Source organism: Cannabis sativa, chromosome 3 (genome assembly GCF_029168945.1).
Source record: "Cannabis sativa cultivar Pink pepper isolate KNU-18-1 chromosome 3, ASM2916894v1, whole genome shotgun sequence".
In the NCBI taxonomy this organism is placed as follows: domain Eukaryota; kingdom Viridiplantae; phylum Streptophyta; class Magnoliopsida; order Rosales; family Cannabaceae; genus Cannabis; species Cannabis sativa.
The window spans coordinates 58,170,117-58,242,205 of NC_083603.1; the positions used below are offsets into that span (position 1 = coordinate 58,170,117).

Sequence of the window (72,089 nt, forward strand, 5' to 3'; positions counted from 1 at the left end):
GACAAGGAAAATTTGGTGGCCATAAAGTTCCTAAAGGAACCCAACATTACCTTCCCAGAATAAGTCGACATGTTGGTTGACACTTCAACATGGATGACACCTATTGCAGCTTACCTCTAAACTGGAGCCTTGCTAGAAGGCAAGAATGAAGCAAACAAGCTAAGAAGTAAAGTTGCTAGGTATCTAATCCTAGATGGAGTAATGTTCAGACGGAGCTTCTCCATGCCTCTCTTTAGGTGTGTCACCTTGAGGTGTCTAAGCAAAGGCGATGTCCAGCGGCTAATGATAGAAGTACATGATGGCTCTTACGGGAACCATGCTAGGGGCAAAGCCTATCCAAGAAGATACTCCTACACGGGTACTTATGGCAAAAAATGATCGAGGATTCGATGGACTATGTCAAAAAAATGTGACAAGTGCCAAAGATTCTTGAATATTCCAAGATCTCTATCCAACAAGCTCACAATGATGCAGTCTCCTTGGCCCTTCCAAATATAGGGGATAAACCTAATTGGTCAACTCCCAAAGGGAAAAATAGGGGTACAGTTTGTTGTCATCGCAGTAAGCTACTTCACCATTTGGGCAGAAGCTAAACCCCTTGCAACAATCACCTCAAAAAAAGTCCTTGACTTTGTTGTCAAGAACATCATATGTCGATTCGGACTTCCCTAGAAGATTGTGTCAGACAATGGGAAGCAGTTTGATAGCGACATGTTCACGAATTTCTACAACAGGAATGGCATTGTCAATAGCTTCTTTACCGTGGCCCATCCTCAAGCAAATGGACAGGTAAAAGTTGTCAACAAAACCCTGAAGGAAACCCTAAAAAATCATGTTGAGGAAGCGAAAGGGAACTGGCCTGAATTGCTCCTAGAGGTCTTATGGTCGCATAGGACTACCTAGAACACGACCCTTGGGAAAACTCCATTCTCTCTAGCTTATGTCTATGAGATGATGTTGCTTATAGAGTCCCTTGACAATGTAGAAGAAAGAAGAGATCAAGACAACCGAAGTTGTAAGCTTGCCAGCAAAAGGTGCCAAGGCACTTCAACAAGCATGTCAAGAACTGGAAATTCTTCATAGGAGACTTGGTGCTCCAAAGAGTGTTCCTGAACACTAAAGATTCAGCAGCAAGAGTGTTGAGATTCAATTGGGAAGGCCCCTATGAAGTTACAGAGAAAACTAGTAAGGGAGCCTGCAAGCTAGGAAGGTAGAACGAGAACATGGAGCTTGTTCTCCAACGAAGATATTGGAATGGAGAGAACCTTCGCAAATACTATCAGTAACCAACTTACAAAACACTACTCCAAAGTAGAAGTTCTATCTACTCAACATTAGAGTACAATAGGGCTAGCACCCATGACCTCTTTGGCATGGTCTCACACCGTTCTTTAACAGTGGCCTCGATTATGAAGGCAAGCGAGGGTAGCCATTTGACATCTAGAAGCTAAATTTGTGTAATGTATGCTTGAACTCAATTTATGTAAGTTGCACAACAACAAAGACCAATTAATGAATAAAAACAATGTTTGTGTTATATTTATTGTGTCTAAAGTACTTGCTCACAAGATTAACTTCTTAAAGTTATTATTTTAGTTCCACATGCATACAATGGGCAACACACCAAGAAAGAACTCAAGCAAGGTCTGTGAATCTTAGTGTATAGCAAGTGAGCAAGACACTAGTCTGCATGGTCACTTGGGCGGCACCCACACTGTACATTGCATCAAACTAGCACAAAGAACTTATGCAAAGAAATTTTAACGCTTAGAATAAGCAAATAAACTTGCCTTTATTCATGCAGGAATAATTTGGCTTGACAAAGTAAATTCGGATCCTTACATGTCAAGGCCATAAGAAGATAGTCGGGATTGAAGATTGCCTGGTCAGTCACGCAATCCATGATAAAAAAGCAATAGGGCCAAACAATAGTCGAGTTTAAAAACAGGGCCAAACCCTAGAAACTCTTTCTTCACAATTAAGCCCTTGCTTAGTGAAAATTCATAAACTAGACATAGTCTAATTTTAGAATTATAATTGATTAATCAAAATCAATTAACTAAGTCTTACAAGTAGTATTGTCTCAACTAGTATGAGGACCATGGGCCTATATATCTGAGCTTCCAATAAGCAGACCCAAAATTTACCAAGTAAATTCACTGACTTATTAATTCCTTGTTGCATCCACCATAGAACTTGGAATTGCACTCTCAATTATATAGAACGCTCTATATGTTTCACGATATAGATACGCTATTAGTTATCCATTGTTATAATCCCAATAATCAATGATCCTCTATAGATGATTTACATTGTATAGGGATTAAATTACCGTTACACCCTTCAATGCATTTTATCCTTAAAACACTTAGCCATCTATAAATGATATTTTAGTGAACTAAACATAATCGCTAAAATGAGTACTCAACCATTTATCTCTGTTTAGCCAAGCTCGAAGGAAATTATCATTTCACTTCTATACTCTGATAGAAGCTATAGATTCCATAGCTATGTTCAACGCTCCCACTCAATTGCACTACCATGTTCCCAAAATGTACGTATCACCCTGACCAAAAAGTAGGCTTAACTAACAAATCAAAGAACATGTATAATACTCTTGAGATAGAGCCTAACCATATCAGGATTAAGATCATTTGATCTAGGATCAACTAGGTGATATTGAATTGAATAAATATTACGGTAAGTTTAACATATCTGATTCAAGGTTCAATATCGGTCCCTTCCGATGCATACTCCATGCACCCAACCCAAGCTTTACTTTAATCAATGCCCTGAAAAGATCATAGCACTTATCCAAGGTGCAAGTAAACTAAGTTGTAGATTATAATATCAGTTAAACCCTGTGTACTGATAAATCTAGGAATATATATTTAATCACATAATCTTGATTACTTTCCACTGTGCTGACGACACAATAAATAAGAATATAAATGTGATAAGGATTTGGATGAATTTATAAATCAAATAAACATATAAATGATAACATGAACCAATTGATACACAAATAAGTGATGAAAATACTTCTTTTTCTTTATTGATCTTTGAATAATAAAGATTACATTGAAATGGAGTTTTATTTAGGGCATAAAACCCAATAATAAGAACAATCCAAAAACGGTTAAGCAATGATGCTTTAGTTTTTCAATCATGTGATTTAGAGAATGATAAATCCATCTGGATTCTTGATTCTGGATCTACAAACTATGTCAGTTGTTCATTGCAATTGCTTGAAAATTGGAATTATTTGAAATTTGAAGAGTTGAAACTCAAAGTTGGTAATGGCGAAATGCTATCGGTTAGAGCTAGAGGAAAAGCCAAACTCAAGTTTCAGAACAAAATTTTGGAATTAGACAATGTCTTATTCATTCCAAATTTCAGTAGAAACTTGATTACTGTTTCATGCTTACAATTGTAACAATACAAATTAGATTTTTCGAGTTCTGGTTCTACCATTTCTCAAAATGACATTCAAATTTGTGTTGCATCTATGGAACAGGGGCTTTATTGTTGAGTTTTGTGCCCTAAATAAAACCCATTTCAAAATAATCAGATTTACTTATTAATAAAGATCAGAAATCATTTTATGTTGCATGGTTCACATGATTTATTTCATGATTATTTTTAATTCCATTAAGTCCAGAACATATGTATTTGTTCATGATTATATTGTTGTCAACAAAGTGGAATATAATCATGATTATATGTTCAAAAGTTTAATTCCCTCATTTGTCAGTTCACTGGATTTAAACTGGCAAGATAATCAGCCATAGGTATACTTAGACCTTGGATAAGTGTTATGTCCTTTCCAAGGCATTGGCAAAGTTTACCAGTATCGGATGTACGGAAGATACACTGGAAGGGACCGATATTGAACTTGGATTAGATATGATAAATCTACCGTAATATCTATTCAATTTAATATCACCTAGTTGATCCTAGATCAAATGATCTTAATCCTGACATGATTAGGTTCGATCTCAAGAGTGTTATTCATGTTCTTCGATTTGTTAGTTAAGCCTACTTTTTGGTCAGGGTGATACATACATTTTGGGAACACGATAGTACAATTGAGTGGGAGCGCTAAACATAGATATGGAATCTATAGATTCTATAGGTATTTAGAAGTGAAACGATGATTTCCTTCGAGCTTGGCTGAATAGAGATAAATGATTGAGATCACATTTTAGTGATTATATTAGTTCACTAAAATATCATTTATAGGTGGCCAAGTGTTTTAAGGATAAAATACATTGAAAGGGTTTAACGGTAATTTTATCCCTATGCAATGTAGATCATCTATAGAGGATCATTGATTATTGGGATTATAATAATGGATAATTAATAGCGTATCTATATCGTGGAACATATAGAGCGTTCTATGTAATTGAGAGTGCAATTCCAAGTTCTATGGTGGATGCAGTGAGGAATTAATAAGTTAGTGAATTTACTTGGTAAATTCTAGATCTGCTTATTGGAAGCTTGGTTATATAGGCCATGGTCCCCAAACTAGTTGAGACAAACTGCTTGTAAGACTCAGTTCATTGATTTCAATTAATCATTTATAATTGTAACATTAGACTATGTCTAGTTTATGAATTTTTCACTAAGATATAGCTTGATTGTGAAGAAATAGTGTTTTAGGGTTTATTTTTTAATTAAGAGACTTTACGGAGTCTAATTAACAAATGTTATAAATGACAATTTTATTTGATAGTTATTTTAATTATTAAATAAATAGTTTTGGCATTTATAGGGTTGAAGTTGTAAAAAGTAGTATTTGTGAAAAATAGATAAAATAGTTGAGAAAAATGACAAAGCCCAAACCAATGTGGGGCCCATTAAGTGGTCGGCCAAAAGGTGCTTATTTTACTCTATTTTAATCATTTTTTTATTCCAAATATTTCAACCCTAACCCTATTGAAGATAGTATAAAAAGAAGGCTATGGTCTCTTCATCCAACTAATGCCTCCAAAGTTAAAAACCTAGCTTTTTGATGAGACCTCGTCCTTCTTCTTCTTCTTCCTCTTCAAGTTCGAAAAACACTAAGCCATTCTTCACAAATATTATTCAGCCATTAGTGATTGAGTAAGTGTCCACACACATCAAGTTGGTCCTCAATCATAGTATGTAAGACTGTGAAGAATCCGAATACAAGGAAGGAGTTTCGGGCTCAGATCTTGGTGATACTCTGCTACAAAAAGGATACAAGAGTTGGAGATCTGAGCGGAAGGAGTCATTTAATTCTGCTACACCCACTGTAAGGTTTCTCAAACTTTATATGTGTTTATTTACATTATTTTAGAAATTCATATTTTTAGGATGTTAAACAACATACATGGTAGTAAATCTAGATTCTGGTAAAATAATTCCAACATTTATGTTCTAAGACCAGACGAACCATTTGCGCTTCATAACGAACTGTTTAAAGTAGCTAAACCTAGAAACCACAAAAACAAAAGATCTATAATGAAGACAAAATATATCTATGGCACTTACGTCTTGGTCATATAGGCTATGATAGACTTCACAGATTAACCAAAGGTGGTCCATTGAAAAATGTCACCTTAGGTGAATTACCAGTTTGTGAATCTTGCCTAGAAGGCAAAATGACAAAACGTTCTTTCTCTACAAAGGGAGAGCGTGCCAAAGAACCACTAGGTATAGTACATTCCGATATTTGTGGACCACTGAGTGTCAAAGCTAGAGGTGGTTATGAGTACTTTGTCACTTTTATTGTCGATTACTCTAGATATGGTCATATTTACCTTATGCAAAAGAAATCTGAAACGTTTGAAAAGTTTAAACAATTTCTAGCGTTGGCTCAAAACTAATTGGGTAAAACCTTAAAGATCTTGCTAACTGATATGGGTGGAGAATATATGGATATGCAGTTCAAAGATCATTTAATTGAACTTGGCATTGAATCCCAATTTACTGCCCCTAGCACTCCACAGCAAAATGGAGTTGCAGAAAGAAGAAATCGCACACTTTTGGAAATTGTTAGGTACATGCTTAGCTACTCAACTCTTCCTTCGTCCTTCTGGGGATATGTTATTCAGATGGCAACCTACATTTTAAATGTTGTTCCATCTAAATCAGTCCCTAAGACACCTTTAGAATTGTGGAATGGTCGTATACCTAGTTTACGCCATTACAAAATCTGGGGGTGCCCAGCTCATGTCTTAAGAAAGAAAGATGGAAAAGTTGTAAAGCAAATAGAGGTTTGCATGTATGTTGGAAATTCTAAGGAGACTAGGGGTGGACTATTTTATAGTCGCAAGGATGATAAAGTGTTCGTTTCCACAAACGCCACTTTCCTTGAAGATGACTATATTAAGAATTTCAAGCTGCAAAGCAAAGTAGTATTGGAGGAAATGCTTTCAGAACTAACTCCTTCTAATGTTCCATCCTCTTATACTCAAGTAGAGGATAATCCCACTTCCTCGGTTGAACCTTTGCAAGTTGATACAACCGAGAAATCTAGCAATAATATTCCTGTTCAGAAGATCACCGCTCCTCATCGTAGTAGGAGGGTTTCTACTAAACCATCTCGTTATGGCTTGGATGGTGAATCAATATGGTCATTGGAGACGGTATTGAGGATGACCCATTAACCTATAAACAAGCAATGACAAGTCCAGAACTGAAACAACGGTCAGTCGGCATGGATTCAAAAATGGATATATTCCATGAAAAAGAACAAAGTTTGGGAATATGTAGACGCACCCGATGACTATCCTCCAATTGGATGTAAGTGCGTCTACAAGAAGAAAAGAGGCGCTGGAGGCGAAGTCGAAACTTTTAAAGCTAGACTGGTCGCCAAGGGTTACAGCCAAAGAGAAGCCATGGACTATGAGGAAACTTTTAGTACGGTCGCCATGCTCAAATCCATCTAAATTCTTCTCTCCATAGCAGCCGCTTTAGATTATGAAAACTAGCAAGCTTCTCGCTTCTGGAACAAAAGGTTTGATGAAATCATCAAGACCTACGGCTTCCTTCAGAATGAAGATGAACCTTGTGTTTACCAACTCAAAGAGAACCAAGTGGTAGTCTTCCTGGTCCTTTATGTTGATGACATTTTGGTTATTGGCAACAATATCAAGAAAATGACTGAGATCAAGGAATGGCTTGACACTCAATTCGAAATGAAAGATTTGGGTGAAGCTACCTATGTTCTCAGTATTCAGATTATCAGAAACCGGAAGAACAGATCCCTTGCTCTCTCTCAAACAACTTACATAGATAAGGTTTTAGAGAGATTCTCAATGACAAACACCTAAGGGGCACAAATGCCTTCTAGATTTGGTGTCCGCTTATCTAAGGAACACTGTCCCAGTGATCCTCAAGAGATAGAGGACATGAGAAAGGTTCCTTATGCTTCAGAAGTTGGGAGTCTAATGTATGCAATGCTATGCACTAGACCTTACATCTGTTATGCAGTGGGAATTGTGAGCAGGTATCAGACGAATCCAGGACAGGAACATTGGAATGTTGTTAAGCATATTTTGAAGTACTTGAAAAGTACAAGGCAATTCGTGTTAGTCTACAAGGGTGGTGCTTTGAATCCCGTAGGCTATACCGATTCAGATTTCCAAGCATGTCTTGATGACAAGAAATCTACATCTGGGATGGTGTTTACTCTTGGGGGTGGAACTGTGGTTTAGAGAAGTGCTAAACAAACTGCAATTTCAGACTCTACCATGGAGGCAGAATACATAGCTGCTGCAGAGGCTACTAAAGAACTTGTCTAGCTTAGAAAGTTCTTCACAGGACTCGGTGTTGTTCCTGGAATGGAGAAACTACTAGTTTTGCATTGTGATAACACTGGAGCCATAGCCAGCAGTAAAGAGCCTCGAAGCCACAAGAGAAGCAAACATATAGAAAGGAAATACCATATCATCAGAGAGTATGTGGCAAGAGGGGATGTACTGCTAATCCATTCACCAAAATTTTGGTAGGAACTGCATTTGAAAAGCACCGTCAGCATCTAGGATTAATTGAAATGTACTGATTGTTTTATATTAGTGCAAGTGGGAGTTTGTTTGGCTTTATGCCCTAAATAAAACTCTATTTCAATGTAATGTCTATCATAAAGATACAGAACTATTTTCATCACTTATTTAATGTGTCATTTGGTTCATGTTATCATTTATATGTTTATTTGATTTATAAATTCATCCAAATCCTTATCACATTTATGTTCTTGATTATTGTGTCGTCAGCACAGTGGAAAGTAATCAAGATTGTGTTATTAAATATATATTCCTAGATTTATCAGTACACTGGGTTTAACTAATATGATAATCTACAACATAGTTTACTTGAACCTTGGATAAGTGCTATGTCCTTTCTAGGGCATTGGTTAAAGTAAAGCTTGGGTTGGATGCATGGAGTATGCATTGGAAGGGACCAATATTGAACTTTGAATCAGATATGATAAATTTACCGTAATATCTATTCAATTCAATATCACCTAGTTGATCCTAGATCAAATGATCTTAATCCTGACATGGTTAGCTTCGATCTCAAGAGTATTATACATGTTCTTTGATTTGTTAGTTAAGCCTACTTTTTGGTCAGGGTGACACGTACATTTTGGGAACATGGTAGTGCAATTGAGTGGGAGCGCTAGTCATTGATATGGAATCTATAGCTTCTATCAGAACATAGAAGTGTAATGATGATTTCCTTCGAGCTTTGCTAAACAGAGATAAATGGTTGAGTACTCATTTCAGTGATTATGTTAGTTCACTAAAATACATTGAAGGGTGTAACGGTAAATTAATCCCTATACAATGTAGATCATCTATAGAGGATCATTGATTATTGGGATTATAACAATGGATAACTAATAGCGTATCTATATCATGGAACATATAGAGCGTTCTATATAACTAAGAGTGCAATTCCAAGTTCTATGGTGGATGCAATGAGGAATTAATAAGTCGGTGAATTTACTTGGTAAATTCTAGATCTGCTTATTGGAAGCTCACATATATAGGCCCATAGTCCCTATACTAGTTGAGACAATACTACTTGTAAGGCTCGGTTAATTGATTTTGATTAATCAATTATAATTCTAAAATTAGACTATGTCTAGTTTATGAATTTTCACTAAGCAAGGGCTTAATTGTGAAGAAAGAGTTTCTAGGGTTTATTTGTTAATTAAGAGGCTTTGTTAAGTCTAATTAATAAATATATTAAATGAAAATATTATTTAATAATTTATTTTTAGTTATTAAATAATTAGAATTTGCATTTAAGTGGTTAAATTGGAAAATTGGTATTTTTGAGAAAATAAGATGGAAAAATGAGAAAAAGGCAAAATTGCAAAGTGGGGCCGAATATCAATCCATGGCCGGCCACTCTATAGTAATTTACCTTTATTTTTCTATTATTTTAATGCTAATTAAATCTAACCTAACCCTTAGGTGTTTCCTATAAATAGGTAGTGATGGATAAAGGGAAAAGATGATGCATCTCATTCCTTCAGTAAAATTTTTGAGCCTCTCTTCCTATACGTAGCTGAAACTTCTCTCTCTCTCTCTCTTCCTCTCTTCAAAAACCGAAGCCTATAGTGAAAGAGTGAGTTCCCACACACATCAAGTGGTACTCAATCATAGTGTGTAAGGCTGTGAAGAATCCAGTTTCAAGAGAAGGAGATTTGGACTCAGATCTTCGGGATACTCTGCTACAGAAAGGATACAAGGGATAGAGATCTGAGTGGAAAGAGACATTATATTCCGCTACAACCACTGTAAGGTTCCTGATACTTTATATGTGTTTATTTCATATCGTTTTAGAAGTTGATATTTAGGATGTTAATAACATACTTTTTAGTAAATCTAGATATTGGTAAAATAATTCCAACAGGTACGAACATAGTGTCGGTCCCGCAGTGCGATCATAGTGCTGGTAGTGGGTGACATCATGGTCAATAGCACTAACCATTAAGAACGTTCTTAATCATTTGGTTAGTCTTGTGAATAGGTGTATGGGCGCCTAGACACAAGTCGATTATATGTGATATGTTATATGCATATCTTACTGAGTCTGTCGGCTCATCAGTTTGCTACCTTGTGTAGGTAAGGGTAAAACCAAGCTGGAGGAGCAGTGAGTTGGGGCTGTGCAAGGATTGTACATATCGCGACAGTGCAACCTGAATGATTTTGATCTTACTACATTTTGAGTTTCATTTTGTGGTTGCCTTGTAGAATGTAAAAAAAAAATATTATGTAACTATATACATAGTATATGTATTTTGAATAGCGGTTTTAGAATCGGTATCCTGACTTACGAGGTTTTATAAATATGGTAAAATAAGTTTAAATTTAAATTAGTCAATTTCCAAGTACGGGTGTTACAACTTCATTCTCAGATATTTGTTGAGCAATGATTTAGAATCCTGTCTCATCTATAGTTGTGATGCAAAGTGGAGACTCACTAACTGCATTCTGTTTCTTTTTAAATTGCATTCTCAGATATAACTGGTAATGCATTTCTATTGAAATGTTGCATTTGATTTCATTCTTTATCAATTCCAACAAATTGTTTAGACTACATTTGGTTGGTATTAGTAGTCCAGTTATTATATAGTCTTCGTATTTTATCTTCTCGTTCCATTGCCCTTAATATTGAACCACACACATTGTTGAGTCTATTCCTCCAAAATATTGTAGATAAATAGTTAAAAATTATGATTTATTAGGAAATTGATTCTTTTTTTTTTTGTTTGTTTTATTATAAATTATATGTTTTTTTTATGAAATAATTAAGAAGTTAATTTCTATATATATGTTTATTTGGCTTTTTGTAATAAGTCTTCACTTTGTTTATTTTTAATAGATATATTATATTATCCAGTTTTTGATTACCCATGATTATGTTTAAAAAAATAAAATTTTTAAAATTACATTTTTAGTGTAACTTGTAGTTAGTTTGTAAATTTTTTTAGTTTTAATCAATTTATTTTTGTTCACGTCTCATTATCAAGAAATACAAAATAAAATAATTCTTGACTGAAATTCATCTTTAATTTTTATATATTTATTAATATTAATATGATCAATTTTATATATATACATATAAATTGAATTTTTTTATAATGTATCTTTTTGTCATTGTCTCTATTTATATATGTATATATATTTACCTATCATTTTTGTTACAGGTATTGATAGGGATGACCAGAGATTTTTCTTTTCATTGTTGATTGAAATCTTTTTATGGAGGCTGATCGGTTCTTCAGGTGTCTGATTATGACCGTGTTGCTGCCGGATGTAGAGCTTTGTTCTTGCCGGTGCTGAACGTGTTGTATTGCTCCTACCATTGTCAGAATGGGTGGATTTTATCTTGCCGGGGTTTACAGATCTTTGAAGGTGGAATCGTTTGATGTATCGGAGAAGAGAGAGAAAGAATATCAGTAAAGAGAGAGAGGGTGAATTGTATAAATTTTTCGAGAGAATGAAAAAAATAAGGATTCTTAAAATTCTGATTGTATTTTTGTTTTCTATGACTTTTTGTTTTTACAAACTCATATTTTTAGTTTAATTAGTTATATAATATCATATTTAGTGGCCTTAACTTTTTGTGCTATATTTATCTAAATTTCAATTATTTTTCTAATATTATTATCAATATCCCAAAAAAAATACCATATTCTTATTAATTTGGGATAATTACATAAGACACTATTTTTTATAAAAAAAAAATTATATTTTTACGTTTAAAGAATTTTTTTTAATATTTTTACGGTTTTTCATAGAAAAAATACGAAAACAACAAAAAACCTATAAAAAAGTAAAGTGAAAATAACATCAAAACAACAACAAAAAATAATGTACAGATAACAAAAAATCAACAACAAATTAACAAGAGTACAATATTTTCTGTAAATAAAATAAAAAAATTAATAAACATATTTAAAATTCCGTAAAATCTTATTTTTTGTAATTTTTTTGTTGTTTTTATATATTTGTGGAATAAAATCTATTAATTTTTGTGAAAATTACATGAAATATGAGATTTTATAAAAAAGTTACAAAAATATGTCATTTATAGGTTTGCTACTCTTCTATGGCATTTTTCACATTTAAGATTTTTTATAGTATTTGATATGCCATAGTTTTGTAAACCTATTATCCAAACCCATATTTGATGTTTTTGTTTATAGCTTAATTAGTTTTATTTTTTTTTTTAGTTTATTTTACATTTACATTTTAGAGTTTCTTTCTATTTGAAAAATTTACATAAAATACTAACTTTTTTTCAAACATTACATTTATAATTTGAAAAAGAAATTTTTACATTTATAATTTTCTTAATTTTTTTTCTTTTTTACTTTACTTATTAAAGCTTCAAAAAGCTTTTTTTTTTGTCTTTTTTATATATTTTTTAGTCAATTTTAGCTCTTTTTTTTTTTTCTTTCTTTCTCTTCTCTCTCTCTATTTTTCTGTTTTTTTTTTTTCTAATTTCTCTTTGTCTCTCTTTTTTTTTTTTTAAAACTAATTTTTTTTCTCTTTTAATATATATAAATATAGATAATAAGTGTACATTTTTATATTATTTTTTTTTACAGAATTTAAACTTGTTTTTTTTTTTAATTTAAAGTACTATTTTTTTTTTTGTTAAAAACAAGTTATTTCATTAAAAACAGCAGAAAAAAAAAACCAGTTTCATCAACATCATCTTGAAAAAAAAAATATATAAAAATTCATAATCTAAAAAGAATACAAACTTTAAAAACTAGTTTCATCAACATTGAAAGAAACTAATAATTTCATTAAAAGAATAAAAAAAATAATAGTTTTATCAACAAGATAATAAAAAAATTACAATCTAAAAACGATACTAACTTTAAAAACCAGTTTCATCAATATTAAAAGAAACTAATTATTTCATTAAAAGAGGCAAAAAAAATAGTTTCATCAATAACATAATGAAAAATACACAATGTCTAATAACTAAATTTTTTACAAACGATACTAAATTTAAAAACCAGTTTCGAAAATATAAATTTTATATCAATACCTAATAACCAAACTTCTAACTTCATTCTTTATTTTGGTATTTAATTTTTTATTTGCTTGCTCAAAAATTAGACTTGATTTAAACATACAATACGCAACAAATATAACAAAGAGAATCAGAAATTAAAACTAAAGAGATGAAAAGAAACAAAGAAAATTAAAGAGACAAAAATGCAATAAAAGCCATAAAAGAATAACAAAAAAATTGTGAAATGTGAGAAACCAGTTAGTAAAACAACCAAAATAAAAACTTGTTTCTTGAAATAATCAAATAAAAAATTGAAACTTAAAACTCAATTATGAACAACAATAAAAAAAAAAAAAAAAAAAAAAAAAAAAAAAACCAGTTATGAAAACTAGTTACTTAAAAAAAACCAGTCATGAAAATAATAAAATAATACTGATTATTTAAAATAAAATAAAAATTGTTGTTCAATAATATCATACAATAATAAAATTTGTTTTATACAAATTAAAAAATATACAATAATATCATAAAAATGGAGCAACCCCATTACAGAACAGTTAAAACATGTAAAACCAGTTTGGACCTGTGAAACCAGTTTTGACGCTATAAAAAATCATAACAAAATATAAATGTTAATAATAAAGTTAATTGAAACCAGTTTCATCAGAGAATCAAATAAAAAAAACACACACACACAAATACAAAAAAAAAAAATACTAATTACAAAGATAATCAAAACAACACACAATGCATACTAATAATTTAAAAACAAAATATAAGTGTAAGTTTCGAACCTAGAAACAAAATAATAAAAAAGTAACTTAAAATAAAAAAATTGTAATAATATAATGAAACTATTTTTTATTCTTTTAATGAAATTATTAGTTTCTTTCAATGTTGATGAAACTGGTTTTTAAAGTTTGTATTATTTTTAGATTATAATTTTTTATATTGTTTTTTTTTTTAGGATGATATTGATGAAACTGGTATTTTTTTTCTTGCTACTTTTAATGAAATAATTAATTTTTAACAAAAAAATAAAGAAAAAACAAACAAAAGTAGTTTAAATAAAAAAACAAGTTTAATACCTGTAAAAAAAAAAATTAGATCAATTTTTATTTATTTTAGTGTTTTATTTTTTAAAAAAAATAATAATAAAAATAAACACAAATTTAAAATTTTTTATGGCATTCCTCATGACATTCTCCCATATTTATAAGTTTTTTTAAAAAAATGTCATATTTAGTGTAATTAAATTTTTATGCCATATATATCAAAACTTATCTTTCTTTTCCCATATTTTTGTAAATAGCCCTTAATTTTTCAAATGAAAAACCTATAGCCTTATCCAAACTATTTGGGCCTGCACCATATGTAAGCCCAAAAGTGGGAGCATGATTATGCGGGCATATTAATAGGAAATATTAACTTATTTTAAGCTCATTCTTTACAACTTTCCTTCCCTTGTTTCCCAATGACCATCACTAATTTTTTAAATCCTAATCAAAAATTAATCAAACCTGTCCAAGTCTTAATCTGGCATATTGCTAATATTTTAACCATAGTCGTTTTTTAATGCTTGCATGATCTCTAAACCGACCAAACCACCGTCCGATGTTTATAAATATTCAGTTTTTAATTAATTTCTTTTAAAAAATAATGAATAGGACATACTGATTAGATTTAATTAATCTAATTAAGTTAACTAAATAATTCTGTGACTAAATTAAGTGAGACTTAGTTGACCTTTTTTACACCGAAAGATAAAAAGATGAAAAAGGAACCTATTGCAATTTTCAATTTTATTTTTAAAAAAATTGTTTTTTGAAAATCTTTATGTGTACCAATGACTTTTTCTTTTGAATATTTTAATATGGATTCAAATATGTTCTAAAGGTATGTTAATTTGATGTCTATCTTATCATACTTAGGCACATGTAATAACATTTATTAGATTGTGATTTACTTCAACTAATAAACTCTAATTGGATCAATACTTTATGAATTTGATTGAAATTTATCTAAAAGAATAAACTTGAGTGTGCCCACATTCCTCATGTATAAGTAATTTGTAATTTATAGTATTTAACTTCAAGATAATATTTTAGTAATTAGATCAATGCTATAAATTTGATTAAAATTTATCAAACTAAATAAACTCTAATTAATTATTGAAAAAACAAATACAGTAACAATTTTATTTTTTATTTTTCGAAATAAAGAAATAATTCTACTAATTTGTACAAAGCCAACAAATCAAAACGATCAATACAAAATTCAAAAGTTAAAGACAAAGGGAAGACTTGAGCACTAAACTTTAACAGTATCCAAAGAATGAGCAATACAAGCAAGCAAGTGGAATAATCCATTAAATGACCGCTTACAATGAGAAAGAGAAATACTAGAGAAAGCAGACCAAACATTTCTAATATAAATAATAGCACCAAATTCAGTGGAACATGTTTCTTTATTTAATGTAATTTGTGTTGAGAATATTTTACCAAGATCTAGATTTACTAACAAATATGTTGAATTAACATCCTAAATATGAATTCTCTAAAACTATGAAAATAAACACATAAGGGTTTAAGAAACTTTACATTGGGTACAACAGAATATAATGACTCCTTCCGTTCAAGATCTCTAGCCCTTGATTCCTTTCTGTACCAGAGCATTATCAAGATCTGAACCTGGATCTCTTTCTCTCATTCGGGTTTAGTTACCACCGTCTTATTCTCTATGATTGAGTACTTGACTTGGTATGTGTGGGCATGTCACTCTTTCACTCAAGGTTTCGAATATGGAAGAACAATGAAGGAGGCTGAAATCACTAAGGAAGGAACTCTCTCATCTACTAGTTCTCAGAGAATGAAAACTTGTAGGTTGAATAGTCAAGTTGACAACAGGATGAGATGAGAGCATCGTGTTCCTTTTATAGTGTTTCAACTAGGGCTTAGGGCTGAATTATATGGATTAAAAAAGAATAAATTATTGGACAAAAATTCAACACTAGGGCCGACCATAAAAGACCAATCTCTAGTTACAATTTTGCAAATTTTTTCAACCACTTATGCTTCTTTCAATAATACTATATTTTCCACTTTAATCCTATAAATACCAAAACTATTTATTTAATAATAATTATTAATTATCAAATAAAATTATCATTTATATAATTTATTAAATAGACCATACAAAGTCTCTTAATAAAAAGTTGACCCCAAAACCTCTTTTCTTCACAATTAAGCCCTTGCTTAATGAAAATTCATAAATAAGACATAGTCTAATTTTAGAATTATAATTGATTAATTAAAATAAATTAATTGCGTCTGCAAGCAGTATTATCTAAACTAGTGAGGGGACCATGGGGCTATATAATCGAGCTTTCAATAAATAGATCTAGAATTCACCAAGTAAATTTTGTAACTTATTAATTCCGCCTTGCGCCACTATAGATGTGGAATTGAATAGTACTCTCAGTTATATAGAATGATGTAGATGTACCCCAATATAGATACGTTATGATTATCCATTGTTACAATCCTAATAGTCAAATATCCTGTATAGATGATCTACATTGAATAGTGACAAATTTACCATTCTACCCTTCAGTGTATTTTATCCTTAAAATACTTAGCTACCTATAAATGATATTTTAGTAAACTAATATAATTAGTGAAATGAGATCTCAATCATTTATTTCTATTCATCCAAGCTCAAAGGAAATCTTCTTTTCACTTCTAAATACTTATGCAAGCTATAGATTCCATATCTATGTTTAGCGCTCGCACTCAATTGAACTACCGTGTTCCCAAGATGTAAATATCCGCCAGAACCACAAGTTAGTTTCCACGAACAACTTGAAGAACATAAATAATACAACTAAGCTGAAACTAACCATATCATGATTAAGATCCATAGTCCAAAGATCAACCATTGATATTGACTTAGAAAGATATATCAGTAAGTTTATGATATCTTATCCAAGATCAATATCGGTCCCTTCCAATGTATACTCCATACATCCGATACTAATAAACTTTGTTAATGCCCTAGAATGGACATTTCACTTATCCAAGGTGTCAGTATACCTTATCGCCGATTATCATGTCAGTCTAAATCAAGTGAACTGACAAATTATGGGAATTAAACTTTTGAACATCTAATCATGATTATATTCTATTGTACTGACAACACTATAATCATGTGAACCATACAACATAACATCGATTTTTGATCTTTATGAATTAGTCAATCTGATTATATTAAAATGGGTTTTATTTAGGGCACAAAATCCAACAAACTCCCACTTGCACTAATATAAAATAAAAAGTGCATTTCAAATAATCTCAACACCTTAATATCCATATCAAGTGTAGTATGTAGTATTCTCTCTATAATAGGATCTGACAAGTTGTATTCAATACAAACTTTACTCCACCATTACATTTCCTTAATCATAAAATCCTTGATATTATGAAATTCCTCTATATATGTCTACTCCTCTAGGGATACTAGATTCTTTACTTTTTGGCAACTACTTCTGTGTTAGTCAGGGAGTAACTCTAGTAGTTAATAAATGGTTGGTACAATGTCAAAAACTATATAGAACTTTCCATAGATGAATAAGTATCTTTCATGCAACTTTAACATTCAGTCTCACTGGTAGAACTAGAGACTTCAAATAGGTTTTTACACCTTCAAAATCACTACTCCACTCCAAGAGTAATCACCATCTCATCAGTAAACTTTCTAGCATAAACGCAAGTCTATAAACCTAATTTGGTGTAGTCTAAGAGTATTAAATACCACCCTTATCGACTAACATATAATTCCTCTTCTTAATCTTAAGATTCACTTGGTTGTCTTCCAATGTTTCTTTCCTTGATTAATCTGATACCTACTCATGTCTCCCACTCAACAACAGGTGTCTGGTCTAATGCATAGCAAATCATATATGAGACCTCTCACTGTTGATCCTAAGGAATTCCTTCATGGCTTTTATCTTTTTTGGAATAGTTAAATTTTCCTTAGATACATAAAATCTATATCTAGAAGTCGAGAAGCTTCTATAGATGTAGCCTTTAGAAAAAAAATACTCCAGCATCTTACTATAGTAAGTCACTTGCACTAGACTAAGTAAATCACCCGGCATACCACAAGCGATAGGTTTAGATAAACTCAAACCTACAATAATACTAGAATCAGGAAGTTTTGTTAAGTCCATTGAATAGACTTATTTTTAAAAATTCTTTTCATGTCCTTGTAATAGAAAGCTTTTGGTCATTTCGTATGAATAGTTTCCCATAGTTCTCTTGGCTTTCCTTCTTAGTTCCTTATTCTGACTATCCATTACTTGTTTAAACTAGCAGTGGATTTTCATCACAAGTGTCTTCCAAGTCATAATAGGGTGAGTTCCTTGAAACCCTCCCACTACGACAAGGTACTGTGACTTTCTCTCTAAGAACACTAAATGGTATTGTCCTCTTTGGTTGTGTCAAGACAACAGAGGTAGTGGGCCATCTTATATAGAATAAGATGATAGAACACTTTTCGAATCAAGAAAAATGTCTCCTCTACTTTGCAACTTTGTTTTCAGACTTTGTCATTTTCTTAGAAAAAAAAAATTATTGAAACAAACACTTTCTTATCTTAATGACCATAGGGTGGTCCACCCCTAATCACTTAGAATAGCTATCAAAACTACATCAGCAAACACAGAGCATTCAAAAAACAAATGCTTGACAGTTTCCTGCTGCATATTACACAATATACACCTATCTTCCTGGACAATGTTATAAACTTTCAGTCTTGCCTTTGTTCTCAACCGATTCTGCATTGTTAGCCAAAAATATAGCAATGCTTAGGTACATTGAGCCTTCCCCATACCTCCTTATCCCAATTAACTTTCTGTTGTACATGGCAAAGGAGCTTATACCCTTCAGCAATGACATATTGGGTCCTAGCAATGACCTGAATATCCATTTTGCTTTCGATTTGATCCTTAGCAGGTACCACCTATTTCCAGTACCAACTGGCATTTTGTGGGAATTTATATTCCCACCTATCACTCTGTTTAAGATACACAATATGTACCTATCGAACCCACAAATTATTTTTTTTTTTATTTGCTATTGCTCACACATACTTGAAGAGGGAAGCTTGGTTCCATTCTAGTATTCTTCTAAAGCCAACTCCCCCTTACTTTTGTGATAAACACACCTGCTCCCATGCTATGAGTTCTGCCCCTTGCATCATACTTTGACCCTTCCATAGGAAAGCTCGACAGATTGGTTCCAGTTCTGAAATTACTTTCTTTGGTAACTTCATAATTTAACTTAAATCAGTGTGTATAAAAAGTAATACCGAGTTGATTAGAATCGCTCTCCCTACAAATGAGATGTTTTTAGAACTCTAGGTCTTGATTTTGGCTGCCATCTTCTCTACTAGTTAAACACATTCTTTCCTTAATATCTTTTTAGCACATATTGCTATGCCAAAGTATTTGAAAGGAAGGTATTGCCTGCTGAACCCAGTTGCATCCATTATTCTCTGAATTTTAGCCTCTTGCGTACCACTAAAGTAAAATGCACATTTTGTTGGGTTCGGTTGAAGCCTAGATGTGAGAGAAAACAGTTTTAAACCTTGCATCATGAAGTACACACTCTTGAAATCACCATGACAAAGAGGAGTACATCATTTGCAAAGCTCAAGTGATTGAATCGTAAGTTTTCATATCTTTCATGGAATTGAAATTCTTGCTTTTGCCCAATATTGTTCATGATCCTTGAGAGGTACTCCATTCCAAGCACAAAAGGAGAGGAGATAGTGGATCCCCCTATCTTAAATCTTTCTTAGACTCAAAAAACCCATGCATTGTTCCATTGAACATCAGTGAGAACCAAGGAGTCCTAACACAATTCATAATAAGCTTTATGAATTGATAGAAAACTTAAAGGCCATCAACATCTCTTCTAAGAACTCTCAATCAATTGTATCATACGCCTTTGGCAAATCCAACTTGATCATGCAACTAGGCTTTGTGTTTTTCCTCGCATAGTGCCTGATTAAATCTTGGCAAATCATAATATTATGTGTTATAAATCTTTCCTGTACAAATCCACCCTGATTCTGAGCCACTAATTTAGGGAGAACATGTTTCAAGCTTGAATATATCAACTTAGTTGCAATTTTGTAAATCACATTGCAACAAGCAATAGGTCTGAAATCACTTACAGTATTTGGGCATTTAACTTTTGGAATGAGAGTAAGCACAGTGGAATTAATCTCCTTTAAAATCTGTCCCGAGTGCAAAAAATTCTGAACTGCAGCACATACATCTCCTTAAATGAGCTCCCAATTATCCTGAAAAAAAGTAGCTTGAATACCCATCAAGACCTGGTGCCTTGATTCTTGGTATTCCAAAAATAGTAGCATTTATTTCTTCACAAGAATAATTCTGAGAGAGCCAACTAGCAAGCTGATCTGAAAGCACAGCCCCTGATTGCTCTAAGCTTGTTAACACTATTCTTCTCCCTTGCATTTTAGTGCCCAACAGACCTTTATAGTATGTTAAAAAGGCTTAAAAAAATTTCAATTCCTCTTTGAGCCTCTCTCCTTCTTGGTTCTAATTTGAAGGCACCCTATTCTGTCTCCTTGTGGCTTTAATACTCGCATGGAGTAAGACCGTGTTTTCATCTCCATTTTTAATCCATGTAATCTTAGCTTTTTGTTGCAGATAAGATTGATAATTCTTCAGCAAGAATGTATATTTCTTCCTAGCTTCAAGTTCATCATGTTGCAACAAGCGATTTAAAGGATCTTGCTGCAACTTTTCCTGCTTCTCAAATAGTGCATCTTTTGCCTAATGTGTAGACATTTGAATGTCTGAAAAAGCCTACATGTTCAACTCCTTTAGTACCCCTTCTAATCGTTTAAGCTTGGTCACCACTTGAAACATTTTGAGTCCATGTGTTTGTTGATTCCAAGATTCTGTAACTCGGGCTGCATATTTTGGGTGTGTTCCACATTCGAAAGTACCTAAATGGCTTCTTTCCACTAGGAACTTTATTATGGAATGTAACACCCTAACTAGCATAGGCGTATTACGTGATTTTTTAAACGTACTGTGCAGCTCGATGCTAATCACCGAGGTTTATGGAAATCGTGATTAATTAAAATTTTTGCTTTTTAATTAAACTTATAAAATATTTTATGCAAAAAATACTCGGGACCCGGATTACAAAACACTTTACAAAAATTTACTGTCTAATACAAAATACTTGTCGCCTAGCGACTAATTACAAAAAGCACTGCTGTCCCGAGGATCGTACGCTCCAGGCCTAACCGCCCCGACATGTACAATCTTCATCGGCTCGCTCTCACGATTCTTCAGCCTTGGCCTTGCCCTTACCTACACATGAACATAGCACTGTGAGTCGACAGACTCAGTAAGAAAAGCATAAGTCATAATCATACATAAATCCCGGGTTATGATCAGACGCTCATACCCCTGGCCATAACCCTAACTTCTGTGTCCCACACGATACTGAGTCCCGAACGTTCATAAGAAGGTACTATTGACAAGTAACAGCCTATACTCGGTTCACTGGTCATACTCCAGCTGCTAGTCATACTCTAGCCCAACCGATGTGTTACAGTATCAGCCTATACTCGGTTCACTGCTCATACTCCAGTTGCTAGTCATACTCTAGCCTAACCAATGTGATACGGTCAAATAGCACAGTACCACCAACCCTAAAATGAGCCTATACTCGGTATACTGGTCATACTCCAGTTGCTTGTCATACTCTAGCCTAACCGATGTGATATGGTCGAATGGTACGAAGCCAACATACATATCTAATGTAATCTAACAGGCTTCCTAACATGCACGCTAAACATGTAATACATATGCATACTGTTATACTAATCTTACCTCGATTCTGAATTCAGGTGTGCCGGTCAACCTCAGTGGAACGAATTGCACGGCGGTTTACAGGCTCCTAAACCAAAACAATCACAACACTGATAAGTGATACGCTAAATCACTTCTCGGGGACTTAAACTAGAAACTAAAAGTTTCCCTATCGATAAAAAGCATGGCAATAGCCTAAATAACATAAAAACGAGAAAAACTAGGGTTCCTAAAAATTTCCCAACCGGAATTCCGGTTCTGCAAATTCCTGAACCCCATCTGGAATTCCGGTTGCACATCCGGAATTCCGGTTCCTCGCAGGAATCATGCAAAATTCCAAAACTCAACCAAATCAAACCCAAACCAAAACAAACCTTCTAGAACTGTTCTATATACCCTAAAGAACATTTCTAAAGCATCAAAACAACCTAGCAAGTACAGATACAAAAAATGCCATGTGAGCTCCAAGCTTTGAGTTCAAAACTCAAACTTGGCTAAAGCTCACCTACAAGCATCAAGACAAGCTTAAATCTACTCAACTATGCATATAAGAACTGCAGAAACCGAATTCAAACACAAACAATCTCAACAGCAACAAATTTCACAATTTCACTTTGAAAAACTATAGCTTTGCGTAAAAATTCCATAACTTTAAACAACACCACAACATGCATCACAAGTAGCTCTATTCTACTCAAATAATCAAGATTAAACTTCAGAAAACAACATCAAAAACACAGCAGCAACTATGAATCAAACAAAGCATACAACCAACAATTTTCCTCAAAAAAACTTCAAGAACAAAGGCAAGAGACTTACCAAGAGTTAAGACCACAAGAACCTTGATGAATTTAGCTAGAAACACACAAAGAATCCCCCCCCCCCCCAATCCCAGCTTCTCAAAACCGAAAGAGAGAGAGAAGGAGAGAAAGAGAGGTGTTTGCTTTTTCTTGATTTTTCTAACTTTTGAAACTTTGAATAAACAAAATGAAATAAAATTAATTCCTTAATATTTCAGCCAACACATAACAATTAAAATCACATAATTTCACCACATAAAGTCCACTAAAGGACAAAATATCAATGGGGAAAAAAGACCATTTTGCCCCTCCACACTAAAATAACATAAAGGGCGCTAAAGGGTATTTTTGGGAAATTCTAAATTCCCGACCACTCCCGACATTCCCAATGTCTAATAAACTGTCCCAATATACTAACATGCTAAGTTGTGATTTTATTGAGCCAAACACCGAGTTCCATGTTGCCGGGCACCAGAAATGTAAAATTATGAAATTCACTATATGACATAAAATGCATTTCAGAATTCAATAATAACAGCATAAATAATTATTTAAATATCTATAAATAATTTTCATAATTAATCATAACTAACTGCTAATTTCCAAATTAAACTAAGCGGTCTTTACAACTATTCCCCCCTTAAAAGGATTTCGTCCTCGAAATCTAACCTGAACAACTCTGGATATTGAGCTCTCATATCTGACTCTAGCTCCTAGGTGGCTTCCTCCACCTTGCTGTTTCTCCAGAGTACCTTGACTAATGCTATGGTCTTATTCCGAAGGACTTTATCCTTTCTATCCAGGATCTGCACTGGCTGTTCTTCGTATGTCATATCTGGCTGCAGTTCAAGGCTCTCATAACTGAGTATATGAGAAGGATCTGAAACGTATTTTCTCAACATGGAGACATGGAATACATTGTGAACTGCTGAAAGAGCTGGAGGCAACGCTAACCGGTATGCCACTTGACCTACCTTCTCGAGAATCTCGAAAGGTCCTGTAAACCTAGGGCATAACTTGCCTCTTTTCCCGAAACGTTTGATCCCCTTCATTTGAGATACCCGTAAAAACATATGGTTCCCTACTCAGAATCAACATCTCTGCGTTTCGGATCTGCATAACTTTTCTGTCTACTCTGTGAGGCAAGCATTCTAGCTTTTATTTTCTCAATTGCCTCATTGGTCCGCTGCACTAATTCCGGACCTAGGTATTTCCTCTCCCCTGTCTCATCCCAGTGGATGGGAGATCTACACTTCCTACCGTACAACAGTTCATAGGGAGCCATCCCTATTGTACTCTAATAACTGTTGTTATATGAAAATTCAATCAACGGTAGATATTTATTCCAAGAGCCTTCAAAATCCAAACACAGGCTCGCAACATGTCCTCCAATATCTGAATTGTCCTTTCAGACTGCCCATCTATCTGAGGATGGAATGTTGTACTGAATTTCAGTTTTGTACCCATTGCTCGTTGCAAACTCTGCCAAAACTTGGAGGTGAACTTCGGATCTCTATCCGAAACTATAGACTTCGGTACTCCGTGAAGTCTTACAATCTCTCTAACATACAATTCTGCCCACTGATCCACAGAATAGGTTGTTCTAATAGGCAGAAAATGAGCAGATTTTGTGAATCGATCCACCACTACCAAGATGGAATCGAACAAACCCGTGGTTCTAGGTAACCCAACCACAAAATCCATCGTGATATCCTCCCACTTCCATTCAGGTAGGGTTAAAGGCTGCAACAACCCTACTGGTCTCTGATGTTCAGCCTTAATCTGCTGACAGGTGAGGCATCTCGATACGAATTCTACCAAATTCTTCTTCATACCGCTCCACCAAAAGTACAGTTTAAGATCTTGGTACATCTTGGTGGTGCTGGGATGCAGAGAATAAGGGGTAGAATGAGCCTCTTCAAAGTTTTCATTCCTGAGTTCCACACTATTCGAAACACAAACCCTAGCTTTATACAAAAGCATTCCGTTATCTGACACTGAAAAATCCCTGGCTTGACCAGCCGAAACCTCATATCTGATTTTCACTAACTCTGGATCAGTCATCTGAGCGGCTTTAATTCTTTCCAACAAATCGGATTGCAGCGTCAAGTTGTGAAGCTGACCTACCACAAACTCAATGTTGGATCTAACCATGTCCTCTGCTAACTGAGGTGAGATCTGAATCATGCTAGCTACTTGCCCGGGACCCTTCCTGCTCAGGGCATCGGCCACTACATTGGCCTTCCCAGGATGATAGAGAATCTCACAGTCGTAATCTTTCACTAACGTCTCTATCTCATATTTAAATCTTTCTGAGTAAAGAAATATTTGAGACTTTTATGGTCGGTGTAGATTTCACACCTTTCTCCGTAAAGGTAATGCCGCCAGATCTTCAATGCAAAAACTACCGCGGCCAACTCTAGATCATGAGTCGGGTATCGCTGTTCATAATCCTTTAACTGACGAGAGGCATAAGCAATAACCCGATCGGCTTGCATCAACACACACCCTAGACCCTGTCTGGATGCATCGCAATAAACTACAAATTTCTCTTTCTCTGAAGGCAAAGCTAGCACTGGATCGGTAATCAACCTTTATTTCAGCTCTTGAAAGCTAGCTTCGCACTTGTCTGACCAGACAAACTGCTGATTCTTCTTCGTGAGTTCAGTTAAGGGTGTTGAAAGTTTAGAAAACCCTTCCACGAACCGACGATAGTATTCGGCTAAACCCAAGAAGCTTCTAATTTCTGTCACTGTCTTCGGTCTTGGCCAATCCCTGACGGATTCTATTTTCCCAGGATCCACCTTGATCCCATCCTTGCTAACAATGTGCCCAAAGAAAGACACCTGAGAAAGCCAAAATTCACATTTCTTGAATTTGGCATAAAGCTTGTGTTCCCGAAGCCATTGCAGAACCATCTGAAGATGTAACTCATGCTCCTCTTCTGATTGAGAGTACACAAGGATGTCGTCGATAAATACAATAACACAGATATCGAGGAAATCCTTGAATACTCTATTCATCAAATCCATAAATAGCACAGGAGCATTAGTTAGTCCAAACGACATAACTAAGAATTCGTAATGTCCATACCTAGTACGGAAAGCCGTCTTCGGAATGTCCTCCTCTCGGATTTTCAACTGATGATAACCCGATCGGAGATCAATTTTGGAAAAGATCGTCTTCCCCTGGAGTTGATCAAAAAGATCATCGATCCTAGGTAATGGATATTTATTCTTCATTGTTAGCTTGTTTAACTCTCGATAATCGATACACATCATCATAGTTCCATCTTTCTTCTTGACGAACAAAACCGGGGCTCCCCAGGGGGACACACTAGGCCGAATAAACCCTATGTCAAGTAACCCTTGAAGCTGAATCTTTAATTCCTTAAGCTCAGCTGGAGCCATTCTATACGGAGCCTTGGAAACCGGTTCCACTCCGGTTGCCAAATCTATAACAAAATCAATCTCCCGCTGGGGTGGTAAACCTGGAAGTTCTTCGGGAAAGACATCTAGAAATTCTCGAACCACCTTGATGTCCTCTGGCCGAATGGTATCTAGCTGAGTGGTGTCCATCACCACAGCCAGAAACCTTAAACACCCGCCATGTAGTAACTCCCTAGCTGACATGGCCAAAATCACCGGGATCCGAGATTCCCGAATCGAACCAACAAACACAACTGGTTCTTCACTTTCCGGTTGGATGATCACCATCTTCCTCTTGCAATCAATACTGGCCGAGTATTTAGATAGGAAATCCATTCCTAAAATCATCTCGAAATCTACTAGGCTCATCTCTATCAAGTCAGCACTTAACTCTCTACCATCTATTCTGATCGGCATAGACCTAATCCACCTTTTGGAGATAACTAACTCTCCGCCAGGTAAATGGGTTCCAAATCCTGATTCATAACTATCACACGACCTATCCAATTTACTAAAGATTCTGGCTGCCACATAAGAATGTGTGGCCCCAGAATCAAACAGCACTGAGTACAATGAGTTATTAACTGAGAGCTGACCTGTTACAACTGAAGGGCTGGCTTCTGCATCAGCCTGCGTAATGGCGAACACCCTAGCTGGAGTGGGTCTCGCCGGAGCCCTTGGTACCTCTGATCTGAGCTGTTTATAGCATTCCACTAGGGTTAGGTTTGAATTATTTGGCATTAAAATAATGAAAATATCAGTTTGAAAAATCATTTCAAGTGGCCGGCCATGTAGTGTAATGGGCCTTACTTGGATTTTGTAGTTTTCTCAATTCTGCATCTAATTTTCTCAAAAATGCCAATTTTCTAATTCAACCATTTAAATTCCAATTCTAATTATTTAATAACTATAAATAATTATTAAATAATATTTTCATTTATCATATTTATTAATTGAACCATACAAAGTATCATAATTAACAAATATGCCCCTAAAACTCTTTCTTTACAATTTCGCCCTTACTTAGTGAAAAAATTCACAAATAGACATAGTCTAATTTGAGAATTATAATTGATTAATCAAAACCAATTATATGAGTCTTACAAGCAATATTATCTCAACTAGTGGGGGGACCATGGGTCTATATAACCGAGCTTCCAATAAGCAAATCAAGAATTTATAACCTAAATTTACTGACTTATTAATTCTTCGTTGAATCCACGCATAGAACTTAGAATTGCACTCTCAGTATATAGAATGCTGTATATGTTCCACCATATAGACACATCATTAATTTGATCAATGATCAATGATCAATTTGATCAATGATCCTCTATATGAATGATCTACATTGTAAAGGGATTTAGATTACCGTTACACCCTACAATGTATTTAATCCTTAAAACACTTAACCCCGTATAAATGATATTTCAGCTTATGTGAAATGAGATCTCCACCATTTATTTTCGTTTAGTCAAGCTCGAAGGAGATCATCCTTTACTTACTATTCCCCAGATAGAAGCTATAGATTCCATGTTTATGTTAGCGCTCAAACTCAATTGCACTACCGTGTTCCCAAAATGTATGTATCACCCTGACCCAAAAGTAGGCTTAACTAACAAATCAAAGAACACAAATAGCCTCTTGAGATTGAGCCTAATCATAACATGATTAAGATCATTTGATCTAGGATCAACTAGGCGATATTGACTTGAATAGATATTACGGTAAGTTTAATAAATCTAAGTCAAAGTTCAATATCGGTCCCTTCCGATGCATACTCCATGCATCCAACCTGAGCTTTACTTTAACCAATGCTCTGGAAAGAACATAGCATTTCTCCAAATGCAAGTAAACTCTGTTGTAGATTATCATATCAGTAAAACCCTGTGTCTGATAAATCTAGGAAACTTTATTCACATAGTCATGTTTACTTTCCAATGTGTTGACAGCATAATAAACAGGATCTAGTATGTGAAAAGGGCTTCAGATGAATTCATACATTATGTACATATAATCATGAAATAAATCATGTGAACCATGCAACATTAACTGTTATTTCTGATCTATATTAATAAGTAAATCTGATTATATTGAAATGAGTTTTATTTAGGGCATAAAACCCAACATAAAATACATTGAAGGGTAGAACGGTAAATTTATCCCTATCCAGTGTAGATCATCAATAGAGGATCCTTGACTATTAGGATTGTAACAATGGATAATCATAACGTATCTATATCGTGGTGCATATAGAGTGTTCTATATAACTGAGAGTGTATTCAATTCCAAATGTATAGTGGAGGAAGGCGGAGTTAATAAGTTGAGAATTTACTTGGTGAATTCTAGATCTACTTATTGGAAGCTCAGTTATATAGGCCCATGGTCCCCTCACTAGTTGAGATAATACTGCTTGCAAACTCAGTTAATTAATTTTAATTAATCAATTATAATTCTAAAATTAGAATATGTCTTATTTAAGAATTTTCACTAAGCAAGGGCTTAATTGTGAAGAAAAGAGATTTTGGGGTCAATTTCTTAATTAAGAGACTTTGTATGGTCTAATTAATAAATGACATAAATAGCAATTTTATTTAGTAATTAATTATAATTATTAAATAAATAGCTTTGGCATTTATAGGTTTGAATTGGAAAATATGGTATTATTGAAAAGAAGAATAAGTGGTTGAAATAAAGTGGCAAAAATTTAACTAGAGATTGGCTCACTTAAGTGTACGGCCAAGTGTGATTTATTGCCCAATATCTTATTCTTTTTTAATCCATATAATTCAACCCTAAGCCCTAGTTGAAACACTATAAAAGGAACATGATGCTCTCATCTCATCCACTTGACACTTTGTCAAATTAATGTTAACCTGACTATTCAACCAAACCTAGATGAGAGAGTTCCTTCCTTAGTGATTCAAAACCTCCTTCATTGTTCTTCACCATTCGAACCTTCAGTGATCAGTGCCATGCCCACACATAGCAAGCCAAGTACTCAATCATAGTGAGTAAGACGATGGTAACAAAACCCGAAGGAGAGAAAGAGATCCAGGTTCAAATCTTGATAATGTTCTACTACAGAAAGGAATCAAGGGCTAGAGATCTTGAACGGAAGGAGTCATTCTGCTGCAACCAATGTAAGGTTTTCTTAACCCCTTATGTGTTTATTTAATTGTTTTAGAGAATTCATATTTAGGATGTTAATTCAACATACTTGTTAGTAAATCTAGATCCTAGTAAAATATTCCCAACAGTTTTCACCATTAGGGTGGAGCGGTTGTTTGGAGAAGTGTCAAGCAATTTGTAATTTCTTACTCTACCATGGAGGCTGAATACATAGCTATCGCTGAGGCTGCTAAGGAACTGGTCTGGCTAAGAAAGTTCTTCATAGTGCTTGGTGTTATTCCAAGTATGGAAAAACTATTGGTGTTACTTTGTGACAATACTAGTGCAATCGCCAACAGTAAAGAGTTTCGAAGCCACAAGAGGAGTAAACACATTAAGAGGAAATACCACATCATTAGAGAGTATGTGGCAAGAGAAAACGTGTGGATAGAAAAGGTTGATACTGAAATAACCTAGCCAACCCATTCACCAAGACATTGACAGAGACTGCATTTGAAAAGCAGAGAGAAAATCCAGGATTATTTGAAATGTACTGATTATTTTATGTTAGTGGAAGTGGGAGTTTGTTGGGTTTTGTGCTCTAACTAAAACCCTATTTCAATGTTATCTTGAATTTCATTTTCAATAAAATAACATAATTATTTTATTACTTGTTTATTGTAATGCTTGGTTCACATGTTTATTTCATGATCATATGTTTGATATATAAATTCTATTCAATCCTTATCACATTGCTATTCATGATAATTATATTGTCTGCAAAGTGGAAAATAATCAAGATTATGTGATTAAACTAATTATCCCATGATTTATCAGTACACAGGATTTACATTGATATGATAATCAACAATTTGGTTAACTTACACTTGTATAGTGGAATGTCTTTTCCAAGGCATTAGAAAAGTAAGCTTGTAATGGATGTATGGTTATACATTGGACTAGAATGATATTCACAATGAAAAAGATATCATATATTTACCATAATATATTTTCTAAGTAAATATCACTCAGTTGATCTTGATCAATGATCTCAATCCTAAGATGGTTAGGTTCTAGTTTAAGTGTATCACTTGTATTCTATGACTTGTTCATTAAAGCTAACCAATTGAATTGGCCCAATACTTACATCTTAGGAACACGGTAGTACAATTGAGTGAGAGCGCTAATCATAGATACATAATCTATAGCTTTTATAAATACATAGAAGTGAAATGATGGTTTCTTTTGAGCTTGGCTAAACGAGTTTAAATGGCAAAGTACTTATTTCAGTAATTATATTAGTTTACTAAAATATCATTTACAAGTAGCGAAGTGTTTTAAGGATAAAATACATTGAAGGGTAGGACGGTAAATTTATCTCTACTCGTTGTAAATCATCAATAGATGATCATTAATTATTTAGATTGAAATAATGAATAATTTATACCATATCTATACTTGGTATAGAGTATTGTATATAATCAGGAGTGCAATTCTGAATCTATAGTGGAGTCAGGAGAAATTTATAAGATATAGAATTTACTCGGTAAATTCTAGAACTACTTATTGAGAGCCTGATTATCTAGGCTCATGGTCCCCACACTAGTTGAGATAATATTATCTTTTAGACTCAATTACTTGATTTTAATTAGTCACTTAGAATTTTGAATAAGACTATGTCTTATTTATGAGTTTTCACTAAGCAAGGGCTTATTTAAGAAGAAAAGAGATTTTAAGGTTTATTTATTAATTAAGAGACTTTGAAAGATCTAATTAATAAATAAGTTAAATGAAAACTTTATTTGATAATTAATAATAACTATTAAATATATAGAATTGACATTCATTGAGTTAGAATTAAAACATAGCATTTGAGATAGAAAAAAAATAAGTTTCAATAAAATGGCAAAATTGAAACCCATTAGCTAGGCCAACTAAGGAATTTGGCCATAAGGGTTTAAATAAAACCAAAATTATCTTTTTTTTTTATTCCATTATAAATTCTAAACCTAACCCTAATAGCTATCATATAAATAGAATGTTATAGCTCTTATTTTGATAACCTAATTTGACTATTTTGTTAGACAAAATTAGAAAATATAGAGAGCCTCTTCTGTTTTCGAATTTCTCTTCTTTTTCTTCCCAAATTTTTGAACCCTATAGTGTTTGAGTGATTTCCCACACAATTCAAGTAAATAATAATGTTGATGATTGTGTAGTGTTCTTGTCACCTTAATGAGAAACCAAGTTCATATCATGGTCATACTCTATGAAAGAAGGGATCAAGGGTTAATGATCTGAACAGAAAGAGGCATATTATTCCACTGCCATCAATTGAAGGTTTTCTATAACTTTATATGTGTTTAATTCATTGCTTTAGGGAATTCATATTTAGGATGTTAGATTATAAATTTATAATCACACATACATGTTAGTAAATCTAGATCTTGATAAAATATTTCCAACAATTATAGCTTGCAGAAGGCTTGATAGCTTACAGCTTCTAGAATGTCAGGCAACTTACAATCAATAGAAGGCTAGGCACCTTACAGCCTGTACAAGGCGAGACAGCTTATAGCCTGCTGAATGTCAGACAACTTACAGCTTGTAGAAGGTTAAATAGCTTACACCCTGCAGAAGGTCGGGTAGCTTACAACCTATAGAATGATGGGCAGCTTACAACCTCCACTCTGATAGCCTAAATGAGTTTTGGTTCTTTGTATGGTCCTTCTAGAAGATCTCGAAAAACTCCTATGAAAGCTCTACCAAAATGCAACTGCCATATGTTCTAGGAATATTTTCTATTTGTTATGTATTTTCAATAACAACATGTAATGCCCTACTACTATGTAAAGGGACTTCAAGTCACATAATGGGGAGGATTCTCTAAACTCTTATACACATATTTTACTTAGAGCACTCTTACTCTCTCATTCTCTTTCATTCTCTCATACTTTTCACACTGTTCTTGATATTCTTATTATTGTAACAATGAAGTGAGTCATAGCTAGACATGACAAGGTTTTAACTTGTAATCTGCACGGTATTATCTCAAGAGTAAATACAACAAAAGGGGAGTAGATTATTACCAATCAAAGGGGTCAAACCACTATAAATTCTTGTGTCTTTTACATTAATTATCATTCTGCACATGGCAATCATAAGAAAAATCTAATCCTAGTCAAACTTCGTGTCAGTTGGCTAAATTCACAATCAACAACAAGGAATTGGGTTCTCAGGCTGATCCGGACCTAGTTGGGTTGGTAAAAGGACAAATGGCCCACTTATGGGGTAAATATAGTTGAATATTGACTATTAGACCAGGTAGGAGAGGCCAAATTTAGAGGGTAACTGTTGTCCGTACGAAACTGTACCATTTGATGTTGGCCTCTAGGCACGTGCCATCGTTTGTGAGGCATGGGTGTCAGCATAGTGGGAGCTCGACAAAAAAGGCAATCCCTTTTCTTGTTGTGTTCCTCTTCAAGGCCTGACATAGGGGACATGCCTCTAATTCTTTGGGATTTGGTGTTAGAGGTGTGTCACGTCAGATTGATCCTGCACAGTCGACGCTCCATTACACCCTTCAGACGACTCTTCCAAGATGACCACTAGAGGGCATCCGTCTATATTTCCATGGACACTCTATAATTTTATTAACTATCATCCTTCCAAATCTATCTGTTTGGCTTTATCCGTGACAGAGTTGTGGTTGAGTACAAATACTAGTATGACTTTGTTAATGGATCGAACCATTAATTTATTTGGGCTTATTGAATGGGCCTGCAAACTGAATTAGAATGCTAAAAAGTATATGTGTCATGTTCCCAAAAACATGGATAACAACTTCTAAAGATTTTTCAAGTCTCATACACTCAGTTTAGTGTCTAAGGATTAGCATATCATCACAAAGTTCTAATCACAACAAGTAATTTCAACAAAGTGTCTCATAAGTGAGCTCGATATAGCAGAGGATTCTTTTGTTTATGCATCCCCATAAGGTAACTATAATTCTTTCCTCACTAAGATCCTCGATTTGTACATGATGATCACTATAAATTTCTTGGTTGTTACTAATCATTAAGTGGGCGTTCATGATATTATTTGGGTGATTTGGAGTTTTTTGAGTTGTTAGAAATGCTTCCAACGTTCAAAAATGCACACAATGATATGTTGAAAAACTAGTAATTGGTTATAAGTTACGAATTTTTTAAGTTTTTGTCAATTCTTCTCCAAAGTACTCCAAACAACTCCCACTTTATTTTGAACCATTTATACACCATATAAATGATAAAATCAAGTGTCCAATAATTAAATTTTCAATAGTTATCATTCATTCACATCCAAACTCAATTAGTAACATCTTTTATAAATTTAATAGTGATCAAAGAGATGAGAGTTACATATTTATGTGTCATCAAATTGATGAATTTGTAACTCTTATTTTGTGATAATTATGTACACATTTTGTAATTCTATAATGCATGTTACAATTTGAGGAAATTAGTAATTTGTCACATTTTATTATTTAATCTTAATAATGAATTATATTAAAAGAAATAACATTCTATTCACTACTTAAATTTTATTTTTAGCATCTTAAATTTATTATAATTATAATATACACCCAGGAGCGAAGCCACATATACCCCAATACCCCCTCTCAATTTCTAAAGCTTATATATATTTGAGAGATAGATATATAATCATACAAATACACTCACTATTAGAAATCCACTCAAAAAAATTTTATAATCATATATAAAAAGCCCCCAAGTTAAACTAAAATAGAGTTGGCATAATTGTATCATACCATATATATAATTTCATATATAATTTTACTATATATATTAAGCATAGTCTTACAATTATAATAAAATAATAATAGTATAATATATATTTACCATTCTTATTAAGTTGTATTAACTACCTTAGTTTGAATTCACTTACTTTAAAAATACATTTAGTTAATTCTTTCAAATAATATGAGTAGATTTCTAAAACAAATTAATATTAGTAGAATTAATATTCTTAAAATAATATGAGTTTCTTTTTTTTTTAAAAAAAAAAATACAAGTAAATATTAATTTTATTTATTAAATTAAGTCACTGAGTGGTTGAGTGGTGTATTTAGATGTGAGATAATAATTATTTATAAATTTATAACATCATGTTTGATAAAACAGTTAGCAATTATGGAAAAAAATTAATTATTTTCAATACTTAATGATTAAAATAAAAAGTTTTAAGTAATTACAGTGTATAATCACACTCAATTCTGGGTATGAAAATTGAAGAGTATAACACCATATGACAAACACAAAAAATAATATAATTACTTTCAATTAGCAAATTCCTCTTGGCTTTCCAAATGAGCCTTAGAATTTGCATTTTATTTTCAATTTAATTACTTGATTCATAGTTTCTAGATATTGTATAAAATATTTATAAAAATAAAATACTATGATATTTTTTTCAATTGACACGCACTTTCAAAAAACGGTTTTAGTTACTGAAATTTATTTGTTGTATGCACTTACTGATATTGGCCCCCTACAATGTAATCCTGGCTCCGACTCTCTATACACTGCCATATAAACCCAAAATACTCCTAAAAAAAATGAAGTTATAGAGGCATGCCTCTAACTAAAAAATTTGTTATGAATTATATAATTGTTTTATTGAGACTTCAAACTTGTTGTATTATTAATTTCCAAAAAAAAAAAAAAACCTTGTTGTATGTACCTTTAAAAAAAATTAATATTAAAGTAATGGCGATAGGTGATAAAGAAAAGTATTAAAATTGCTTAATATGATTTGACAATTTTTGTAATTAAAGTTTTAATCTACAAACCTTGCTTACATTAACAACCTTAATCAGTCAACAAAGTTCATTTTAATTATTATTATTATTGAAAAACAGAGTTCATTTTATTTGGACGAAGAAATAAAAATAAAGAAAAGTATGCAGCAAGTTCTAAACTATAAAAACAAAGTTCATTTTATTTCATATATATATATATATATGTACTTTCCGAATTTATCCCCATGACCAAACACGTGTGCAATCAAAACAAGCCACGTCAGTAACTGCTGCAAAAGTTTGTGTACCCACACGAGGAAATATCTCAAGACCAGGTGTACAGGTCAAAAGTTCGGGCAAAAGCTAAATTATATTGGTTGCACCAAAAGTTTTGTGCAACTTAGAGAATTAATATTAAAAAGAGAGAACAAACTTTGAGAAAGTCTGTTAATAAGGTTTTAGAAGAGAAGAAAATCTAGAGGCCACAAGAACTTGTGGCTGAGAATCAAACCAAGTAGCTGACGTGGCATCCACCTCTCATTTAAGCGGATCAAAATCATAGACGTCGTTTAATGCCAAGTTCAGAACACTCTCCCTTGCACCTCCAAAAGATACCAACAATTTTCTCGCGCCTTTTCTTTTCTTTTCTTCTGTTTGCTTGGCTGCCCGGAAAGTAGAGGGGAATAAAAAATGCTGGAAAGTAAGGACCCGGCTATCACGCTGTTCGGAATGAAGATTCCTTTGCCGTGCGAGAACGAGGCTCCGGCTGTATCCGGTGATGATTTGGCTTCTCAGCCTTCGGAGAGAGAAGTGGACAATGATGATGATGAAGAACCAGAGAAGGTACTATTGGAGCTCAGTAATAATTTTTTTTTTTTATTTCTTTTCTTCTATTGAAAGTTGTTCGAATGGAAATTTGAAGATGACCCTGTTGTTCGTATGCTGAGAAATTAAAACGGCTCTGTTTCGGTTTTTGAAAAATTCTCATCGAATTTTGTGACTTCGTTGATCTTCTTAAGTTTGTTTTGATTTCTTTTGGGTTAATTATTGCCGTTTTAAAACAAACATATCCAGCGTGATTTGAGATTAATCAGCTTACTTCTGTTTTGGTTTTGTTTGTGTAAGTGAGGATGAATTTGAATATGCAGAAACAAATAAGAATTTGAAAGAAAATTGAAAACGAAAAAAACTGTTTTGACTTGTTAGATATTTTGCAGTTTTTGTGAATTAAAAAGTGTTATCATCTTTGTTCTTGAATTAAAAAGACCTCTATTGAATTTTGTGTCTAATTTGTAGTAGTTGCTTAGAGTTATAAAGATTTTTTAAAAAACCAATAAAAAATAAACTAATTTTTCTGATCTGCTGGTTAATTGTGCGGAATTTTATTATCAATCATAATTAAGCAACTTTTGGAACTAAATGTTCAAAAAAGCTGTACTCTTTCTGGGTTTTTCTGTTTACGTTTCTTAGAAGTCACTCCAAGTCATCCACTTCCTTAAAAGCCCCTATAACAAGAAGTAGCTTGCTATTGTTGGATTTTTTTTAAATAACCCTGTTCATTATTTATATTTTCTTAGTTCCAGTGGATATTACTCTTTTAACAACTCCGTATCCCGTGAGCTTTAGCCAAAAAAAACCCTTTGTTCTATTTAATACAGTAAGATTAATAGGCTTTGATCTTGTCAAAAACTAAAATGAAGAATAATAACATCCATTTAAAACATGACCAAGAATTTATCTTGTGAAGTTGTTTAGTCAAAGCTTATCTTGTCTCCTACGTTTTTGTTTTTTTTTGGTTATTATGTCTTGCATACATGGTTCTTAGTTTACTAATAAATATGCCTCTGTTTTTGCGAAATCTCAGGATTCATCAGCGAGATCAGTGAGTGATGAGGATTCAGAACAAGAAGGTGATCTTTGTCCACAAACTGACTATTCAAGAAATCTGGATTCTATACCAGGGTCATCTAGTGTCAACCCCAAGACGCCGTCCATAAATGAAGAAAGTTCCAAATCAAAACTCCAGATGACAGACAAAGAACATGGTGATGCCACCAATACTAATAACTCCCAAGAGAAAACCTTGAAGAAGCCAGATAAGATTCTTCCATGTCCTCGTTGTAATAGTATGGACACTAAATTCTGCTACTACAACAACTACAATGTCAACCAACCTCGTCATTTCTGTAAAGCTTGCCAAAGATATTGGACTGCCGGTGGCACCATGAGGAATGTCCCTGTGGGAGCAGGGCGTCGCAAGAACAAGAACTCTGCTTCCCATTACCGCCACATAAGCATTTCAGAGGCTCTTCATGCTGCCAGAATCGATGCTTCCTCGAATGGATCACACCACACTGGATTGAAAACCAATGGTAGAGTCCTCAGCTTTGGCATAGATTCCCCCATTTGTGATTCCATGGCTTCTGTTTTGAATCTTGCTGATAAGAAGGTCTTAAGTGGAAACCGAAACGGGTATTATAAAACGGAAGGTAAAGAAAACAACGGTGATGATTGCTCAAGTGTATCTTCTGTAACGATTTCAAATACAACGGATGAAACAGGCAAAAATTGCCCCCAAGAGCCTCAAATGCACAACATCAATGGCCAGAGATTCCCTTCCGTGCCATGCCTTCCTGGTGTTCCATGGCCTTATCCTTGGAATTCAGGAGTCCCTCCACCAGCTTTCTGCCCTCCAGGATTTCCCATGTCGTTTTATCCTGGAGCTTATTGGAACTGTCCTGTCCCTGGCACTTGGAACGTTCCGTGGTTTACACCACAACCTTCTTCTCCAAACCAGAAGTCTCCAAGCCCGGGTTCAGGTTCGAATTCACCTACGTTGGGAAAGCATTCGAGAGATGGAGACACTCTCAATTCAGACAGTTGTGAGAATGAAGAGCCTCCAAAGCAGAAAAATGGTAGTGTTTTGGTTCCAAAAACATTGAGAATTGACGACCCGAGTGAGGCCGCCAAGAGTTCGATATGGGCAACTCTTGGAATAAAGAATGATTCCATCAGTGGAGGAGGGATGTTCAAAGCCTTCCAGTCAAAAACTAATGACAAGAAAGGCATAGCTGAAACCTCTCCCGTACTTCGAGCTAACCCTGCAGCCTTGTCTAGATCCCTCAACTTTCATGAGAATTCCTAAACCAGTTTCTAAACTTGGATTTTTTTCTCATTTAGATGGAGATTCAACTCATTTGTTAAGAGTTTGAATTAGTGATCATCATCAAGCTGTGTGTTATCTGATTCAGCTTGATGGGTTAATCTGACTGATATGAAGAACTGGAGGGAGATTGGTTGTTAAACTCTCTTGGTCCCTCAGCTTGATAGAGGGAACTAATGTAGGATATAAGCTTTAGTGGCAGCTAATTTTGTTTTTGTAACATTATGCACAGTTGGCTTCTGATATTCTTAGCTTTGTTGGGTTTGTGATCATGTAAATATCTCTTTATATGTGAAATAATGCGAGAGTTAAAAGGTAAATCTTTTAATTTCCAAAAAAAGATCCAGCTTTCATTCCTAAATTAACTTTTTCTTTTATATCCCTTGATTCTTGGCTCAATAACCAACAAGGAACTAGTTTTTGATAGCTAAACCTCTCAAAAGGGTATCGTTTTCTCTTTTGGGAAATCAAGAAAATGCTCATTAAATTTGAAAAGGCAGATCAGAGGCGATATTTAAAGAAACAAAAAATAAATAAATAAATAACTTTGGTCATACATATATGTATTATACATATCAGTTCAAGCCAAAGTTAAAACAGTTCTAATACCACCTTATGCTTCAATGAGAAGAAAAAAAAAAGTTGTGGGGCTAAATGGTGACATACCACCAAAACTGAAGTAGATAAACATGAATAAAATTCCATGAAGGCCAAGTTGCTTTCCTTTTCAAACAGAAGGGATCCAAACAACTTGCAATAAAGTTGTATTGGAGACTTTTTAGTCCTTAATTTTTTCCTTTTCCCTCACCGTATTCCCTTTTATTTCACATTATCTTCTAGTATCAATTGGGTTTGTAATAAATTCTTGAATGGAAAAAATCAATGTCAAAATCAAGCAAGTGACTCCACTTTTCCAAGTGGCCTTGGCAATATTAGAATTATTATGTAGCATTAACCTAGTTTGCATCTTATTTCAATACTTTCTCTACACCATCATGTCTTTAGTCCATCATTTTACAAAATTCTAGATTTATCACACAAGTTCTTTATTTTGTGAGAATTGATGAGTAGTATTTTATCATTTATAAGCTACTACATCAGTTAATACTTTAAATTAGATATTGAATATGAAAAGCTACCTAAATAGGACATAAAGTTTTGTGAATTAGTAGATAAATACGAACTTTCTTTTTACCTAGAAAAGTATTACATATTATAATATTATTTCAAAGAGTATTAGAATCTTTAACTACTTGCACTACTATCTCCTCTGAAGAGGTGACAAAACACAAAGTAGTGCTTTTCCCATTGAAAAAATTATATGGATATTTGGAGATATATATATATATATATTAATTAGTGTGGATGTATCTAGCTAAGCCATTTTAGAGCACTTGTTAGATATGTCAGAATCAGACATATTTGCCCTCAATCAACAAAGTAAATAAATATAAATACACCATTACATTTCTTTTTATAAGAAAATAGAAAAAAATACTCTATAGATATTTTGCTGTTAGGAGCAAATACAGGCCACATTTTATGTGAGATGAGTTGGGTATGGGACCCCAAAATGCACATAATGCCATAAATCTCTTTGGCTCTCTCCTTGCCTTTTGCTTTCTTTACTTTTTGCTCTTTTCTTTTAATGGGAAAGCAATTGGTCATTTCTTTTCATCCATATATATATAAATATATATATATATATATATATATATATATATATATATACCTCAAATTTTTCATTCTGTAGAGGATTTAACCAACTACTATATGAGTGATGGTTTTCTTACCAAGTTTAGGAATGTCAAGCGGACTGGGCCAGACCTGACCTGACGTAGAGCGAACTCAACATAGACCCGACCCAACTTGATAACACTACAACCGATTCAGCCCAACCCTCTATGACTCATTAGCTTGGTGGGTCAGGCCCGACCGGAGTTATTCCTACCATCTTTTTTTAAATTTATTTATTATTATTATTATTATTATTTATTTTAAAAATAATATTCATTAGTATATTGAAATAGAAATGAAATTCTTATATTAATTAATGCCACTATGTCTATGCCAACAATTAACAAAACTTTTGACCTTTTATTTTAACTTTTAAATCTCATACGGTTTTCTAAGGATTATTATTAGTTATATACATTCCTACATGAATATAAAAAACTAAATTAAAAGAAAAATAATGTGAAATTGAGAATATTCTCAAGTCCCAACTCTAATTCATCAACTTCAAAAAAAGTTTCATTTATACTTTTGATTTAAGTTGGGTTGAATTGAAGTGCAAATATCAATTACACTCATATGCTAAAAGTAAAAACTAATAATGAAATAATGTATATTCTAATTATCAAGATCAACTACGTAACACTCCTTAAAAAAAAAGAAATGTATTAATAATATAAACTAATAATTTATTTGTAAAAAAAAAAAAATAAATGCTAATAATGAAATGAATATAAATAGTTAAACTATAATGTAGTATATAAAATACAACATATATAAACGATATGTAATGCGAAAAATACTATAAACATATCGAAACATATATACAATGAAAGATCGAAATACCTCATGTCATTGATCTTTGAGCTTCAATCCGTGCGATAGCTTTGGTGTTGGAGTTCGGGCTTCCTCGCTCTCTCAACTCTCTTTAGATGGAATTTTACTGAATAAACAGAATGAGTGAGGAGCTCGGGGACCGAGACCCTATATTTATAGGTGAGATACTCCATCAGTATTTGCGCCACATTAATTGTCAGAATATTTTGACAATTAATTCAGGAAATTAAATGAATATAGAAATCTGACCATATGTAGAATATTACGTAATTAATTTTGTCTAGATTCAATGAATATAAAATATTTATTTATCACAAAATCAATTATTTATTTTATTTCCTTAAATAGAAATATTCTTATATTCTCCCACTTGGTCAGCATTTAGACTAGGGCTGAACATCGGGCGGGTTTACCGGGTTTCGGGTTGGCGGGTTTCGGGTTCACGGGTTTCGGGTTCAAAAAATTGAAACCGAACCCGGACCCGAATAGGGCACGGGTTGGCGGGTCACGGGTTGGCGGGTTTCGGTTGGTCAGGTTTAGCGGGTTGGCGGGTTGACCCGGTCAACTCAGTCAACTCGGTCAACTCTTTACAAAAATTAATTTTTTATTCAAATAATTTTTTTTTATTTTTTTTATTTTTTAAATTAAGCATATATAATATAACAATTTGTTCATAGTATCTACTATTGAAGAAAAAAAGCATTAATCAATCCAACCAACAAACAAACAACCTATTTATCAAAGATTCAAATCAAACTTCATATTCATGTTCATGAATCATGATAAAAGTGAAAACTAAATTATTTCAAAATACATCCCTATCCAATATCCATAGTCCATAAAAATCTAAAGTCCATATTATATATATAAAAATAGTAACAAAAAAAACATATATATATAATATATTTAAAAATTGGGTTGGCGGGCGGGTTCGCGGGTTCAACCCGAAACCCGGTACCCCTAAAATCTCAACCCGCCAACCCACCCGAAGGGTACCGGGTTGAACCCAACCCGCCGGAAACTTTTTTTAAAAAATTTTTTTGCGGGTTCACCAGTTCGGATTCGGGTGGGTTGCTCGGGTTCGGGTCAAACCCGCTCAAAATGTTCAGCCCTAATTTAGACTAAAACATTCAAACCCAACGTCCCTCATTATATAATAAACATACGAATCATAGCGATATGTCCTCATTATGAGTAGAGTATTATCTTCCACATATTACAATATATTTACTATATGACAATGTACTTTATGTGGCAATGTACTTAAGTGAATAAACCCTAAACCTTATGTTTATTCAGGTCCTCTGAAATTTTCTCAAATGGAAAATTAAGATGCGCATAAATATGAGAAAAATAAAAATAAAAGTTTCATTGATAATAACTTTATTTGTACAAATTACATAAGGGAACAAAGTCCCATGTTCTCTACATGATCCTTGAATTTATGAGGTGGCAAGCCTTTTGTCATAGGATCGGCAATCATCAATTCAGTGCTAATGTGTTGAATGACCACTTTATTTTCTTTAACATGTTCTCTAATAGCTAAGTACTTAATGTTGATGTGCTTGCTTCGACTTCCACTTTTGTTGTTCTTAGCCATGAAAAAAGCAGCTGAATTGTCACAGAACATCTTTAACGGCCTTACAATGGAATCAACAACTCTAAGGCCTAAAATGAAATCTTTACCCATACACCATGTGATGTAGCCTCAAAACAACAAACGAACTCAGCCTCCATAGTAGAAGTTGTTGGGTTTTGTGCCCTAAATAAAACCCTTTACAATCTGATTAGTTATCAATATAAGAAATTTGAAGTGATTTATGTTTGCATGAATTTTACATGCTTATGGTTTAATATGTTTATTATGTTAATACACAAAATCTGTTAAGTCCAGATCATATGTTTATTCACAATTACAGTATTGTCAACACAGTGGAATGTGATTGTGATTATATGATTCAAAAGACTAAGTCCCTGTTTCATCAGTGTTTTGGATTTACACTAATGTGATAATCGGCGATGATGTGTACTTACACTTGGAGTAAGTGTTATGTTCTTTCCAGGACATTGGTAAATTATGCTAGTTTCGAATGTATGGAGTATACATTGGACTGGACCGATATTGAACTTAGATAAGATATTATAAACTTACCGTTGTATCTTTCCAAGTCAATATTAGTAGTTGATCTTAAGATTAAAATAATCTAAATCCTCATATGCTTAGGCTCAACTCAGGAGGGCTATTCATGTTCTTTGATTTATTAGTTTAGCCTACTTTTGGGTCAGGGTGATACGTATATTTTGGGAACATGATAGTATGATTGAGTGGGAGTGCTGAACATAAATATGAAATCTATAGCTTCTACTGGTGTATAGAAGTCAAGTGATGATTCCCTTCGAGCTTAGCTAAATAGAAGTAAATGGATGAGCTCTTGTTTAAGTGACTAATTCTTAGATCACTAAACATCATTTACAGGTAGCTAAGTGTTTTAAGGGGCAAAATACGTTGAGGGGTGTAAACGGTAAAATTATCCCACTCAATGTAAATCATCTATATAGAGGATCTTTGATCACAATAAGATTATAACAATGGTTAAATGAGATAGCATATCTATATCCTGGAACATAAATATGCTCTATATAAGTCTGAGAGTGCAATTCTAAGTTCTAAGAGTGGATTCAACGACGAATTAATAAGTAGGGATTTACTTAGTAAATTCGGTTCACTTATTGGAAGCTCAGCATATAGATCCATGGTCCCCATTCTAGTTGAGACTATACTGCTTGTAAGACTCAATAATTTATTTGTGATTAATCAATTATAATTCTAAAGTTAGACTATGTCTGATTTGTGAATTTTCACTAAGGAGGGGTGAAATTGTAAAGAAAAGAGATTCTAGGTTTATTTATTAATTAAGAGACTCTATATGTCTAATTAATAATTAAATTAAATGACAATATTATTTAATAATCTATTTTAGTTATTAAATAATTAGTCTTGGCATTTAAAATGTTAGAATTGGAAAATTGGGGTTTTTTGAGAAAATAAAAATAAAAATTGTGAAAACTGCAAAATCCAAGTGAGGCTCAATAACACTTGTGGCCGGCCACTTAAGCAGCTTCTTCCAATTAATATTTTCATTATTTTAATGCCAAATAATTGCTAACCTAAACCTAGTAGTTGCCTATAAATAGAAAGTGATGGCTCAGTCAAATAACACCTTTTCAACATAACCTTTTTCTCAGAAAATCAAAGATTGCCTCTTCAGAAAAACTGAGCCATCCACTTCTCTCTCTATAGCCGACCCTATACCTCTCTCTTTTCCTCTTCTCAATTTCGAACCTTAGTGATAGAGTAGTGCCCACACACAGCAAGTGGTACCTCAATCATAGATTGGAAGACTGTGAAGGATCACACACAAAGAGAAGGACATTCGGGCTCAGATCTTGATAATACTCTGCGACAGAAAGGATACAAGGGTTAGAGATCTGAGTGGAAGGAGACATTATTCCGCTACATCAATGTAAGGTTTTCTTAACTTTATATGTGTTTAATTATCGTTTTAGAAAGTTCATATTTAGGGTGTTAAACAACATACTTGTGAGTAGATCTAAGATCCTGGTAAAATAAATTCCAACAGAAGTAGCAGTCAAAGTTTGTTTGTTACTCCTCCAGGACACACCTCCACCTGCAAACATAAACATGTAACCAGATGTAGATTTACGTAAATCAGCACAACCAGCAAAACCTGAGTCTGAGTAGCCAACTACTTCTAGATTGTCAGTTCGTTTGAACATTAGTTTGTAATCCTTAGTACCCTAAAGATACCTCATTACCTTCCTTGCAGCTTTCCAGTGGTCTATCCCCGGGTTACTCTGAAATCTTCCTAACACTCAGATAGAATAAGCAATGTCTGGTCTTGTGCACACCTGAGCATACATTAAGCTTCCGACAGCAGAAGCATAAGGAATGTTCTTCATTTCTTCTCTTTCAAAATCATTCTTTGGACACTGGCTCAAATTTAATTTAGCACCCTTCACAATTGGAGCAACGCTCGGTGAACAATCTTTCATATGAAATCTTTCTAAAACTCTGTTGATGTAGGCTTCTTGAGATAAACCTAAGATACCTCAGTATCTATCTCTATGAATCTTAATGCCTATGACATAGGATGCTTCACCCATGTCTTTCATCTCAAAGTTCTTTGAAAGAAATTGTTTCACTTCACGTAGCAACCCTTTATCATTGGATGCAAGAAGAATATCGTCCACATATAAAACAAGAAATCAAATCTTACTCCCACTTTTCTTTAGGTATATGCATTGATCCATGACATTCTCTTCAAATCTAAAGGAAGAGATGACATCATAAAATTTTAAATACCATTGGTGGGATGCTTGTTGTAATCCATAGATGGACTTCTTAAGCTTGCATACCAAATCCTGACCTTCACTAGAGGAGAATCCTTCTGGTTATTTCATGTATACCTCCTCCTCTAGATCACCATTCAAAAAAGCAGTTTTTACATCCATCTGCTCCAGCTCTAAATCAAAATAAGCAACTAATGCCAATATGACTCTGAGGGAATCTTTCTTTGATACAGGAGAAAAAGTCTCCGTATAGTCAATCCCTTCTTCTTGAGTGAATCGGTTGGCAACAAGTCTCGCTTTGTATCTCTTAGTGTTGCCTAATGAGTCTTTTTTAATTTTATAGACCCATTTACATCCAATAGCTATCACCCTATTAGGCAACTTTACAAGTTCCTAGACTTTGTTGCACTTCATAGAATTCATTTCATCATCCATGGCATTGTACCACATTTTTGATTCTCTACTGTTCATAGCTTGTAAAAACGTTTTTGGATCATTTCCAATTCCAATATAAGATTCCAATAAATACACAATAAAGCCTTTGTAAATCTTTGGTTTGACAGGTCTAGTAGATCTTCTTAAGACTTCACCAACAAGCTCTTGGGGAGCAATAGCTGGTTCAGCAGGTTGTTCAACAGTTGCAGGCAATTTTGATTCTCTACTGTTCATAGCTTGTAAAAACTTTTTTGGATCATTTCCAATTCCAATATAAGATTCTAATAAATACACAATGAAGCCTTTGTAAATCTTTGGTTTGACAGGTCTAGTAGATCTTCTTAAGACTTCACCAACAAGCTCTTGGGGAGAAATAGCTGGTTCAGCAGGTTGTTCAACAGTTGCAGGAAACTCTTGAACATCTTGATCTACTAGATTATTATTACCAACTTGTGGATCTTCGATGATTGGTAAGGGTTGTTCAACATTCGTTTGAACTACAGGAGTGTTGACCATTATCAATCTTGCTTTGGAAGTGGAAGGTTTTGAAGGATCTTTCTCAGGACAAGTCCTTTGATTAATCACTCCCACTGATCAAGGCATTCTCAAGAAATTTTGCATTCCTTGATTCCACAATTCTTGTGCTATGAGATGGACAATAAAACTTGTAACCTTTAGACTTTTTAGCGTACCCTATAAAGAATCCATTATGGTCCTTGGCTCCAATTTCTTCTCTTGTGGATATATATTCTAACTTCAGATGGACATCCCCAAGTGCGTACATGATTTAAACTTGGTTTCCAACCTTTCCATAATTCAAAAGGAGTTTTTGTGACTGCCTTTGTTGGAACTCAGCTTAATATGTACATGGATGCCTTTAAAGCTTCAGTCCACAACGATTTAGGAAGATTAAAGTGTTGGAAATTATTTTACCAGGATCTTAGATCTACTCACAAGTATGTTGATTAACACCCTAAATATGAACTTCTAAAACGATTATAAATAAACACACATAAAGTATGAGAAACCTTACATTGGGTGCAGGGGAATAATATGTCTCCTTCCACTCAGATCTCTAACCCTTGTATCCTTTATGTCACAGAGTATTATCAAGATCTGAGCCCGAATGTCCTTCTTGTTGAATTTCTTTCTTCACGATCTTCCTCACTATGATTGAGATACTACTTGCTGTGTGTGGGCACTACTCTATCACTAAGTGGGTTCGAAACATTCAATGAAGAAGAAGAAAGGAGACTGGCGGCTAGGTTTAGTGTGATGGCTCAGGTTTTTCTCTGAAGGAAACAAGATGCAAAAGTTACTTTTTCCTGAAGCCATCACTATCTATTTATAGCATGCCACATAGGGTTAGGTTTGAATTATTTGGAATTAAAATAATGAAAATATTAAATGATAAAACCTACAAAGGTGGCTGGCCATGGCTAGTGGATTTGGGCCTCACTTTTGCAATTTCGCTGTTTTATCATTTCTGCATCTCATTTTCTCAAAAACGTCAATTTTCAAATTCAACCATTTAAATGTCAATTTCAACTATTTAATAACTATAAATAATTATTAAATAATATTGTCATTTATTATATTTATTAATTAGACCAACCAAAGTATCTTAATTAACAAATATACCCCAGAAACTCTTTCTTTACAGTTTCGCCCTTGCTTAGAGAAAAATTCACAAATAGACATAGTCTAATTTGAGAATTATAATTGATTAATCAAAACCAATTAAATGAGTCTTACAAGTAGTATCGTCTCAACTAGTGTGGGGACCATAGGTCTATATATCCGAGCTTCCAATAAGCAGATCAAGAATTTATATCTTAAATTCACTGACTTATTAATTCTTCGTTAAATCCACGCATAGAACTTAGAATTGCACTCTCAGCTATATAGAACGCTCTATATGTTCCACCATATAGAAACGTCATTAGTTATCCATTGTTATAATCCTAATTTGGTCAATGATCCTCTATATAGATGATCTACACTGTAAAGGGATTAGATTACCGTAACACCCTACAATGTATTTTATCCTTAAAACACTTAACCCCGTATAAATGATATTTTAGCTTAGTGAAATGAGTACTCCACCATTTATTTTCGTTTGGTCAAGCTCGAAGGAAATCATCCTTTACTTTCTACTTGCCAGATAGAAGCTATAGATTCCATATTTATGTTAGCGCTCCCACTCAATTGCACTACCGTGTTCCCAAAATGTACGTATCACCCTGACCCAAAAGTAGGCTTAACTAACAAATCAAAGAACATGAATAACACTCTTGAGATTGAACCTAATCATATCAGGATTAAGATCATTTGATCTAGGATCAACTAGGTGATATTGACTTGAATAGATATTACGGTAAGTTTAATAAAGCTATGTCAAAGTTCAATATCGGTCCCTTCCGATGCATACTCCATGCATCCAACCCAAGCTTTACTTTAACCAATGCTCTGGAAAGAACATTGCATTTCTCCAAATGCAAGTAAACTCTGTTGTAGATTGTCATATCAGTAAAACCCTAATGTTCTGATAAATCTAAGAATCTTTAATCACATAGTCATGTTTACTTTCCACTGTGTTGACAACACAATAAACAGGATCAAGTATGTGAAAAGGGTTTGGATGAATTTATAAATCAAATAGACAAGCAATTGATAAGGTGAACAAAAACATACACAAATGAATGGAAACTACTTCTGTTTCTTTATTGATATTGAATAATATGGATTACATTGAAATGGAGTTTTATTTAGGGCATAAATCCCAACATAAAGTTGCTACTAAGCACGCACCATGTCCATTAATGTTCGGTTTCTCTTTTCTGCAACATCATTTCGCTCGGGTATACAAGGCAAGGTGTAATGGGCAACAATCTCATTTTCTTCAGAAACTTCGTAAATGGACCAGGTGCTTGTCCATCTTCTGTGTATCTACAATAATACTCACCTCCTCTATCTGATCTCACTATCTTAATTTGCATGTTGCATTGTTTTTCTACTTCAGCTTTAAATATCTTAAAGACATCTAATGCTTCAATTTTATTATGAAGTAAGTAGATATACATGTAGCGTGAGTAATCATCTATTAATGAGATGAAGTAATCATCAGTATGTATGATTTCTAATATTTCAGAACTCCTATGGACACCAGTTTTGACAGACTTGGAGGTTTGCTTTCACTTAATGCAATCCACACAAGTATCAAAGTCAGTAAAATCTAAGGTATTGAGTACCCCATCTTTTACCAACCTTTTCATTCTATCAATGAAGACATGTTCCAGTCTCTAGTGCCACAATGTACAGGAATCCTCTTTCATAACATATCTTTTAGTGCTAGCATGAACATGCATGACATTATTAGTAGAATTATAAATTAAGGCTGTAAAGACCATCAAACAAAATACTATTTCCAACACATTCAGATTTATTATAAAAATTGAAATATTTGTCTAAAAATGTAAAGGAAAAATCAAAGGGTATAAGTCTTGAAACTGAAATCAAGTTTCTAGAGAAACTTGGTACATAAAAAGTCTTTTCCAACATTAAAATAAAACTACTACTTAAAACTAAATTGCATGTTCCAATAGCTTCAACGCGTGAGCCCATCTTGTTTCCAGATAAGATGCTTTGCTCACTTGCCACTGGCTTCCTTAGGTTTTGAATATCTTGTAAGGAATTTGTTATGTGAATTGATGCACCATAATCAATTCACCATGTGTTAAGATTAACATTAGCCATATTAGATTTATAACATACTAAGGAAATTGGATTACCTTTGTCATCCATCCATTTCTTGAACTGGCTGCTTTCCTTTTTTGCATGTCCCTTTTGTTTACAAAAGAAACATTTGATCGAATCTTTTTTTATGACAGCCTTGGGAGCTATGGGCTTTTTCCCTTTGTTCTTCTTGAATGGTTTCGTTTCTTAGGTTGAGTGGTCAGGTAAGCACTTTCCCCTTGCTCCTATAGGAGCCTGGCTTCCTTTTGAGCACACATGGTCATCAATTTGTAAAGACTGTTTAGCTTTAATTTAGAAATTAGCAGATAATTAGGGTTTAATTATGAAATTATTTATTAACTCTAAATTGTTAATTTATAGTGATTTATTTGAATTCAGAATGCATTTTACATGTCATCTATAGAAATTTCATATTTTTGCACGTTCAGTGTCCGACAACATTGGAGCGCGGTGTATGGCTTAGTTGAATCACATCTTAGTATTTTAGTATAGCGGGGCGATATAGTTAGACATTGGGAATATCGAGAATAGTCGGGATTTTAGAATTTTCCCAAATTACCCCTTGGTGCCCTTTTTGACTTTTAGTGTGGGAGGGGCAAAATGGTCATTTTGCCCCATTAGTCTTTTGTCATTTTGTGGCTTTAGTTAAATTAAGTAATCTGATTTTAAATGGATTTAGTTAATTATAGTATAGTGTATTTACTCATTTTTTTTCAAGATAGAAATCAAAGCAAGGGAAAAACTCATTTTCACCCTCTCCTTTTCTCTCTCTTTCGAATTAACCTAGAGGCAACTAGGGTTGGTTAATTCTTCATCATTTCAAGTAATTCTCAGCAAAGTTAGTGATTTCAAGCTGTAGGTAAGCTTCCAACAACTCTCTCTTTAGTTTTTTTTTAAAATTTATGGAAGTGAAATTATGCATGGTTGTGTTTTGAGTTATGCAGCTGCTGCTAGGGTTTGATGTTGTTTTCTGGATGTTAAATATGTTGTTTGAGATTGATTTAAGCTTTAAGTTTTGAAACTCAAACTTGGAGCTTTAATGGTGGATTTTTGATTCTGTGTGTGTAGGGATGTTTTATTGCCTTGTTTGTGTTCTCTAGGTTGTATAAAGTAGGTCTGGAGAGTTTGGTATGATTTGGGGTTGTTTTAAGTGAGTTATGGAATTTTTGGTCTTTCCTGCACTGAATCGGAATTGCGGTTTAGAGGGACCTGTAGGAAACAGAATTCCAGTTGGCTCCCAGGAAACCCCACAGAACCGGAATTCTGGTTGGGGCAATTTTGGGAACCCTACTTTTTCACATTTTTGTGTTGTTTAGGGTATTGTTATGTTATTTATCGATAAGGAAACTTTTAGTTTCAAGTTTAAGACCCCAGAAAGTGATTTAGTGTGTCACTCACCTATGTTATGATTGATGTGATTTAGGAGTCTGTAATTCGCCGAGCAGTTGTTCCAGTTAGGTTGGCCGGCACACCTGAATTTGGAATCGAGGTAAGATTAGTATAACAGTATGCATATGTATCTACATGTTTAGCGTGCATGTTAGTAAGCCTGTTAGATTACATTAGATATGTATGTTAGCTTTTGTACTATCTGACAGTATCACATTAGTATGACTAGCGTAACGAGTATATGCTGATATTATGGTCAATAGTATCGTACTATTTGATAGTATCACATTGGTACATCTAGAGTATGACTAGCATACCGAGTATAGGCTGATATTATGGTCAATAATACCGTCGTACGAACGTTCTAGACTCAGTATCGTGTGGGACACGAGGATTAGGGTTATAATCTGGTGTATGGGCACCAGGTTATAACCCGGGTTATTTGTATGTTATATGTTATGCTTTTCTACTGAGTCTGTCGACTCATGGTGCTATTGCTATGTGTAGGTAAGGGCAAGGCTAAAGTTGAGGAGCCGTGAGAGCGAGCAGGTGAAGATTCTACATGTCGGGGCGGTTAGCCCTGGAGCGTACGATCCTCGGGACATCAGGGCTTTCATTATTTAGTCGTTGGGTGACAAATCTTTTGTAAATGAATAGCAAACTTTTGTAAATGTATTTTGTAAACAAGATCCTGGAATTTTATAAGTATATTATCTTATGTTTTAATTAAAAAGAAAAATTTTAATTATTCACGTTTTCCAATAACCTCGTTGATTAGCAACGAGCTGCATAGTACGTTAAAAATCACGCTAACACGCCTATGTTAGTTAGGGTGTTACAATTTGGTATGAGAGCCGCCAAGTTGTCTTCTGAAGATTGTCACGACATGTACAATCATCATCAACAGTCAGCTTGTTCCACGGTTCAGTAAGCTTTTATTGGTTTAGTAGTTTATTTTAATAGTATGATTTAAGAAAAGCCTGTTAGGAAGCATGTTAGTAGCCTGATAGTAGAATAGGCGCATGTTTTTAATTTCCAAATTAGTGGCATTAGTAAGTTGTTTTTGATCGCGATTAGACCAGACTAGCTCTTGGTTACGAAGGTCGTTCCAGTAGTGTGAATGTCGGGTGAAATACCAGGAGTTAGTGTAACTTGGTTGGATCCTGTGGCGGTCAGAAAGTTCAGATTCCCCTAAACGTTTGTGGCCGGAGCAGAGGCCTTAGAGGCAGGGCACGAGGACGGGTTGATGCTAACTCGCCGCAGGTTGCCCAGGCTGCCCAAGACTAGAAAACAGGTTTCGGAAATGTAAGCCAGGATTATTGATCAAGTTAAAGAGATTCGACAGTTAAGACAGGAGGGTGCTCCCGCAGTCCTTACTCCAGAAATACCAGTAACTCCTGCCCTTGCTGTGCAGGACGAACCGGTTGCTGCAACGAACCAGATGGAACCCCTGTATGAAAGGTTCTGTAAGCATGCACCTCGACTCTTCCTGGGAGGTCCAGATGTTATGAAAGTCGAGCAATGGCTAACTGTGATCACCACGACATTGAATTTCATGGGCATCACTGGAAATGATAGAGTGGTTTGTGCCACTTTTCAATTTCAAGAAGAAGCTTTAGTTTGGTGGGACATGGTGTCCATGATACATGACGTTACTACAAAGACCTTGGAGAAATTCCAGGAGTTATTCAATGCCAAGTACTATAATGAGGCAGCCCGAAGTGCCAAGAGAAAAGAATTCGCCCATTTGAATCAAAAGGAAAACAAGAGCGTTACAGAGTATACGACTCAGTTTGATCGCTTGGCGAGGTTGGCCTCAGGAATTGTGCCAACCGATTTCAGTAAAAAGGAGAAGTACTTGGATGGGTTAAATGCAACAATCAGACACGATCTGATGATCACTACTAACAACAGAACCACCTATAGTGAAATGGTGGATAACGCACTGCGAGTTGAGGACGCAGTGGGATGCATGATAGAGTCTGGTGGGCTCCAGCTATTGGCGGGGCTCCTACCCAACCTGCATCAGGTTTTAGCAGGGGAGGTAGTGGTTCGGCCATGGACCAGAAAAGAAAGGCATCCACTGCAACCAGTGGCTGGGGTCAGAACAAGAGGTTTTGAGGAACCAGGGTCGAGGCAATCGCCAGAGTGGCACTGACACCCGATACACTTACCCTGAATGTCCCAGCTGTAAACGGCACCATCTGGGGGAGTGTAAAGGTTAGGGGTACTTCCAGTGTGGCATGCCAGGGCATTACAGGAGAGATTGTCCCCAACACAAAACTGAGGCACCAAAGACTGCAGTAAAACGCACTCCAGAAGGGTGTTCGCCATAACTCAGGCTGATGCAGAAGCCAGCCCTTCAGTGGTAACAGGTCAGCTCTCGGTCAATAACTCTTGTTTCTTTGTGTTGTTTGACTCTGGGGCCACTCATTCTTATGTGGCAGCCAAAATCTTTAGTAAATTGGATAGACCACACGATAGTTATGAATCAGGGTTTGGAACCCTATTACCTAGCACAGAGTTAGTTATCTCCAAAATGTGGATTAGGTCTATGTCGATCAGAATCAAGGATAGGGAGCTAAGTGTTGACCTTATAGAAATGAGCTTAGCAGATTTTGATATTATACTGGGAATGGATTTCTTGTCCAAGTATTCAGCCAGTATTGACTGTAAGAGGAAGATGGTAATCTTCCAACCAGAAGGTGAAGAACTGTTTGTTTTGTCGGTTCGGTTCAGGGATCTCGGATCCCGGTGATTTTGGTCTTAATAGCCAAAAAATTATTATGTGATGGATGTCTACAGTTTCTGGCCGTGGTATTGGATACCACATGGCCTGACTCTGTTCGGCCAGAAGACATAAAGGTGGTTCAGGAATTTTTAGATGTTTTTCCTGATGAACTTCCGGGTTTACCACCTCAGCGAGAAATTAATTTTGTAATTGATTTGGCACCTGGAGAAAAACCGGTTTCGAGAATGGCTCCAGCTAAGCTTAAAGAATTGAAAATTCAACTCCAGGGGTTGCTTGACATAGGGTTTACTCGGCCTAGTGTGTCACCCTAGGGAGCTCCGGTACTGTTTGTCAAGAAGAAAGATGGGTCTCTACGAATGTGCATTGACTATCGGGAGTTGAATTAGCTAACAATCAAAAATAATATGCTTTACCTAGGATCGATGATCTTTTTGATCAACTTCAGGGGAAGACGGTCTTTTCAAAGATTGATCTCCGATCGGGCTATCATCAATTAAGAATCCGAGAGGAGGACATTCCAAAGACGGCTTTCCGTACTAGGTATGGACATTATAAATTTCTGGTTATGTCGTTTGGACTAACCAATGCTCCTGCAGCTTTCATGGATCTGATGAATAGGGTATTCAAGGATTTCCTCGATATCTGTGTGATTATGTTTATCGACGACATCCTTGTGTACTCTCAGTTAGAAAAGGATCATGAGTTACATCTCCGAATGGTTCTGCAACGGCTTCGAGAACGCAAGCTTTATGCCAAGTTCAAAAAGTGTGAATTTTGGCTATCTCAGGTGTCCTTCCTTGGGCATATTGTTAGTAAAGATGGGATCAAAGTGGATCCAGGAAAGATAGAATCCGTCAGAGATTGGCCAAGATCAAAAACAGTGATAGAAGTTAGAAGTTTCTTGGGTCTGGCCGGTTATTATCGTCGGTTTGTTGAAGAGTTTTCTAAAATTTCAACACCCTAAACTGAACTTACTAAAAAGAATCAGCGTTTTGTATGGTCAAACAAGTATGAAGCTAGTTTTCAGGAGCTGAAGCAAAGGTTAATTACAGCTCCAGTGTTAGCTTTGCCTTCAGACAAAGAAAAATTCATGGTTTATTGTGATGCATCCAGACAGGGTCTGGGATGCATGCTGATGCAAGTCGATCGGGTTATCGCTAATGCCTCCCGTCAGTTGAAAGATTATGAGTAGCGATATCCAACTCATGACCTAGAATTGGTCGCGGTAGTGTTTGCTTTGAAAATTTGGCGGCGTTATCTCTATGGAGACAGATATGAAATTTATACCGACCATAAAAGTCTCAAATATTTCTTTACCCTGAAAGATTTGAATATGAGACAAAGGCATTGATTGGAGTTAATTAAGGATTATGATTGTGAGATCCTTTACCACCCTGGAAAGGCCAATGTGGTGGGCAGGAAGGGTCCCTTGCAGGTAGCTAGTATGATTCAGATTTCGCCTCAGTTAGCAGAGGAATTGGTAAGGTCTAGCATTGAGTTTGTTGTAGGCAAGCTTCATAACTTGATGCTGCACTCTGATCTGCTAGAACGAATTAAGGTCGCTCAGATGACTGATCCAGAATTAGCAAAGATCAAAGAAGAGGTTTCAGTTGGTAAAGCCAGAGATTTTATAGTGTCAGACAGTGGGATGTTATTGTTTAAAGCCAGGGTTCGTGTTCCGAATAGTATGGAACTTAAAAATGAAATTCTCGAAGAGGCTCATACCACTCCATATTCCTTACATCCCCGCACCACCAAAATGTATCAGGATCTTAAACCTTACTTCTGGTGGAGCGAAATGAAGAAAAATGTGGTAGAATTCGTATCGAGATGCTTAACATGTCAGAAGATCAAGGCTGAACATCAGAGACCGGCAAGAATGTTGGAGCCTTTAACTTCACCTGAGTGGAAGTGGGAGGACATCACAATGGACTTTGTGGTTGGGTTACCTAGAACCACGGGTTTATTTGATTCTATTTGGGCTGTGGTAGATCAATTCACGAAGTCTGCACATTTTCTACCAGTTAAAACAACCTATTCAGTGGATCAGTTAGCAGATTTGTACGTCAAAGAAATAGTAAGGCTACATGGTGTGCCAAAGTCCATAGTTTCGGATAGAGATTCGAAGTTTACCTCCAAGTTTTAGCAAAGTTTGCAACGGGCTATGGGTATGAAACTAAAATTTAGTAAAGCATTCCATCCTCAGGAAGATGGACAGTCCAAAAGGACGATTCAGATATTGGAAGATATGTTACGAGCCTGTGTTATGGATTTTGAAGGCTCTTGGAGTAAGTATCTACCGTTAATAGAGTTCTCGTACAACAACAGTTATCAGAGTACTATAGGGATGGCTCCCTATGAACTGTTATATGGACGAAAGTGTAGATCTCCCATCCACTGGGATGAGACAGGGGAGAAGAAATACCTAGGTCCAGAATCAGTGCAAAGGACCAATGAGGGAAATAAGAAAATTAAGATTACAATGCTTGCCTCTCAGAGTAGGCAAAAGAGTTATGCAGATCCGAAACACAAAAATTTTGATTTTCAAGTAGGGGATCACGTGTTTGTACGAGTATCTCCACTGAAGGGGATCAAGCGTTTCGAGAAAAGAGGCAAGTTATGCCCTAGATTTACAGGACCTTTCGAGATTCTCGAGAAGGTTGGACAAGTGGCGTATTGATTAGCTTTGCCTCCAGCTCTTTCAGCAGTTCACAACGTATTTCATGTCTCTATGCTGAGAAAATACATTTCGGACCCTACTCATGTACTTAGTTATGAGAATCTTGAGCTGCAACCAGATATGTCTTATGAAGAACAGCCAGTGCAGATTCTTGACCAAAAGGATAAAGTCCTTTGGAATAAGACAATAGCTTTGGTCAAAGTACTCTGGAGAAATAGCTAGGTGGAGGAAGCCACCTCGGAGTTAGAATCAGACATGAGAGCCCAATATCCAGAGTTATTCAGGTTAGATTTCGAGGACGAAATCCTTTTAAGGGGAGATAGCTGTAAAGACCGCTATGCTTTAATTTGGAAATTAACAGATAATTAAAGTTTCATTATGAAAATTATTTTAGCTCTAAATTGTTAATTTATAGTGATTTATTTGAATTCAGAATGCATTTTATATGTCATATATAGAAATTTCATATTTTTGCATGTTCAGTGTCCAGCAACATTGGAGAGCGGTGTATGGCTTAGTTGAATCACATCTTAGTATTTTAGTATAGCTGGGTGATATAGTTAGACATTGGGAATATCGAGAATAGTCGAGATTTTAAAATTTTTCCAAATTACCCCTTGGTGCCCTTTTTGACTTTTTGTGTGGGAGGGGCAAAATGGTCATTTTTCCCCATTAGTCCTTTGTCATTTTGTGGCTTTAGTTAAATTAAGTAATCTGATTTTAAATAGATTTAGTTAATTATAGAATAGTGTATTTACTCATTTTTTTTCAAGATAGAAATCAATGCAAGGGAAAAACTCATTTTCACCATCTCCTTCTCTCTCTCTTTCGAATTAACCTAGAGGCAGCTAGGGTTGGTTAATTCTTCATCATTTCAAGTAATTCTCAACAAAGTTAGTGATTTCAAGCTGTAGGTAAGCTTCCAACAACTCTCTCTTTAGTTTTTTTTTTTAAATTTATGGAAGTGAAATTATGCATGGTTGTGTTTTGAGTTATGCAGCTGCTGTTAGGGTTTGATGTTGTTTTCTGGATGTTAAATAAGTTGTTTGAGGTTGATCTAAGCATGTAGTATTGGCTGATTGTTGAGTTAACCAAGCTTTGAGTTTTGAAACTCAAACTTTGAGCTTTAATGGTTGATTTTGATTCTGTGTGTGTAGGGATATTTTATTGTCTTGTTTGTGTTCTCTAGATTGTATAAAGCAGGTTTGGAGAGTTTGGTATGATTTGCAGTTGTTTTAAGTGAGTTATGGAATTTTCGATCTTTCCTGCACTGAACCGGAATTCCAGTTCAGAGGGGCCTGTAGGAACCGAAATTTCGGTTGGCTCCCAGGAAACCCCACAGAACCGGAATTCCGGTTGGGGAACCGGTCTACCGGTTGGGGAAATTTCGGGAACCCTAGTTTTCCCATTTTTTTGTTGTCTAGGGTATTGCCATGTTATTTATCGATAGGGAAACTTTTAGTTTCAAGTTTAAGACCCCGGAAAGTGATTTAGCGTGTCACTTACCTATGTTATGATTGATGTGATTTAGGAGCCTGTAATTCACCGAGCAGTTGTTCCACTCAGGTTGACCGGCACACCTGAATTCGGAATCGAGGTAAGATTAGTATGACAGTATGCATATGTATTTACATGTTTAGCGTGCATGTTAGATTACATTAGATATGTATGTTGGCTTTTGTACTATCCGACAGTATCACATCGGTATGACTAGAGTATGACTAGCGTACCGTGTATAGGCTGATATTATGGTCGATAGTACCATACTATTTGACAGTATCAGATCAGTACATCTAGAGTATGACTAGCATACCGAGTATAGGCTGATATTATGGTCAATAGTACTATCGTACGAACGTTCTAAACTCAGAGGATTAGGGTTATAATCGGGTGTATGGGCGCTAGGTTATAACCCGGGTTATTTGTATGTTATATGTTATGCTTTTCTTACTGAGTCTGTCGACTCACAATGCTATTTCTATATGTAGGTAAGGGTAAGGCTAAAGGTGAGGAGCCGTGAGAGCGACCAGGTGAAGATTGTACATGTCGGGGAGGTTAGGCCTTGAGCGTACGATCCTCGGGACATCAGGGCTTTCGTTATTTAGTTGCTTGGCGACAAATCTTTTGTAAATGAATAGCAAACTTTTGTAAATGTATTTTGTAAACGGGATCCCAGAATTTTATAAGTATATTATGTTATGTTTTAATTAAAAAGCAAAATTTTAATTATTCATGTTTTCCAATAACCTCGTTGATTAGCAACGAGCTCCACAGTAGGTTAAAAATCACGCTAACACGCCTATGTTAGTTAGGGTGTTACACAATTCATTGATGCTCCATTTTTCCTATCCCGGGTTATAACCTGGCCCCCATACACCCGATCATAACCCTAATCCCTGTGTCCCACACGGTACTGAGTCCAGAACGTTTATACAACAATACTATTGACCATAATGTCAGCTTATACTCAATATGCTAGTCATACTCTAGCTATATTGATGTGACAGCATCGATCAGTATTTTAGCCAACATACATTTATCAGTAATCAGTACAAGTCTATGTGTACTATTACTGCTATCAATGTAATCTAACAGGCATAAACAACATGCATGCTAAACATGTAATAACATATGCATGATATTATACTAATCTTACCTCAATTCTGAATTCAGATGTGCCGGTCAACCTGAGTGGAACAGCTAGTCGGCGAATTATAGGCTCCTAAATCACATCGATAATAACACGCATAAGTGACTCGCTAAGTCACAATCGGGACTAAGGTTTAAAACCAAAACCCTATCTACTACAACTTCATATGGTAATATCCCAAACTAGCAGGGAATCAACCAACTAGAAACCTCAAACTGGCACTATACGACAAGCTGAAAATCAGTTTTTCCCTACTGCAATATTTGGGTAACCCATTTTACCTAGAAAACCAACAAAAATTGATACCCTAACAAAATCATTTCCAAACTCAACCAAACTTCCCAGACCTGCATATTATACCCCAATAAACATTTTCCAAGTGATAAAATAACTACCCACACTCAGAATTCAAAATCACCATTAATGAACCAAGCTTGAGTTCAAAAACTCAAAGCTTGCTCATTCAACATCCCAGCAACAAAAACAAGTATAATCCAATATAAAACATTATAATTAAACTTTAAAAACACAACTTAAACATCAGCAGCAACAACAGCAACAAATACCTCAAAACATGCACGAAACCTATCTTGAAACTTAAGAAAAAAAGAAAACTTGACGGGTTCATACCTTGAATTGAAATGCCAAATTCTTACTAGAAATCTGAATTGAATTTGAAAAGAAAACCCAAATCTTGTTGGTTCTAGGGTGCTTCGAAAAAGAAAGAGAGCTTTGGTGAGAGAGAGTGTTTCATTTCATAATTCCTATCTTTCTCGTTTTTTTGAAAATAAAGGATAAAGATAGGTTATATTTTATTTTACTTTCAGCCAAAGATAAAGCATAAATAATCAGATTAAACATAAAAGATTAATCCACTAAAGACAAAAAGCTAATTGGGCAAAATGACCATTTTGCCCCTCCCACACTAAATGGCAAAAAAGGACATTAAAGGGTATTTTTGGAAAATTCTAAGATCCCGACTATTTTCGACATTCCCAATGTCTAAACTATTGTCCCGCTACTAAAAGTACTAAGATGTGATTCTAATAGCCATACACCGCGTTCCAAAGTTGTCGGGCACAAAATATGCAAAATTATGAAATTTCTATATGTGACATAAAAATGCATTCCGAATTCAAATAACTCATCATAAATAATTATTTCAATATTAATAAATAATTTTCATAATAAAGTCCTAATTATCTGCTAATTTCTAAATTAAAGCTAAACGGTCTTTACAGTAGCCATTCGAATCAGCTCTTCTACTATTCATTTTTTGCATTTTTCTTATTTGTGAGAAGAAAGTTTTTGTTTTGTCAGAACCTAGTTGTTCATCTAGGTTCTAGTGTTTTTCATATCTGTTCTTACTCTGTAAGAAGACTTGTTCAAGCCTTACTTTGGGAGGAATTAAGCACACACACTTCAAAGACGAAGGGAGTTCGCTGTTTGGAGGTGTTTCAGAAGTCAGATTCATAAAGTGCATTACAAAGGATTACAACAATAATTTAGAGGGAGTCTAAACTTATTTAAGTCAATTGTCTTTGTAATTGTTGATACCTTATTAATTGATTTCATTCTCTGGGCGTGGCCCCGTGGACTAGGAGTGTTTGAAAGAACACTGATACCACGTACAAATCTCTTTAGTCAAGTGATTTAATTTTCTGTAATTATTTTTATATTCTGTCTGTTTTGTTTTGTCGTTGCAAAACTGGTTTCTGCAGTAACAGAATTACATTCTGCTTCTACAGACGTATACAGTTTTATATTTTTTTGTATATATTATTGACATTGGCAAAAACTCAGTTTTTCATCTTCATTGCAAACATGTAAAGCATTTCTTCAAATAAAAACTCAATTATTATTAAAAGAAATAATGTAGCATTGTTTAACACAATTCAAACAAAAATTAAGTTATTTCTTATGAAATCAAAAACATAATAAATGTCTTTAAGGAATAATATTTATTGTTCAAAATATAAAGCTTTGATTCTCCTACTGCTCAATGCCCCCCGTCCTGACTCTTAGTGTCAACTTTCCTTCTTAAAGATCTCTCCAAGAATTAAGCATTTGTAAATCAAAACAAATATGGTTAGTGGCTCTCGAATCTACTATCCAGTTATAGCCATTATGTTCCACTAAATAAGCCTCTGTGATCGGTAAATCTTATTTACCTTTCTCTTTGTTCTGCAACTCCTCCATGTACTTCTTACAGTTTCTCTTCTACTGCCCTTCTACATTGCATTGTAGTGGAAACATTACTTTTTTGGGCATGGAGTTTGCAGTTTTCTTGCTTTTTCTTTTGTTAATGCTTTTTTGGGTTGCATTTTTATGAGGTGTGTTGACTTCGCTTTTAGCCAATGACAATGAGTCTTTTTGATAAGCGATAAATGATATGTCGTAATGAGAATATATAAGAAAGCAATAATAAGACACAGAAATTTTATAGAGGTTCAGCCCCGAGCAGTTCGGTAATAGCCTAATCCTCGTTATTTGTATTGACTTAAGAACAAGGAAGAAGTTTCCTTTTCTTATAGCTCTTACAATAGTATCTCAGAATATAGAATTCTTAGGCAATAGTATAGCCTTAGCTTACTGCGTATCGGCTTATAATTTCTCGGTCCTTTGCTCAGTGAACATTCCTCACTATTTATAGGGCTGGGAAACTAGAGGAGGAAGAGTTTCCTCTCTCGTTACAATGCGCATAAATAGAAAGATCGTGTGATCAATGCTGAATGCAAGGATCGTGGGATTGAGGCTGAATACACCGATAGTGGGATCGTGTGTATGCCACATCCACGTAAGTTGATCCCTGAGTTGTAGGGATTGAGCTGGTGACTCATGATGTGCCAAGTTGAATTCGCTAAGTGTTGATCATCCTGCACGGCTCGTTGAATGTTTCATTCTGGATGTGCCAGCGAGGCATCTTGCTCGGCATATTGATCCGTGCAGATCCTCCAAGTTGAATCCACGTGTCACCATTCTTGTGATGCCACGTCAGAGGGCCGAATTCGGGATAACATTTGCCCCCCAAGTCTGTACGGGACCTCCGAGGTTGCGTGTAGACTTATTCCGAGCTGGCTCTGCCTTTGGATGGGGACACGCGTCGAGCATGACCGTTCGAGACTCGATGTGAAGCTGACTGGGCGTCCCTTCGGTTTTCGGCTAATTAATGCTTTGACAATTAATATTTTGAAAATCCGAATTTCTCTCTCCACGGTTGACGGTTGCACTAGATTACTTTCGATTTCCCATATTCGCTTTTAAGGCAGGAAGTCGTGGCGTCTAAGGTTCCTTTGTATCCAGTTACCCTTTTTGCCTATAAATACTCGGAGTACTAGCACAATACTCATTTTATCACCCTTTGTTGTTAAGTAAACTCCAGAGCGAAAAGAGAGAGTTTTCTGGCTTCAAAGTTGCCGAAGTGCCTACAGACGATTGCTGGCTTGCTTGAACTCGGACGTTCGAATCTTTGAGTAAGTTTCTGATTTCCTGCATGTTTACGCTTTGAATGTAACTATGTTGTAGAAAGAATGCTTAGGAAACCCTAGGGTTAGAAACTTCTGCGACCCTTCTTTTCCATGTCTTCATATTAGCTTTCAGCCGTAGAGCTCATTTTTAACTGCATTGCGTCTGTCTTCCATCTTGCTTATTCCAAGTTTCGTGAACTTTTTTGCCCTAACTCAAGAAAACTTTCTGACCTCTTGAGTTTTGACTTTTATTTAAACATAGTCGTTCTTTAATCTGTTGAGTACACCTGGTCGGCATATTTGCTTGTTTTTCGTTTGATACTCGGTCCAACACTCATCTTGCGTGTTATCTTTTGTAGATGAACCCAGGTGAGTCTTGGGAGCTCGAGCATCAGATCGACCAGGAATTGCTTCAACTTCTGCACGAAGTTCATCCTCGTCTTCGTGCTAGTCCTCCTTCTGGCGAAGGAAATTCTTCTGACCCCGTACTCAGCCATAGGATGATGGCTCGTACGAAGAAAACCTCGCGTTTGGTCGATGCTTCTGATCCTCAAGTGGCTCAGCTCGCCACTCTGCCCGACGTCGAACAGGATTTGGCGATCTCGATGGAAGCGGACCGTGAGGGGGACGCTGAGGTCCAGGAGGTTGAGAAGCTAGACGAGGTGCGTTCGGGCAATCCTCCCACTACGGAGGGAGAGGAAGAGTTTGGACCCCCTGACTTCGGAGAGTACAATGAGGCTGGGCAGCCAGTCAATGCTGACGGAGACGTCCTGGTTGAGGGCGTGGACTACGTCACTGAGGAGCTAACCATGGCGATCCTCATAGGAGGCAGGGTGCCTTGGGCGCCAGGTGGGTAAGTCCTCCGTCCAAGATTTCGGAGGCACGCCTCCAAACTCTCGACCAGGATGGGAACCTAGGCGAGCTGGACTACTATATTCCTGCCCACGACAACCGCGCCACAAATCTTGATAAGGGAATGTGCGCCTGGTCGGGGGCTCATGGTCAGCAAGGGGCACTGATGCCCTTGCACAAGTACTTCAGGGACGTGGCAAAGTTCTTTGGCCTCTGCCCGACCCAGATTACTCCAAATGGCTTTAAGTACCTGTCTGCCCTCTTCGTCCTCTACGCCTCCCAAGGATGGGATGCTCCTTCCCCCCACAAGGTCGCCTGGTTCTTCGACCTGAAGTCTACCCCCAAGTAAGGCAGATCGGGGTATTTCTACTTCTCTCAGCCAGGCTTCAAGTGGTTGAGCGGCACGGACCACAAGGCCATCAGCAAAATAGGGCGTTTTGTTGATGAGTACTTCATGGTGAAGGATCCGAACATCACCCGGACTCGGTTTCAGCAGATTCCGACATATCACCGTCCTCCCCTCACCCTTGCTCTTAGGGATAGAGCTCAGAAACTTGCTCGGTTGCCGGAGGAAGACAGGAACATCATCCAATTGACCTCCGATAATAATCTGGTGAAGTATGGGCTTTACCCAGAGGACTTTTCTCCTAAGTCCGTGGCGGGGAAGAAGGGGAAGTCTGATGTTGGCCGGCCTGAACGAGCTCATAAGGAGGATGAGCTCATTCAACTTAAGCGAGAGGCTAAGTTGAAGGAAGGTGTCAGGGCCAAACAATATGCTCAGGAGCCCTTGAATGCTAAAGATGAAGTCGAGGCTAAGGCTGAGGCTGAGCAGGTGACCCCATTAAAGAGGAAGAAGAAACTCCCGGCCACGCCCAGGCTGTTGAACATACAATTCGCATACGGGAGCCCATTTCACCTGTTTGGCCATCTTATCCCTTTGCTGGAAAAGGGAAGGCTGTCATGTCTGAGATAAACTCGATGTCAGGTGATGATGGACTTCTGATTTTCTGGGCGGGCAGTCACTCTGCATTTTACTTCTTTTTTGAGCTTCTTGACTTTCATGCCTTGTATTTTCTGATGGCTATTTTCTAACCACGCTGTTTTTGTTTTGTGTAAACATGTCTCGGCAGATGCTTGATGCTCTAAGCAAGAGGATGGGCGGATGTTCTAGCGCCTCCCCTCCCGCCAAGAAGCTTAAGGGCGAAGAGGGGTCCTCGGAGAAGAGACCTTCTGGAGAGGTTATTGACCTTTCCGAGGAGTTGACTGCTGCAAACCCTTCTACCCCCAAATCTGCCAAGTCCAAGGAATCTGGACCACCAACGACTGGGTTTGAACTGGTCAGGAGTGTTCCTGAGCGGGTGCAGGCACCAACTCCACCTTTACCCGTGCTGCTAGAGGCCAAGATGGGCAAGGAGATGCTGGCCCACTATATGAACCGGCTGGTTCCTGAGGTCAGTGAGCAACTGGCTGATGCTGATAGTGACTCAGCTCTGGATGTGTTGGTGGGCGGAGTCCTGAAGGAGCTCACCAGGGTAAGTCTTTTTTGATACTTCCCTTTTAACTTTTCACACTTAGCTCCATATGCTGACTTTTTATTTTGTGCAGGCCGGTTTGAAGTTGGCTTACACTTACTCCCGGGCTAAATCTGCTACTTCCAAGAGTGCGGCTTTATCCGACACCTTGAGGGCGGAGGCGGACTTGGCCAATAAGGAAGCTGAGGTGGCCACGGCAGAAACTGGAGTTGTTCGGCTGGAGCTGGGCGAAGCCAACAAGAAGCTATTTGCTGCCGAGAAGAAGATCTCCGTGCTAATAAAGGACCTCGAAGCTGCTGATAGCTTTGAGGAGACCATCGAGATCTTATCTGCTGAAGTGAACAGTCTTCAGGATGAGAGGAGTTCTCTGTGGCTGAAGGAGGAGAGGGACGCCAAGGTGACCGAGGCAGACCAATTGAAGGAGAAGGTCAATGCTTTGGAGACTGCCGGCCTCGAGCTCCTCTTCGATTTCTGGAAGGCTAATCCCGAGGCCAATTTCGACTACTTGGGCGATGCTAAAGACATGTACCTTGAGTACTGCGCGGCCCAAGTTGCTTATGGTGGGAAAGAGGCGGTTGCTTCAACTTCCGGCAAGCTTCTGGCCAGGTTGCTGATGCTTCTCCTGCTCGAACAACAGATCCTCCTGCTCCAGTTGGCTCAGAAGAACCGAACCAAGAGCCTAGGACTCCAGCTGTTTAAACACTTCTCTTTATATCTCATGTTTATATATATATATATTATATGCGGCCTCAAGGCCTTTAAGACATCACGACCGACCAAGCGGTCTTTAAACTTGGAATTATTTTTCATTTTTTGGACAACGGGCAGACCTGGCAGCTTTTAATCCTGGTACTACGTGCTTTTGTCATCCTTAATGAATTTCATTCTTTGTTTATAATTGTTGTGCAATTGTGATTGTTTTATGTTTACCAAATGCTTTGTACAGGTATAGGTGCCCCCCAAGTGACCGAGCAGCGTATGACTCTTGGTCTATTGTCATTCGTAAATATATTGCTTATCTGTTCGGTGTTTTGGGTTCGACCAAACCTTTTGTACGCACTTTAGGTAAATTATAATCATGCTGATTTTTTCGACTCAACAAAATTGGAAATACTATCTTTATTCATTTATTGATCGAAAATGTATTTGTTACCGTAGTAACTTACATCAGAGCTAGTGATCTAATCTGATCTTTTAGCTTAACATGACATAAAACAAATAAGAAACTGTACTTTAAAGTGGTATACCCGACCTGAGTACTTTGTTTCTGAAACCTTTGCGCGTAGTCCGCCCAAAAGGCCATTCACTTAGAAGCAAATGTTCAATAGTACTTTAATGTGGTCTACCCGACCTGAGTACTTTGAAGTGGTCTAACCGACCTGAGTACTTTGAAGTGGTCTACCTGACCTAAGTACTTTATTGGTAGTATTTCCTTAAATGTTCTCCATTCCAGTACCGTGGTACTAGAATGAGTTGCATTTTTTCGTCATACTTACCCAGTTTATATGCTCCGGAGTCAAGAACTTCGACCACCTGGTATGGTCCTTCCCAGTTAGGTCCTAGTACACCTGACGTGATGTCTTTGGTGTTTAGGAATACACTTCTTAGGACCATATCTCCCACGAAGAATTTTCGAGCTTTCACTTGTTTGTTGAAATACCGAGCTACTTTTGTTGATGAGCTACCAACTTTAAGTTTGTGGTTGCTCGTTTTTCTTCGATTTCATCAAGTGATTCTACAAGGAGTATGTGATTGGTACCTTGATCGTACGTCAATCTTCTGTGGGATGGTGGCTCGAGTTCAACGGGCAGCATAGCTTCATAACCGTACGCCATTGCAAATGGTGTCTGACCGGTTGCTGTTTTTTCCGTTGTGCGGTATGACCATAGAACTTCGGGGAGTTCTTCTAGCCAATTTCCTTTGGCATCTTCGAGTTTCTTTTTTAGTGTATCCTTCAAAGTTTTGTTGACTGCTTCAACTTGACTGTTTGCTTGAGGATGTGCCACTGCTGAGAAACTTTTGATGATACCATGGTTCGCACAGAAATTAGTGAAAGATTGGCTGTCGAACTGCCTGCCGTTGTCCGAGACTATTTTGTACGGTAGTCCGAACCTGCATATGATGTTCTTTACTATAAAGTCTTGAACCTTCTTTGATGTGATAGTTGCGAGTGGTTCAGCTTCAGTCCACTTAGTAAAGTAGTCGACGGCTACCACTGCGTACTGCACTCCGCCTTTACCTTTAGGTAACTGTCTGATTAGGTCAATTCCCCAAATGGCAAAAGGCCATGGACTTTGCATCTGTGTTGGCTCGTTGGGCGGAGCTCTTGGTATCTTTGAAAATCTCTGGCATTTGTCGCACTTCTTGACATAGGCTCTCGAATCTTCAATCATCGTTGGCCAGAAGTAGCCTTGCCTTAGAATTTTCTTTGATAAGCTCTGTCCAGCTGCATGATTTATACAGAATCCGTCGTGAACTTCATATAGAAGTCGTGCAGCTTCATTTGGTGTGACAAATCTGAGTAATGGCATCGAGAATCCTCTTCTGTACATGATCCCTTCTACTATGATGTACCGTGCTGCCTTTCTTCTCATTTTCCGAGCTTCATTTCGGTTATCTGGGAGTTCCCCAGAGTTGAGATAGGTTGCTATTGGTGTCATCTAGTTTGGAGATGTGTGGATCATTTCGATTTCCTCTGTGGCGGTGATTCTAGGCTCTTCAAGGAACTGGATAGGGACCAGGTTTGCCTTGTCACTTATAATGCTGCTCGCTGTTGCTATAATTTTAAACACTACGCAAGTATACGCAATCAAGTAGTAAATCTCACACAGGTGAGGTCGATCCCACAGGGAATTGGATTAAGTACCACTAAATTATACTTATGATTCTATTCGGTAAATCGAAAGCAATTATGATTTAAAAACAGTAAAATATGAAAGAAATTCAGAAAACTTAATAACACAATTTAAAGTTGAGCAAGATGAGACAATAGGGAGGACAATCCTGTTGTTGTTTACCCAAATCGTTAATGCTTAATTACTATCCTATTCTTGGAGTGAATGACAGATTATGAAATAACCTAGCTCCTTTCAGATCTTCTAGATTCTAAATCACATGTTATCTAATTAATTCCTTAATTAAACTAACATGAAATCAGCATTAAGCAATAATCTACTCGTCACATAAGTCATGCAAATACTTTCGTTTCACATAGAACATTGATTATCTTAATTTTAGCATTCTCAATTCTCACTTTTCAGATTTCGAATTGAGATCATAGAGCATGCACAAGGTGATCAATCTTAAACATGAAATTAAGAACAAATTAAGATAATTTCACACACAAGAATTGAGGAATGGTAATTAAACATTAACTAGGCAAAACATTAAACAACAATCATCATCCTCCCTAAATGGGAAATTTAGTTCAGAAACAAATCCATAACCATTCCTATAGCAATATTCAACATAAATAAATTAAAGAGGAATAAAGAAAAGAACTGTTGGTGGATGAATTCTGGATCTTCACTTGAATCTCTATGCTCTTCCTGCCGCTCTCAGCTGTATTTTAGGGTTTCTGATCGCTCTCCCAGACTTCCAATCGCAGTTTTCTATTTATAACTGAAATTTAGGGTTCGATGGACAAAAATGCCCCTGGTCCGTACGGGATCTCGCCGCGGCTAAGCTTCCTCTCGCCGCGGCGAGATAATTGAAAATAAGGGGTCTCTCTGTATCTTTTAAATGGCCGCGGCGAGCCTCTTCATCGCCGCGGCGACTGAAGCTTCATAGATTTTCGAAATCTAGCCGCGGCCAGGTTGTGTTTAGCCGCGGCCAGATGTGCACAATTACTCAGAAGTTGTGTTTTCTTCGGCTCAGCACATCTTTTAACGAATTTCTGCACCCGAGACCTCTTTTATTCCAAAGAACCTGAAAACATAGAAAACAAGCGTAATTCCGTCCCAACACAGCTAAAAACGCACATAAATTGGATCCAAAACATAGGCTAAAAATAGCCTAACAAACTCCCCCAAACTGACTCTTTACTCGTCCCCGAGTAAACTAGGACTAAACTAAAAACAAACTGACAATGATAGCTAAACTTTCCAACAATTTAATTGTTACCACCACCTGCACAACTTCAATCCATCAATAACCAGAATTTCAACTTGCCAACTCTAAGAACTAAGTTGAATGTGCAATTTACAAGTAAGTAATTCATACAAACATAAAGCATCGCAATTGCCATCAATATCACAACTGTTCTAAACTTTCCAACATCCCACTAACACATGATCAATAAGTTTGAATGACATACCTCTCTCCACTAATGTTGACAAATTTCTATTTGGAATCAATAGGTCTTTTTCGGTTAACATCGCATGGCTTAGGTACATGGGTAGGTGAGAAGTCATTTAGGCTATACTATACCATAAGCACTATTAACCAAGCAAGCCTAGACATCTATTTTGCTTTCTTCCCATATATCCCAAAAACAGAAATAAGAGATTGCAATTTTTCTTATGTGTGTACCTCATAATTTTCTTAACTTTTTTTTCTTCAAGAAGACACATTTTTTTTCTTTCTTTCTTCTTTTTCATAGGCACAACACACAATATTATTCTTTTTTTTTTTTCAATCTCTCATTCCTACACTTTATTTTTCCACTTACAGCAGTTATCCCCCCAAACTTGCTTCAAGGCTCATGGCATAATAAGTTACGTTCAGGGTGAAAAGAATTTAAGATACGAATTCAGCTCAGTTAAGTGGTGAAAAAATTTTTAAAACAGGCTAAGGCTCAACTTTGGGTATACTATGGTAAAAATTTCTAGGTAGGCTTGGAAGGCTCAATCGTTCCAAAGAAAACTTGCCTAAATCACTTTCCAAACAAAAAATATCAAGGATTTCGCTTCAAGAGAGTATGTCATACAAATTCTATTCCATGTTCAATCAATCATTCCACAAACCAAATAGAACAGAGGTGATATGTGAGAATAGCAAATGTTTTAAATCTACATGAATCACTTCCTAGCACACATCCATCTTAATTCAAACAGTTGCAAGTCAAGCACACAGTTATGTTTTAATCCATTGCACAAGTGATTAACAACAATTCAATCAATATTCCAGCTCAGATATCAACATACGACACTAAAAAAAACTAACTAAACGAAAAAAAAAAAAAAAACTGAAATAAACTGAAAGAAAAAAATTAAGTCTCTCCCCCAAAACTAAAGATGCACATTGTCCCCAATGTGTGAAAATAAAACTGTGTTGAGAGAAACTTACCTGAGTGCCACATCAATAAGCGGTTGCCGCCCGTAATAAGCGTCATGCAAGACAACTTGAAAATTGTTGTTGTACTTGCCTTCAAGCTTGGCAAGTGATGAGTTTGAACCAAAATCAGCACCAACAACATAAGACTTTGGATGATGAGCTTGGGGAGATGCCTTTTGTAGCTTGTAGAGGATATAATATGGTGTTGATGAAATATATGAATTCATTGGTGGTTTATTAGTCAATATCATTGATGAAGTCGAATCAATGATGCCATGTTCTTCTTCATCCTCCAATGTCACAGTTTCTACACTTTCATCTAACAACACTTCTTCTTGTTGCTCACTCTCCACTTGGCTATCCATACCCTTGCTTGTGATTTCATATTCAATGAGTTCCTCTTCACAAGGATCTTGATCTTCAATTGTAGGCTCATTATCTTCCTTGTATTCAAATAATGACCCTTCTTCATTGTACCAACAACTCTCATAATTTTCATCATTGGAGTTATTACATTCTGAATCATGAGTCATTGAATTATCACATAAGGATCTCACCATGTCAGTTAAGCGGTTAATCTCTCCTGGAAGTGATTGCATAAGTGCTAGTAGCTGTTCCTCTTTTTCAGTTTGTTGGGATGAATTTGGGCAATAAGGTGGGTATTGGTGACTCCAACCCTGAAGTGATGGATCCCAATGCCAGTCGTAATCAAAACCTGCCATATCATTCAACAGATTTATTGCTTCATAGCCTCTCATTAATAGAGGCGCTCCAGTTGCCTCTGCTCCATAATCAACCCAGCTTCTTGTTTCATCGTTAAGTCCATTATAAAAGAGCCATGTAAAACATCCACTTGAGAAAGTGGGATAACATCTCTCTCCAAGCTCTTTAAATCTCCTCCAAGCAGAATAGAATGGTTCATTGTGTTGTTGGGCAAAATCCTCAAGATATAGCATCTGGATTTATCTTGCAGGTCAAACTCATAAGTAACACATTAGTAAAATTAAAAGAAAAATAAAACTAAATTAATACTAAAAAGATAAAAATTTGAAACAACAAAATTAATACTAAAACTAAAAAGTAAAACCAAATTAGAACAAAATTTAATTTTTAATAATATTACAAAAATTAATCTAAAAGAAACAGATTAGAAATAAGCAAAAAGAACCAAAGTAGAAGTTAGTATAATTTTATGTAATATCAATCTTTATACAATTCCCCGGCAACGGCGCCAAAAACTTGTTGCTATAATTTTAAACACTACGCAAGTATACGCAATCAAGTAGTAAATCTCACACAGGTGAGGTCGATCCCACAGGGAATTGGATTAAGTACCACTAAATTATACTTATGATTCTATTCGGTAAATCGAAAGCAATTATGATTTAAAAACAGTAAAATATGAAAGAAATTCAGAAAACTTAATAACACAATTTAAAGTTGAGCAAGATGAGACAATAGGGAGGACAATCCTGTGTTGTTTACCCAAATCGTTAATGCTTAATTACTATCCTATTCTTGGAGTGAATGACAGATTATGAAATAACCTAGCTCCTTTCAGATCTTCTAGATTCTAAATCACATGTTATCTAATTAATTCCTTAATTAAACTAACATGAAATCAGCATTAAGCAATAATCTACTCGTCACATAAGTCATGCAAATACTTTCGTTTCACATAGAACATTGATTATCTTAATTTTAGCATTCTCAATTCTCACTTTTCAGATTTCGAATTGAGATCATAGAGCATGCACAAGGTGATCAATCTTAAACATGAAATTAAGAACAAATTAAGATAATTTCACACACAAGAATTGAGGAATGGTAATTAAACATTAACTAGGCAAAACATTAAACAACAATCATCATCCTCCCTAAATGGGAAATTTAGTTCAGAAACAAATCCATAACCATTCCTATAGCAATATTCAACATAAATAAATTAAAGAGGAATAAAGAAAAGAATTGTTGGTGGATGAATTCTGGATCTTCACTTGAATCTCTATGCTCTTCCTGCCGCTCTCAGCTGTATTTTAGGGTTTCTGATCGCTCTCCCAGACTTCCAATCGCAGTTTTCTATTTATAACTGAAATTTAGGGTTCGATGGACAAAAATGCCCCT

The 72,089-nt window shown here is 35.6% G+C and overlaps 1 protein-coding gene across 1 annotated transcript; it reads left to right on the forward strand.

The window, feature by feature from the left end:
• The first annotated feature begins 35,433 nt into the window (after positions 1-35,433).
• On the forward strand, positions 35,434-39,195 carry LOC115709547 (cyclic dof factor 3). The gene is made up of 2 exons (XM_030637671.2): positions 35,434-35,916; positions 36,938-39,195. The coding sequence occupies exons 1-2, from the start codon at positions 35,764-35,766 to the stop codon at positions 38,216-38,218; spliced, it is 1,434 nt and encodes a 477-aa protein (XP_030493531.2). The 5' UTR covers positions 35,434-35,763; the 3' UTR covers positions 38,219-39,195.
• Positions 39,196-72,089: the final 32,894 nt, after the last annotated feature.

Excerpts from the sequence above, each read along its gene's own strand:
- LOC115709547 (XM_030637671.2), top strand. The coding sequence starts at position 35,764 with ATGCTGGAAAGTAAGGACCCGGCTATCACGCTGTTCGGAATGAAGATT. Across the intron at positions 35,917-36,937 it reads ATGATGAAGAACCAGAGAAG|GATTCATCAGCGAGATCAGT; the intron begins GTACTATTGGAG and ends GCGAAATCTCAG.